A 72089-nucleotide genomic window follows, 5' to 3' on the forward strand; every position below is an offset into this window, starting at 1 on the left:
ATCTATGAAAAACCCATATATCTCATTCCATCGGTTCATGCATGCTAGTTTATGATATATTATGCTATTTCAAGAAAATACTATACATGTTTTACAAGTTCATGCAGGCAAGCTATAATTCATAATATCCAAGTACAAGCAAGTGATATTCATGAAAACCTTGGGCAGCAAGTGCCACTTATTTTACATGTTCATGTTTTTGGGAGTTGCTTTAATTACCGAGGAGGGCTTCAGATAGCCTGAAACTACGTAGCCACCGTAGGATGAGGATCGCTCCACCCATGTCCCGGACGATCTCTCATAATGACTGGATCCTTTCATATTTTATTAAATCTCATATTCCCTGGCAAGGACTGAGTGTTCTGCTGGCGGGACGCAAGCACCAGACCTTGGATCGGTTATAAGTTATTGCTCTCCCTACTTATGATATTTTTACCATGTTTTATATATATGTATGCATTCATGTTCATGACCAGGTTTCAGTTCTTATCATGTCATTTCATGTCCCATGTTATTTCTTTCAATTGCTTTACATACCAGTACATTCAATGTGCTGACGTTCCCTTTTATTGCCCGGGGGCCTGCATTTCACGATGTAGGTACTGATATACAGGATGACACATCTGCTCAGTAGGACAGTATTCGTAGCAGCTTATTGGTGAGCCCCATCTCATTCGGGGTTTCGTCAACTTTTGTTTATGATTAGTTATGCATCTAAGGTATGCTGAGGGCCTTGTCCCAGTAAGTATGTTTTCCAGTCAGACTCATGATAGAGGTTTCATAGACTAGACAAGTCAGTTATGTTATGTCAGACATTCGAAGTCGTTTAGCCATTTTGGCTCATTTATGTTATTTCCGCACTCATGTTTAAACAAGTATTTTTATTAAGTATTATGACTTACTACGTTTTATAAAGGCTCATCCTGCATTCACGTTATATTCCGCTCATGTTATGTCTCATGATGATTCAGCAAGCCATGTGGTTCGCTCGGTCACATGTAGTAAGGCACCGAGTGTCGTGTTTCGCCCAGGCCATGGTTCGGGGCGTGACAAAACTTGGTATCAGAGCCCTAGGTTCAAGTGTCTTAGGGAGTGTATGAAACCGTGTCCAGTGGGGTCACTTTTATATGTGTGTGGCGCCCACACATATACACAGTTGACCACCAATACATTTAAGATTGTCTCACTTCTTTCAACTCTAGATTGTGCAATAGAGCTATGTTCTCAGAAATCACTCGCACTCGTGTGTTGTTTCCCATTCTACCGAATACGCCACGTCTCAATGGATGAGAAAGATATAAATCTAATCATTATCGATGTGTTTCTTTCAGATGGGGTCATCATGAATTATTCTAACTCGTGCCATGAAGCTTAGAGCAGTAAGTAATATTCTTTTCCATCGAATTCTGAACGTATCAAATGTGTAAGCGGCATGAAGAAAATTCGAGGCCCAAGACTTGCTAAATAGTGCGTTGTGTGTTTTATTAGGTGATAGTACCATTTGAAAGGCAAGTTTCGATATGGTAGTACACGTAGGTTATATATCCTATAGAATAAGTTTAATTGGGCTCTTTGACCATAGAGCTATAATATAAGGATGATGGTTCAGATTTAAGATCCCACGAGGTAATATGTTATTAAGTTAACCGCAGCAGGCATAAACTTCCACGGTAGTTTTGAGCAGGAAATAGCCTTAGAGCCAACCACCTGTAATACTAGAAAGTCTTAACTTTTTTTTAAGTATATATATATATATATATTTTCCATATGATCTATGTACATGACTAGGAAGGGACTGATGCGATAAGAAAACCACGAGCAGACGATATTGAATTTTTGTGTAGGGTTAGTTTTAATTTATTTAAGCTTATTCAGATCAGACCTAGAGAGTATGACGTTTGTAAGTTACTACAAGAAGCAGATATTACTATGAGATAAAAGATATGACAATTCCCTCTTAGGTTATGTGATTAATTTTTAATCCCTGATGTGTATAGTATGATATAATTTTGAAAGTGTATAGAGAGTTTGGGGTTAGTTATTCCAATTCCTTGTTTGAGACAGATGAAATTTCCGTAAGTGTGATCTATGTCTATAGTTCAGAAAGATAGTATACAACCCCATAATAGAGGCAGATAAGGAGAAAAACTTAGAAATAACCTTATGTTTCACTTTAGTAGTCAGAGAAGAATTAGAGAATATGATGCTAGCAAGTGGTTAACAGAAGCATAATGAGTAAGTTGAATAGATACAGTGAATTAGAAATATTTAGTAGAGTTAGTAGAAGTACAATTTGAGTTACTTAATCAAGTTAGCACTACTAAGTGGATAACTATATGAATACGCCGAAGGTGTATTAGAACCCAAAGGTTTTAAGCTAAATTTGAGATATATAAATTGGTGAAAAAAGAAAACCATCTAAGCAGTAAGAGAGCAAGCTACAGAAGAAGAACCTTTAAGAGTCATCAGAAAAGAGTTTTCCCTAAGACTGACAAAGCTAGTATGTCAGTTATGTACATTAGAAACCCGTTCATTTAAGTAATCCAGTTTTCCCAGTAAGTAAGACTTGCTTGAAGTAAGCCGAAGAAATAAGTCGTCAGTATTTTAGAGGAAATTAGCGGAACCACTAGATGACAACTTATCGCTAACTCGAGAGATCCACAGGCTTTAAACGTCAGCTTTTGAACTAAGGGGGAGATCGTGCGATAAGGTGCCGATATATATTATGTGTTTTTTAAGTTGATAGGTGTTAAGGAGATTATGTCAGAGGATCACAATTTCATGTAGCCAAGATAAGGTGCGTAGAAAGCGATTTTTGTCATGCCCGTTGAGATCAAGTACTAGGTAATTAAGTTATGAGATAAAGTTCTAGATCGAATAGCAGGTTTTAAGGGTATAACGGTTCCAATTCCAGAGTAATTCATGTATGATGTGGTACTAATGCCCAGACGTACTCTTCTCGTGCCTTTCGTACCCATATCATGCCCATGTTAGATATTGATACTCCGCGTTTAAGATACGAGAATTAAGACTTCATACGATAGTAAGGTATGCAAGGGAATGTCCTTTCATGTTTCGCACATCATGTGTGCTCATGTCTAAAGTTAAAAACCGCATTCAGGTCTCACGTATCTATCATGCTTTTATACTCATGTCCATGTTCTAGCATCTAAGTGCTTTTCAAATCTGATGATGATCTTGGCCCTTATGATTATGTTATCCATGTTACCACATACTCGTTCCCCAATCCATTTCGCTATGCACCCCACTTATAGCGGTATCGTAATAATGATGTTGTTAGATGATAATGAAGGTGAACCAAGATGGATATCCTATCCATGATTCTATTAATTCGTGCTTATGTTTCTTTGGCTAAGGTTTTAAACCTTCTAGTAACTTGGCACAAAGGATGCCCTTATCTTTTCCGAAGTACCTATGCCATTTTTATGTTCAAGGTGACTTTCTACCCATGTCTTAGATGCTCGAGGAATGAATTATTCATGCCTATAATCCATTCTTTCATGAGCCTTATTTATAACAAGGGCGTTTACTCACGGTGATAAGAGTAAGCTATATTGAACCATGTCCTATTCTTTCGGTATATCTAAATTCTAAAGGTAATATTTTATCCATGCCTTGTGTCTCTGACCTAAGAGTAAGCCTACAATTGTACCCCACGCAAATCACACTTGTGTCTTATTATTAGCTCAATACTCATGAAATCAGGTCCAGATGCCATGCTATGCATCTATAATGTATTAGGTTGCTCATGGTCCCATGCCTCATGTCATGCTATTCACGTTTCATGCCATATGAATCACATTCCCATGTACTCATGTTCCACGTTACGTCCTCCATGTACAATGCACCATGTCACGTCTGTTCTCTAAAGCAAAGTATCTCATGTGAATAGTACCAATAATTCCTTTTCTCTCAGTCCTCTGTAATTCGCTCAAGAGAATGAGCAAGATGAGCTAAGGCATTCATAATCATGATTAACAGCTAACAAGATAAGCAGAAGTAAGGTGCATTCCTATGTTCAAATAGATATCTTTTCATGTACCCTGTGGTACTTATCACAGGAGTATTCTACTCAGATTTGATGTATTCATGTCATGCCTATGCTAGAGATTTATGAATACCTATGTTAGGATCATATTCTTGTTATATGACTCAAGTCTGTCGCATTCACACCGAGTTGCGCTTACATTCAAAGCCTGAGTCATACTCCTATCTCATATTACCATGGTGACATATGAACGTCTATAATTAAGTCCCTAAGTATCCAAATCCTACCCACGCTAATTAGTATTCAACCATCATGTTGTAACAATCATGTTTTCGACATTCAGATCCCATGTTATGATATCCATTTTTACACGTATTCGTATCTCATGACAGTTTAGCACTCATGTATTCATGTCATCTAGTCTTCATGTATTTATGTCCCACGTCATGCGTCTCACGCCCAGGTAATCATGTCATGTTCACGCGTATTTCCAGTACTCATGTCATTCGTGCGTACGAATTTTCTTCCAAACCCCATGTATAGTAATCATGTAATCATTCAGCCAATATCCGTGTGTTCAAGCCAGCTCAGTATTTATATTAGCTACATTCAAGATTCAGTAATCACGTTATGTCACATCATGCGTATTAAGATACCGTGTGAGTTGTGTATTGGTACTTTAGTTAGCTGGCAAGCATTTGAGAAATGTCGTAAGGGTTTCAATTATGAAGGAATTCTTGCCATAAATTTTGTAGATTCCAGAGTTAATAGCGATTCTTAACCACTAGTCATAAATCGAGGACAAATGTTTCATGATTCTCATTCATGTAGGTGCTACTCAGTTTCATGTTCCCCATGTACATGTTTTCATGTAATCACGTATTCAGTTCTCATGATCCATGACCATGTCCCATGTAACCATGTCAAGCTCTTATGTTTTATGTCATGTTTCTTTCATGTTCATGTATTCAACCCATGTCCAGCCATATTCTTGACCATGACCCATCATTCGAGGACGAATGATTCCAAGGGGGAGATATTGTAACACCTCGTGCATCCGGGCTAAGATTTAACTCGTAAGACGAGGGTATGATGAACCCAATTTGAGTAGTATATAAATGGTGCTTGAAACCCAATCAAGACATGAGAAGAGTCCTTGAGCAAAGGAAAGTCGGAAGCTACCCTACGGAGCGTGTTTTCAAGTGAGTTTGCACCATGTCTCAATTAAAATGAGTATACGGAAACATATGTAAGGAATTTGGGAAAATATCCTTCTTGAAAGTTGTAGATCTTTGACATACCTTGCCAACGGTATATTATGGAGGTCAAACAGAAATCTGTACAAAAAGTTATGCCTATTTTACTAAAACAGTATTCTGCCGATTTACGGTGGAACATACGGGGCGTGAAAATTATACGGGCCGTATATTCCAGCCGTAAAATTGGTCCAGAAATCCCAAATCACTGTAATTGATTTACGGTGGGATATACGGTCCGTAAAAATTTTATGGTCCGTAAAATAGGGCGTAAAATGGGTCGGACAGCAATTTTAAAACTTCGTTTTAAGGCTTTTTCACTTCATTCTTCACACCCCCAAGCCCTAGAATGACCTTCTATTCTCTCCCATCATCAAGAACACTAAGGTAAGCCTACTTTAATCATTCCAAGTCAATTATAATATATATCCTTGTAATCTAAACAAGAATTATCATTCCTAACCTAGGGTTTTGAAGAAAACCTATCTCAAGGTTCAAGATTCAAGATTTTGGAAATCTTCTTCAAGTTAAAATCTTTAATTCAAGTTTGGAGCATTACTAGGTATGTAGAGTTACTATCTACGTGTGAGAACATCATTGTTCTTCCCCACGCCTCATAATCCATAAATTATGATTCTTTACGAAAACTAGGGTTTCTATACCATGCTCATGATAACCCTAGGTCCATGTCCATGATTACATTATCTATGAATTGTTATAATTCCATCATTGAGTTCTTAATATTTCTTTATGATTATTAAGAATCTATCTGTAATCTATGAAAAACACCTATATCTCATTCCATGGGTTCATGCATGCTAGTTTATGATATATTATGCTATTTCAAGAAAATACTATACATGTTTTACAAGTTCATGCAGGCAAGCTATAATTCATGATATCCATGTACAAGCAAGTTATATTCATGAAAGCCATGGGCAGCAAGTGCCACTTATTTTACATGTTCATGTTTTTGGGGGTTGCTTTAATTACCGAGGAGGGCTTCAGATAGCCTGAAACTACGTAGCCACCGTAGGATGAGGATCGCTCCACCCATGTCCCAGACGATCTCTCATAATGACTGGATCCTTTCATATTTTATTAAATCTCATGTTCCCTGGCATGGACTGAGTGTTCTGCTGGCGGGACGCAAGCACCAGACCATGGATCGGTTATAAGTTATTGCTCTCCCTACTTATGATATTTTTACCATGTTTTAAATATATGTATGCATTCATGTTCATGACCAGGTTTCAATTCTTGTCATGTTATTCCATGTCCCATGTTATTTCTTTCAGTTGCTTTACATACCAGTACATTCAATGTGCTGACGTTCCCTTTTATTGCTCGGGGGCCTGCATTTCACGATGCAGGTACAGATATACAGGATGACACATCTGCTCAGTAGGACAGCATTCGTAGCAACTTATTGGTGAGCCCCATCTCATTCGGGGTTTCGTCAACTTTTGTTTATGATTAGTTATGCATCTAAGGTATGCTGAGGGCCTTGTCCCAGTAAGTATATTTTTCCAGTCAGACTCATGATAGAGGTTTCATAGACTAGACAAGTCAGTTATGTTATGTCAGACATTCGGAGTCGTATAGCCATTTTGGCTGATTCATGTTATTTCCGCACTCATGTTTAAACAAATATTTTTATTAAGTATTATGACTTACTACGTTTTATAAAGGCTCATCCTGCATTCACGTTATATTCCGCTCATGTTATGTCTCATGATGATTCAGCAAGTTGTGTGGTTCGCTCGGTCACATGCAGTAAGGCACCGAGTGTCGTGTTTCGCCCAGGCCATGGTTCGGGGCGTGACAAATTCAATGACAATTAAAGATCGATCGAGCAATTATATGCGCTATTACACATAAACTAAATGGTTTAATTACAATTAATGATCAATTGAGTCATTTTATGACTTATGAAGGATAAGTGTAGTGATATAATGACTATTGCAGGATGTGCGCTCACCAAACAGTATATGTGGGACCTGGTTAAGTACCAGTTCTCTTATGCAATGTAGTAAGTAAAGGACACAGGATGTTACCGAGGAAAACTCCTTACTCAAGGGATCAAAAACCACGACCTACCCAGTAGGATTTCAACTCCACTACACGAGCAACTTCAGGTTACAACTCTATCATAAGCTAGGAATTAACTCCCATAATCCCTCACTCTTACACTAATGCTTATGCAGCCTAAGAACTAACCTCGTAGTCCTCCACCCTTGTAATACTATGATTGCAAGCACCTCCACTTGACTACTCTAGCCAAGGACCACTAAGGCGGACTACCTCTGGCCGAACCCAACTAATACACCTTAGACTACACACTAGCCATGGGTACCACTAAATAAATTGAAAGGTAAACTGCCCAAAAACTGCTAATAATTTGATATACCTACAATAGCTTTCTTTTTTAGAAGAGTAGGTTTACAATTTAAAGCGCATGGAACAAAGCTTAAACCTAAAACAACTTCCTTTTTTAGAAGAGTAGGTTTACAATTTAAAGCACATGGAACAAAGCTTAAAACAAACTAAGAGAATAAAGCATCTTCAGTGCTGAAAACAGGTCCTTCAGTTTGTGATTAGCTTTGTTGAACACTTGGAGAGTATTGTGACAGCTGCACCTTTTCGGTAAGTTTTAGGTTTTCCAAGCGATACACAATATGTTGCTACATGTTGTATGTATAATGGGAAACATATGAGATGGATAAAGACCGCTCATTCAATAGTTGACCTAAAGCATGGATCAGCTCAACTGCTGTACTTGTGCAGTGAGTAGCTCGGCTTTATAGTTCTCTCTGCTTACCGTACAAGGTGCACAGAGATCAGATCACAGACCAGGTTTCTATCTGATTCTGAGTCAGTTTAACAATCATCAAAACACGAATGCATTATCAATTTTCCCCTTTCTGATGATGACAAACTTATAAACGATGTTCCCGCTGAGAACTAGCTTCCTAATGTTCCCCCTGCAAAGCAGACCATCATTGTCAAAGCACCTGTAACATGTTAGCAACAACAACAAAACAAAGAAGGCTTGACCAGATCGCCACATTATCTGTACATATCAATCCTTCATTTTTTGTTCAGCATATCTCCCCCAGCATCTCTATAACTATTCATCCTATTAATCTTCCCCTTGTGGCATTCGCAAAAAGCATTAAAAGCTAGTAAGAAGTTCAGTTAGGGGTGGGCATAAATACTGAAAAACCGAACCGAATGAATTTGGTTTTTCGGTTTTTGGTGTTTCGGTTCGGTTCCGATTTTTTTAAATAGCAAATTCGGTGTTCGGTTTCGAATTTTCAATTTTTCGGTTTAACCGAATATTAAATATAATATTTTTTATATCAATATATATAATATGTATATATATATATATATATATATATATATATATATATATATATATATATATATATATATATATATATATATATATATATAAGCTCAGCTTCTGTAGTAGATAGTATTGACACCTAATTTTTTACTTCCCATAAATTATTTTAATTACCTAAAGTCCTTGAATATTAGACGGAGTGAAATATGTAATTTTTAGAATTAGTGAAATATGTATTTTTTAGAAGTCAAAATAATTTTAAAAAATAATTTCTGTAATATTATAAACCATTTGAAAATTAATTTACATATTTTTACAACAATTGTGCCATATTTTCTAAATTTAGCCACGAGAATAATCTAAAAAAATTATTTATTTAATTATTTAAATTATCAAAAATTAATTAGCAAGTGTTTTATTCCTTTTAATTCAAGGAATTTTATAATTAAATTAATTAATTATTTTTTACCCCTCAATTCTTAGTTTCTGCATATTCAATTATTGGAATTTTATCATAATTAATTGAGTGTTTAATTGTGATCAATTCAATAAAATTAGTTTTTATTAATAGTGGCTACAATTGAAAGAATCAATTATTGTTTAATTTTGGCCCTGATTGAAATCCCATTTCCATGGTTAAGTCAATTGAGGTCATTATTTTAAAACTAGCCCTCAATTGTTTGATTAAGGCTAATTTTGGCCATCACTGAAACAACCAAATTCATGGTTGAAGTTCAATAAGGTCATTAATGCATAATTAATTAATTAAGCTGAATGTGACCATAATTGAGATAGCCTATTTCATAGGCCAATGTCAATTATGGCTACATTTGCAATTTAAGTTCATTTAGATTAATTAATCATAATTACTATTGGTTTGATTGATTAGCTAATCATGTTTTGACCATATTTGAGGGGTTAGACTAATTGACTTTCTTAATTGTGGACAGTTGTCAAATTAAGTGCCACACACACATACACACACACCTCATTCCTTTTAAATGTAGCTGGGCCCAGTCTATTAAGACCGCAACCCAGCCCAAGAAACCATCTAAAAGGGTAGTACGCCCACCTCATTTTCAGTCATCAAACAAATGACCCCTAAGGTTCTCTCCCAAAGTGGAGGTAAAGCCTATAGCGCTGCCTCGTCTCCTTTCTCTCTCCTACATCATTGTATAGCCGAAAATGGCAAAGAAAGGGGCCTACATTGTTTGCTTTTTCTATGGCATGGCCTATAATGGTAAGAGCATTAATTGCTCTGCCAATTCTCAACCATTTCCACTAATATCCATGCAAACACGGTTCAATACCATTCTCTCTCTTCACTTCTATGTGATTTACAACAGGAAGAACTGATTTTCTTTAACTACATTTGTTTGTATCCAATTTTGAATGGGCAATTGCCATTGGTTTGGAGAGAATTGTGCGGATTGAACTTGTATGAGTCAAATCCAACTGTAGATCTCTCTTTTACCTTCATTCTTGTCAGTTGATTGTTGATTGAAGTTAATTTTGTGGGAAAAAAACTTTGAAGTCCCACATCAGACCTGTTTGGGGGTTCTATATAAAGAACCTCATTCTCCACTATTTTGAATAACTTTGAACATATTGAAATACCACTATATTCAAAAAGTTGAGTTACCTAGGGTTTCTATTTGTTAAGACCTTTAACTGGTCGATTAAGTTTAAAATTTTCAAAGTTTAACTATTTTTCTTGCTTGTTTATGGCTGAGTGTTAGGTTTTGGAGGAAGCAAAGGAGCTTTCAAGTCCATTCTCGATCTAAGGCTGCACATGAAAGAGGTAATCTTCTTGCCCCCTTCTAAATTTCTGTAGTTTTTGTGTTTGTTTTAGTAGTAATTATTTGTTTAGTTTAAAGTTAATTATGTAGTATGTTTGTTATTTAGCTAAATATGTGAGTTACTTATAGATTAGTTTATAACTATGCTGTTTAGCTAATACTGTGGGTCTTAAGTTCTTGTTGCTAGTCTATATAAGATTAGTATGTATTTAGACTTATTGTCTTGCTTCTTAACCTTCTTAGATGTAACCATGTAGATTGGTTAGTATAATGATAGTGTTGTTAGTCAAGTTGAGATGTATATTAGTCCTGTTTGGGTTATGTGTTCTCATTTGATGAGTTTAAACATGTTTAAAGAGCCTTCGTGACCTGTTTCCATGTGGTATTGTTAGTCCAAAACCCGTTTAGTCAAGAATCAGCATGTGGTTAGGCAGTTCAATTGATGTGTTGTCTATTTTTGTTCTGGTTCGGTGTGCACATAACTCAAACTATGTATAGTGGCATTTCTCTGCAATTTTGTTTAATGAGTCAGTTCCTGTTATGACAAAATGTATTAGCAATAGCTTCAAATCATGTTTTGGCCAAATTCTTGCTTATTAATGTTGTTAAATACCTTATTGTAAGTTGTGTTGCTTGCATGTGACTAATGGCGATGTATTGATGGAAATTTGTTGTTCTGGTTCAGTGATGGTTGAGAGGCTTTGAGATATCCCATGACTAGTATAGGGTGTGTATGACTGATGTGTGTTCAAAATGTTGATTTTAAATTGAATACTAAATTATCTAGACTGGCCTTTGTCTTTAAATTTCATGGCAAAAAGACTTATCACTTGACTTGTCTATCTGTGTTTAATTGATGAAGATCCTGTATGATTCAAATATGTGCCTATGATTGTCTAAGTGTGATTCACATGTCTGCAGTGTCTGATCATGTTTATTTAAGGTTTATGACAAGCTTACTTGCATTATATGCCTACTAGCCTTATTTGTGTGTCATATTTTGAGGATTTGAACCTGTCATTGCATATGATCCTTGTCTCATCTTCATCAGTGTTAAATATGCATACATCTTGTTCCATTAAAACCAGTTTCTTGGTTTCTAAACTTATAAATGATCTTGTGAAAAAATGCTATGCAAATGTGCTACATGTGTCTCACCTAGAATGAAGTTAAGAATCCTAGTATGCCATGTTTAACCCCTTCCCTTCCCCTGGCTGTTCTTCTGTTCCTTCTGAGCATATGGTGCATGTTATCTCCATTCCGAATCTCGTGATACGTGTGAGTGGTGTTTTATTGAGTAGTGTGTCCCTTTATGGAGTGTTATCTATATGCCTAGGAACAATAGCATGAGCATGTGTTATAGGTTAAATTCTGTGTGCTACCTATGCCTAAATAAAAGTCTATACTTGAGTATACATGAGGTACACTTAGGTATATCCAGCACTTTTGTATGCCTTTGGTGTGTCTCCAAATGGTACAATGATATGCTAAGTAGGATTAGGATTTATCTCTGAATTAAAGTATTGATTCGTGTTAAAATAAAATCAGATGGGCAGATGATATACTAATATACACCAGTCATGGCAGTTCTGTATATTTATAATGTAGTATATCGTCCAAGTAGGCTCACAATTGTAAGCCCCTGCACTTTGAGTGTTTCGATTAAGGCTAGCCTCTCTCTATGTTCTGTTATTGGGCTTGGTTTTATTCCGTTGATCATTTAAATCTATCTGGGCTGCCATTTTGGTCATTGTTGCTTCCATTTGGCCTTTCTAAGTGTGGACTTTCTTCTATGTATGATTCTGGGTTGGACTATTTTTCTTTTTTATATACACACTGGCTGCTTGGATATAGTTTAAGATACAAAGTATGTCCGTGAATTATGATCTCGTTTATATTAAGTAAATGATAAATGTCTAAGGTGCATCTTCTAATTCTATAACTTTGTGTTGCATGTGAAACCATCGCGAGCCATTACCTCCCACCTGAAACCAATTAGGCCTGAGGCCAAATTTTTGTTTATTTTCATCGAGTCCGAATGAGAAATACGTGAGGCTAATATGTTTGAAGGCCCTACAATGGGTGAAAATGGTGAAGGCCCGGCTATGGGTGAAACTAGCCAATTGTTTGGCTTAGGTAGGCCCACCAGCCTAGCCCTCTCTTCTGTGATTACATTTCAGTATATGTAATATATTTGTAAAAACGTTTGTAAAAAATTGAAACCCCTTATGTATGCTTAGAACTTAGGAAACACGTAATATTTTAGGAACATCACCTAAAGTTTTTTCAAAACTTGCCTAATCTGGGACTTGCATGAAATCAGTACTAAACCAACTTTGAAGTATAAAACTGATTGGTTTATGTTTTAAACTTAAGTAATTTTTAAACAAATACTAAGTATAGTTTTGGGCCCTCTGCCCTTGTTGCAAAAATTGGTAGTAAATGGCAATATCTAAAACTGTTTTAGGCTCTAAGCCGTTGTGAAAATTTTCAACTGTTCTATTGGACTTAAATATGATCTGGGCTGAAAACGAGAAGCAGAAGTTGAAAGACTATATTATGACTATGAGGAATAAGAACAATTATTTTAGTTTGGGGCTAAATAATGAGATCCAGAACTTAAATTGTTTTTCCAGAAAAACAAAAAGGGATTTTATCAGATTTGGACTTGAATTTTTTTTTACTGGAAGCCCAAAACCTATGGACTAAAAAGCAAAGAGAATTACACTTGGGCTGAGTTTGAGAAATGATGGATTCTGGACTAGAATACTTTGACCTTGTGGGCTTAAGTGAATAAAACTGGACTTAAAATGAAATACTTGTATTTTTTTTATATATATACGTATAACACTGGAGATATACTCCATATTTTCTGTATGTATGTATAATAAAACTCATAAGTACTAAACCCGTTTTATTAGGACTAGATATTAGTGAATCTCCTCTGGAGAAATCCTACTTGTGTCTTAGTCCAGAAATAAAGTGAGTTGAACATTTGTGCGGATTTTTAAAACCCAAACCCCTCTTTCTAAGGGGATTTTTTGTCAATTTTTTTCTTGAGTTTATGATATAAATGAATGACATTTTGTGGAAACTTAAACACTTTTAAGAAAATAATAAAATAATCACACATTAAAGCTCGTAGGTTGACCATATTCTATGGATACTTAATAATAGGGTGCTTAAAACCTTCTCTAGGGGATCGCCAGAACCCTTACTTCGGACTCTGATCCAAAAAGAATTTTTCTCTTGCTTGATAAACTCTTTTAAACCCGGTTTTCCTAGTTTTTCTTAAATAAATTAGGTGGCGTCTAAAATTCCAAAATCCAATTAGACCAACAACCTCTTAGTAGCTTTTATGCGCCCACGTAAAAGTGAACCGTAACGGTTAGAGCAACACATTTTTGCAACCTAGATTGCCAAGACACAACTCCCCCTGCATAAATAATCAAGTAGCTTGAAGTAGACTTGCGAGTATCAACATCACCAGCCATATCTGAATCACTGTAATCACAAAGAATAGGTTTCCCTGTCCCAAAGTGCAAACTCTGACTAGAACTGCCACAAAGATAGCTCATATTCCACTTCACAACACTCCAATGCTCTCTTCCTAGATTAGAAAGAAAATGGCTAATAATACCAACAAGATGAGCAATATCTTGTCTTGTACAAATCATCACATACATCAGATTGCCAATGGCTGAAGCATAAGGAACTTTCTTCATACCTTCGTTCTCATCATCACTAGAAGTACACTTGTTACACCTCGTGGTTTTGTACTTTGAGATTCGTCGTGCGTCTGTGGTTCTAGTCTTGGATACGGGGATTATCAAGGTTAAAAGAGATTGGACGGGTTTATCTTATAGCTATAAAGGTTTAAGTTCATGTTTAGTAAGTATTGGAAGGATTAAGGGTTGAACGAATCGATGAGAATAAGTTTCAGGGAAAAGTGGGTTTTACGGTTGGATATATGAACTGTATAGTTTTTATGGGTCGTATATCTGGCTGACCTCCACCATCAATAAATTCTAGAAAACGATGAACCACTGGTGGGATTTTACGGTCCATTTATATGGACCGTATAATTTTTATGGTCCGTAAAATTGGCCGTAAATCCAGGTCGGGCTAGATTGTTTTTTTAAAGTTATATATGATTGATCCTTGTTCATTTATTTCATTTTCCATATTTCCCAAACTCTTGAAAGCTCTAGAACCCTCTCCTAAGTATACCCAACCCAAACCCAAGTGAAATCAAAGATCAAATGGCAAGAATCAAAGGATTCAAGTGTTGAAATGCTCACTAAGTTTTGTAGGATCCAAGAATTCCGTTGGTGTTGAAGTTGGGGTTTCATTAAAGTTGGTAACTTGATCCAAAGCTCATCCTTATATGATAAAGGGTTATTTTTCCTATCTATTTCATGTTATTAAGAATGCTTGGCTTTTGAACAACTTGAGTGTGGGAGAAAGTGGAAGATGAAGTTCAAATATAGATTTGATGATATTTTGGGTAGTAAATTAACTTGAGTTATCATTGTTAGAATGGTATGAGTGTAATCTTGTTATGAAGGGTAATAATGATGATAAGGAAGTGTTTCATACGAGTGTACGAAGGCTTGAGGTGAAGTTGTTGATATAAATTGATTATGAGAATGAATTTTGAGACTTAATGGAATACAACTACTTGATTATGATATTGTGGATGTTGTTATGGTTGTTTGGAAGTTTTTTTGTAATATGGTGGATGTCGATGAAATAGGGGAAATGCTGCCCAATTTTCACTAGCTCATGAATTATACTAGTTTGAACTTAAGAGTGTCTTTAAGTCCTATCCTTGGTATGAATCCTCTTAAATGTAGATTTTCCAGACTTTGGAGAAGAACGTTAAGTAGTTAAGAAGACGTAAAGGTATGTAAGGCTAACCGTTATTTCTTAAGGCATGATTCCATTGTTGTGCACCTATATATTGTTGTGCACCTATACTATTGATCTCGTCTTACGATAGCTGGTCTTTTAAGAAAAGGTATAGTGATGAGAACGATAATGTTGCTTTTACTTATGTATCCATATATATACATATGAGGCTATGTGATGATACCGAGCCTATGGCCGGGTACGATATCTATTGTGTGCACACCACTGATTAATTAGGTACGGCTAACACCGAGCCTTGTGATGGCCGGGTACGAATGACACAGAACCTACACGATCGGGTACAGTATTATCATATGTATATGTATGTGTATGGAAGGTCTTATTTAGAGACATTGTAAGTAAGTATGATGTATGTCGTAAGAGGTATAAATGGCTCTTCTATCTTATGTTATCCTTTTATCTTCTTATCATGTTACTACTTATGACTTACATACTCAGTACATTGTTCGTACTGACGTCTTTCTTGTTTGTGGACGCTGCGCTCAAGCCCGCAAGTGGACAGGGAGACAAACTCGACCCTTAGGCTGATTCATCAGAGATTGCCTAGAAGAGCTTTATTTGATCCGGAGCTGCAATAGTTGGTATTATTCTTTTGATGTACATATATGGGCATGGCGGGGCCCTATCCTGTCTTTATGATGTTACATACTCTTGGTAGAGGCTCGTATACAATTGTGTATAGTTAGATATCTCTTAGCCTTGTTGGTTCATATTTTGTATATTATATTGATAGTCTCGTCGGCTTGTGTACATGTATGGGCATAGTTGATGATATTGGTATAAAAGTGCCTTGGTCCGTTGAAAGTTGTATTATTGATGGATATGAATTGTGATTTAGTCATGTGGCTCACCTAGATATGATTGTGAAGGTATGATAAGGGGTGCTCAGTGGGATGGTTCCGGGTACCCGTCTCGGCTTTTCGATTGGGTCGTGACAATGCTGCTTTGTGCTCAATTTGAAGTGCATAGCTAACGGTGTATGGACAACCTTAGCTTTATCTATGTTGAACTTGCGAAGTACTTTCTGAATGTACTTCTCTTGTGATAATCACAACTTGTTGGCCTTTCTGTCACGAACAATCTGCATGCCAAGAATCTTGCTGGTCCTAAGTCTTTCATAGCAAAAGACTTATTCAACTCTTGCTTCAACTTCTGAACTCTGCAAGTATTCTAACCAACAACAAGAATGTCATCAACATAAAGCAATAAAATGATAACGTCACCATCAGATATGAAGAAGTCTTCTTCAAGCCCTGTTGACTCATAAAAAACCAAACTTCCTGTACCACTGTCTGGGAGCTTATTTCAATTTACAAACATAATTCTCTTTACCCTTGACTTCAAAACCTTTTGGTTGTTCCATATAAATTTCTTTATCTAAGTCACCATAGAGAAAAGCAGTTTTAACGTTCATTTGCTCAACCTCTAAATCTAGACTTGCATCCAAGTCCAGAATAACCGAATGGATGACATCTTCACAACTGGAGAAAAGATTTCGTCAAAATCAACTCTCTTCTTCTGATTAAATCCCTTGACAACCAATCTAGCCTTTCATAGTGGAACTAGGTTACCATCTTCATGTTTCACCCTGAAAACCCACCTATTTATCAAAGATTTTATGTCTCTAGGAAGCTCAACCAGATCAAATGCATAGTTATCATGCAAGGATTTAATCTCATCTTGCATAGCATCAAATCACATTTCTTTTTCTTTACTATCCATGGCCTCGTCAAAACATTCAGGTTCTCTCTCGTCAGTCAAGCGTACAAACTCTTTGGGAGAATAACGAGATGAAGGTACTTTCTCTATAGTAGATCTTCTGAGAGAACTCTCTAGAGCATCAATAGTAGCTGGTTGCTGGCCAACCCCATCATCTTCCACTGGAGCATCAACAACATCATACTGGTCATTCTAAACATGATCATTATCTTCATTATCAATTTGAGCTTCATCATTTTGAAGATTTTTTTCAGGTGCTATAGTCACAGGAACTGGATCAACATCAACTAAGCTCTCACTGCTCTGAGAATCAACGTTCTTAGCTTTGTCAAAATCTTCAATTGTCAGGTCTTCAAATAATACAACACCGCAACTTCTAACAAGTTTCTTCTCAAATGGATCATAGAAACGATAGTCAAATTCATCTTGACCAAAAGCAATGAAGATACATTGCCTTGTTTTAACTTTCAGCTTTGACCTCCCATCCTTAGGAATATGTACAGAGGCCTTACACCCGAAGACTCTCAAATGAGCATAAAAGACATCCTTACTAAACCAAACTCTGTCAAGGAAATTACCATCTAAAGCAACAGTATGAGGTAAATTGATAACATAAGCAACAGTATTAAGTGCTTCTGCCCAAAATGAATCTGGAAACTTAGCATCTGAAAGCAAACATCTAACCCTCTCAACTAGAGTTCTATTCATCCTATTTGCTAAACCATTTAACTGAGGAGTCTTTAGAGTAGTTTTCTAATGCCGGATACCCTGCTGTCTACAATAATTATCAAAAGGAATAATGTATTCACCACCATTTTTTGAGCGGATGCATTTTAGTTTCTTCCTTGTCTGTCTCTCAACCAAGGCCTGAAAAGTCTTGAACACATCAAGTACTTGATCCTTGGACTTTAAAGGAAATACCCAGAGTTCGCGGGAATGATCATCAATAAAAGTCACAAAGTAAAATTCACCACCACGAGAGCTTACTTTAAAAGGAATACACAAATCAGAATGTACCAACTCCAGCAAATCAAGCTTTCTTGAAGGCGAATGACTCTGAAAAAAAAAATCTTTTCTGTTTCCTGGCTAAGCAATGAACACATCTCTTTAACTTTGCTTGTTTCACTCCAGAAAGAAAATTCTTCTTAGCCAAATTATCAATTTTTCTCGCTCATATGACTCAGTCATCTATGCCATAACACTGATGAAGTATTATTCTCTACCAAATTTATTGAGTCACTACAAATGGTGCCCTGAAATAAGTAAAGTCAGAAATCTCGTAACCTCGAGCCACAATCATTGAACCTCTAAGAAGCTTCCACCGGCCACCACCAACGGTTTGATCATAACCCTCATCATCAAGCTTTCCTATAGAAAATTAAATTCAGACGAACATCTGGAATATGCTTGACATTGTTAAGAACCAACCTCGAACCGTTCTTACTTTTCAAGCAAACTGTGCCAATACCAAATACCTCAACCTCACTATCATTGCTCATTCGTAACATTCCAAAATTACCTGGAGTATAAGAAGAAAATAATTTCTTCTTTGGCGTAACATGAGAAGTGGCACCTGAATCCACAAACCAGGTAGGCTCATCACAAACAAGATTGATATTATTTTTACCACAAGCAACAAGAAGATCATTTTCAGTAACAATAACAACATATTTTTCATTATCGCTCTCTTTCTTTTTCTTTTTCTGGTCTTTCTTAAACCTGTAGCAATGTTTCTTGATATGCCCTTGCAAGTGACAATAGTCACATGTAATATTCTTGTACCTGGAGGTTCTTTACTTGCTTCTACTTTTGCCTCTGTCAATCTGACCTCTGAAGTAGCTTCTCCCCCTGTCTTGAGTAACCAAAACATCGGAGTGTAAAGTTGAAGAAAGCGAAGCTTGAGATCTTCTTCTCATCTCTTCATTCAAAACACCACTCTTAGCATATTCCATAGTTACACCATCATTGGAAGCATAACTAGTCAAAGAAACTCGGAGAGTTTCCCAAGAGTATAGCAGAGTTTTAAGAAGCCAAAGTTATCTCTTCATCAAACTTGACACCCATTCCAGACAGCTGATCAAGGACAGCTGAAAATCATTTATATGATCAGAAATAGGACTGTCCTCTTCGTATCTAATATTCATCAATTGTTTCAATGGGAACAACTTAGTATTGCCAGTCATCAAAGCATAAAATATCTCGAACTGTTCACATAAGCTTTTAGCATGTGTTTCGTTTACAATATGATTTTGAACATTATCTTCAACCCATTGCCTAATATAGCCACAAACCTATAGGTGCTCAAATTCCCAGTGCCCATCTTCAATAGACTCGAGTTTCTTAGAAGCAAACACAAGTAAATGCAATCTCTTGACAAATAAAAGATCTTTTATCTTGCTTTTTCAAATATGATAATTACTGTCATTTAAACAAACCATCTTGATCATATTTGCCTCCATCATTCAAATAGAGGATCAACATAACCAAATATAATCACAAGCTTTGATACCACTTTGTTGGGAAGAAACAAGCAATAACCAAATTACAGGATGAGGTAACAGCGGAAGAAATACTCAAGTCAAAGCTTCTCACACTATTTGAACCAAGAGAAGACAATAAACACTAATACAAATGGAAATCCATACAGCAACTATACCAACAACAAAATAGCAAAGAAAGCAAAAATAAATCGAATGCAAGAAACGCTAAATTTACGTGGTAAAACCCCTTCAAGTGAAGAGGAAGCATCCACAGGAGCTCCGGCCCACAAAACTCCACTCTTATTAAGAGTTACAATAATATTCTCCAAATGGCCAAAACATCAATGCCAAACACGGAGCAACAATACATTAAAGATAGCACCAAAACTAGTGAAGAAATGAGAGAAATCACCCCCAAAAAATGAGCTACTGTTCTTACTTAAAAGTCAGACCATAAAATCCAATATCCACGGTTGAAATCGAAGAACCAGATGTTGAGAATCCCCAGTTCAAATTTGAGAACAATCCAACGGTTAACGAATCAGGAAACACAATTTGAAGTAGACTGTGGTAGTTGATTTTCACCGGTGCAAAAATCACCTCTTCTCTCTCAATTTCTCTCTCTATATGACTGCTATGAATTCACTCTTGTGTTATAAAAATAAGACCTAAGTTGATCCTATATATAGTGGATTAGTGGGCTGGTCCAAATTGGATTGAGTTTTATTAATTCAAATTCACATAGGAAGGGAAAATGCAAAAACCCAACAACTAGTTAAGTTGGTCCAAAACTGCAATAATTGTTGGGATACGTAGTATCGAATTTGAACTAGTAAGATCTTTTTAATATAGTGTAATATTAACTTAATTATGATTATTAAATATTGGAACAACTATTGAAGTTGTGGGAACAACTGTCATAGTTGTGGGAACAACAATAGTTGTTATTTCAAGAACTTTAATAGTACTTGTTACAACAACTTTAATAGTTGCCCAACAACTTATGTAGTTGTCCAACAACTCCGTAGTTGTTTGCGATAGTAAAAGTTTATTTATTGGTTCTAAAATTTATTTTCAAAAATCGCTCAAATCACCATTGAATAATCTCAAATTTGATATTTAGCTTCTCTCAGGTGTTTACAATGATTTTCAAGAACACCCACTCAAAGTAATAACCAATTTTCATATTCGAATTTTCAACTTCAACAAACCTAGCAATGGAGTTTTAATTACTAAATCTCCTACCAAGTAGTGTTTTAACAACCTGTTTAAGCACCAATAAATAATATCTACTTAATTATGCAACAATTCACCAATTATTTTCGAATTTCAATCTCAAATTTATAACCCAAATGCTCACAACCCAACAATGGAAGAAAATTTGGGGCTAGGTGAATGCCTTTTGATTTTCGAAAAGAAAGAGATTCTATTGTATCTCTAAGTTTTGAATATTATAAGTTAGCACTCATTTTACTTAATCAGTGTTTAAGTGAATAAAAAAAAAAATGAGACCGACTTGTCTCTTTTTTTTTTTTTTTTTAAATTGATGAAGACTTGGATGTCCTCCTCACCCCATTCTCCCAAGTAACTTAATAGGCAATATCAGTACGTATAACTTAAAGCACAACACATATTATTAGAGAACTACACTTTTACTTTATATGCCAACGTGGAAATCATCGAGCATTGTTGTTTCTTTTACTTTTTCATTAATTTAAACCTCCATTAGCTGGCTGATTTAGAACCATCGTGATCAACTTTACAAGATTTTGTATTATTTTATTACGATAAAGAGAATGAATTAAATGTACTTTTATAAAGAGAACTTGAACAATAACGTAAGGAGAGAAGAAATGAGAAACCCCAGACTAAATATTATTCCAAAATTTCTCATCCCAAAGAATATATTCTTGAAGAAACTTCTCTACGTAGACAAAGGTCGTCCCTAACAAAAGCTTTCTTCAAAAAATGTAAAAAAACGTAACTCAACAGGAATTAACATATTTGAAAATTCTATTTAATGAATAAATTTTAAGTTCACCGATGGGAAATGAGGAAAAGAAAATGTCAGTAAGAAATTTGAGCTATCTGACTAGATTTAATCAATACTTTTGATAAATAATATATCTTTGATCATAACAAATGTTCGATTACAGACAAAGAACTCCTTAAACTACAAAGACATATTATTATTTTATTTTTAAATAAACAGGAATTAACACTTTTAGTCCATCAAATATCAATAAATTCTAAGTTTGGGCCTTATGATTTTTGGTTAAGCACATTTATTCTTTAATGAATTGATATGGACATTTTTGATCCCTTTAATTGTAAATCTTCACACATTTAACGACTTGGAAGTGCTAAGCCATTCAATTATCGATGTGTTATGTTAAATTTTTTACTATTATCCATATTTCAAGGAGATATAATTCTAAAAATTGTCTAAATATCACGTATTTACTTTATAAAGAATTATATGTGCTTCCTTAAATATTATAAGGACCACACAAGAATTTACAATAATTGAGGACCAAAAGTGCAATTATTAAAAAAATATACTTAAATCACTAGTTAAATAATTAAGAGTTATGGATGCACCATCCATGATCAATGTATTTTGGACTCGACCATATAATAATACCGCTCAATTCTAATTATGCTTAAATCATGGTATCCATCATAAATTGATTAGTTTTATATTGATTGCACACCGCAATTCCTCTTCTTAGATCAGATTAAGACTAACAATGTGAGCAAGCTCACTTGGCCGAGTTTCCCATATATCAGGTCAAGGAACATAAATAGAATGCAACTTTCAAATTTAAAGTTATCACACTATTTATACATAATTCAAAGATTATGTAAATTTAGAAAACCGCCGGGGTTAAAATGCATCTTTCCGCAACTAATGCATAAAACCACGAAGATCTTCATCGCTTTGAAGACGCAAATTTGAGGACCAAAGAGGAAAAATAATCAACAGTAATTAAGCAACTAACATTATTGAAGTCAAGCAAGTTAATCTTATGTGAAAGATAAGTCTTAAAACTAATTTATTTGTTCTACAACAACAAAAAACTCGTCTCAATCACACAATAAAAGATCCTAGAGATATAGCTATTGCTATTTTTTTAATCTTGTTAGATAGTATTATTAGTTATTTGATTATTCACCTCAAAATGTCGGCAACTTTTATAACTCCCTCATCTATTATTTAATATGACAATATTTGATTGGATACCGAGTTTAAGATGTCCCTACAATATTATTATTTTTATTTTAAAATCAAACACTTAAACCACTAATATAATTAAATTCTCACCAAGGGAGCAAAAGGTGGGAGCTCCTAGGGATAGGTAAAAGAAACTAGTAAAAGAGAATGTAAATTTTCAAACTAATACAATCAAATTCCAACACAACTATATATGATGGTTACCCCTGTATTAGAATATCAAACACTAAAACCTCTATACATTGTAAATTCCTGCAAATATTAAGTGCTTGATTTTGAAATATAAAGGTTGAGTTGTATCCAACTAAACAGAGACTAAAATAGATTCATTGGACCAATTAAAAAGAAAATCGAAAAAAATTCATCTATCATGTCATTTTCAAGAACGTTTAATCCTAGATTTTTGAATTAGCTGCAGTTATTCACCACAATTTCATCCAGTCTCACTTCAATAATTAACTTGGGTAAGGAAAAGAAAATAGGGAAGGGAGATGCACAAACAAAGAACAATTACAAAACAAGCAGAAAATAAGATTCAAACCTACTAAATCATGCTTTAATTTATGAACATGGAGTTTAAATAGTTCTATGTATTTAACCTACTAATAAAGTTTGCAACTCTATACCCCATATACAATAGAAGCCAGCACTGGATATGGAAATGAAGTCATATCTAGAAGGACGCGACGACAGAGCAATACGTGCTGCAGATGAACCAACCAGGCAAGGAACACCTAATGGCATGGGAGTTCGTGAAGTAATAGGCATCTGCTGCATTGGCTCATCCATGACAAAGCAGTTTTCATTCTAGTGAACCCCGAGAGAGGTTATGGTTTACCACTATAATCAACAGATTCTTATTTTCCAAAACCAAATATGTGATCTGTGAATAGGTCTTCCAAATAAAAGATGTCGTCTTCCTCGCTGCTCGGATTTGAACCATGATAAGTTACACCGCCACTAGTGCCGGGAATAGATGGTAATTGCATGGTAGGATTTGAACTGGGATGAATTCCACCGCCACTAGTGCCAGTAATTGCTGGCAATTGCAAGGAATCGACACGAAAACCTCCCTCGGGAGCTCCCATGGTGCTCTTGAAACTATTCTTAGCACCACTTACAGAAGCTATACCATCATGGACTCCCATATGAGCAAGTGCTAATGGCAAACTTGTAGTGTTAGCCATACGACCTACTTGAGTCTATCCAACCAACTGATTGGTCTTTAGCTCATCTAGCAACCGAATGTTAACGACCGGATGAGTGTACATTCCGCTGCCACCAGCAACTGATGGTTGCTGGTGGCATGCTCCGGAGGTGCTCTCTGTCAGTTCAGTGATTAGGTCTTTTATACTTAGCAGGAACTAATCCATGTTGGGAAATGTACTATTCAACTCACTACCAATAGCAGCACCAAGCAGGAATTTCTCGGGGTTAACTGATGGTCCTTCGGTAGCACAGTTGGTAACTGGCCCGGGTAAAGATACCATCCCTGTGTCGAAAGCTTCAGTCACATAGTCAGTGATTGGCTATTGTGAAGGTTCAGTAGTATCAGCAGCATTCACACTAGTGATATCATTAATTCTTCTTCCCTCTTCGCCTTATTATTGTCATTTAATAGACTGAAGAACTTTTGGGCATGGCTTGCCACCTGTCTTGGTGTTTTTGATAACACACAGTTCCTTGATATATTCCGCCAATCACCTTTACCATATTTCTCCAACCATTGAAGAAACAACCTGATAAAGGAAAGAAGATTAAAAGAAGTTACTAGGCTTGGAATTTAATCTGGGAAGTTTGCAAGACAATATCTGCACAAAACTAATACTTTCCTCAATCAGTACACTTCTTATGCATCTTTGAAATTCGTTATGATTATATAGATATTTTTTATTTCTATCTACATCCAACAAATACATCTCAAAAGTATGACTTACCAATTTTAGTGTTATTTTAGCAAACATTATCACTAATAAACGACCTGCACACCAGCCAAAACAATAGAATATACACAAGGTACAACTCATCGGATGTTACTTTGAGAAATGTGTAGGATCATCTACTTATCAAGAAAGAAATTTCAATTGAATCTCCTCACTCAGCACACCATTATTCCTTGTTGCAATAGTCCCTCTCTATTTTTTTTTTCTTTTGAAATGGTACAATAGTCCCATTTCCATTCAACCACAGATCCATATTTCTCTTATATTGAGCAAAAAGGAATAGAAGAATAATTAACCCCGAATATAGTTTGATAGGTTATGATGTGATTTTTATTGTTTTGATGATTTGACAAATATGTATAAAGAACCGGATACACTAACAGGGGAGCAAGAGGGATTATAGTTGTCTAGTTGATATCATGAGAGATCAAGTGGGAGACCTGGTAAGGGATCAGATCTTTGTCCGTACAAAGGTCAACATTACAGCTGTAAAGCTGCTGGCACAACACAGCAGTACAACACTGCATTTTGAACAATGGTCCATGGCTTATGACTTGTCACTCTCACTGTGACCCTCATCATATATACGCAACATATCCCAAGTGAAAGTCTATTCTTGCAAAATCAAAAAATTGTTCAGATCTTAAGTGCAAGTCTCCACCTATCAAGGTGTGTTCAAGAACAAAGCTTCAACTAATCCAAGGACCTGTTCCCTACAACTGAAGATGTGTTAAGTCCTAGGAGTGTTAAGTCCTTTGTTCTTAACTTGTAAACCTACTCTTCTCTAAAGAAGCTGTTGTAGGTACTCTGAATTCTCGGTAGTTATTTGTAGGCAGTTTATCAATTCATTCTATTGAGTGGTACCCTTGGTTAGAGTGAGTCAAGTAGTATTAGTTTGTTTGGCTAGAGGTAGTCAAACCTTGTCGAATTCTCAAAGACTGCTTGTAGGAAGTGTATCTTCACAAACGTTTGTGTGGTACACTAGGCTAAAGCTAGTCTATGTGTATTAGAGTCCGTGGCTAGAGTTAGTCATAGCGTGTAGCTTACAATAGGGTTCTTGTAAGGGTGAGGGATTAAGGGTTTAATTCCTAGATTGCAAGAGGTTGTAATATGAAATTGCTCGATGTAGTGGAGTTGAAATCCTACGTGCTAGGTTGTGATTTTTAATCCCTTGAGCAAGGAGTTTTTCACAGTATAAATCTTGTGTTATTTACTCTCTGCACTGCATAAGGGAACTGGTAGACAACCAGGTCCCTCATATACTGTTTGGTGAACCCACAGCCTACATTAATTGGTATCAGAGCGGGTTTTTTCTAAAAGGTTAACGCCTAGAAAGGATCGTTCACATGGCTGCTCTACTAAACAAAGAAGAGAAGAGAAAAAATCTAAATGCTGAGGGCAGAAGTGAGTCAAGTGATGATGACGAATTAGAAATCGCATATCTCATCCACAAATTCCAGAGAGTCGTTCGAAGAAGTGCTGAATCCATGGAGAAAAGAAGTCACAGTGAAAATCTTAAGGACAACTCTAAAAGGACAGCTACAAGAAATCTGGTATTCGATAAAAGGCTTAGAAGAAAGGAGGAAGCTGAAAAGTTAATGAGGCAGGCCCTAACTGCATGGAGAGATTCGATGAGGGAATCTGAAGACGAAGCTTACTCAAGTGATACATCCAAGTCTGCAGTCAACAATGAATCCTCAACGAGTGATTCGAATCTTAGTCTCTTAAAAAAATCTTGCGCTGATAATGAGACCAAAGAAAAGGAGGGAGATCTTCTTGATGATCAAGCAAAACTGGAAAGTCACTCTCACAAAGGCTAATCTCCTTGGTAAAATAATTGATAAATGAGCTTCGCGGACTCATTAAATAAAAGGAGGAGTTAGATGAGAAACTTGACAGTACCGAACAAGAGAGGGATGATATGGTCGTTGCATCATAGATCTACAAGAACAAGTTGAGAAAGTTACTAAAGAAAATCTCTCCTAAATAGCCATATCAAAGAGCTGATGAATACACCTTTTGGAGGGACGGAGATAGCAAGCAAAGCTCAGAATGAGCACGAGAACAAGTCCGAGCAAGCCGAAGTGAGTCATGTAGTTGAGATGAAATTTATTAGGCGTTAGTTGTTTAAGTCTAGACGTGGAGCATTTATCTCATGGTTACGAGGGTTTGAGTTCATATAATAAGCTATGGAAGACTCTGGGACCAAGCAAATCAAGGAAAATAAGTTTGTTGAGAATTCGAAATAGGATTTTGATTCAACTTTGGAGGGGTATATCTCCATGTATATTAAGAGTTTTAAGGTGTTTCAAAATCCTAAAATGAAGTTCGTCGAGTCTAGTTTCTAATGCAACAAACCTCTCATCGATAGGACATCGGAGTAGAGAATTATAGATGTTACAAATTGAGCTGACAAAGCAGAAACATGGCTGCTACAGTATTGCTACAGTGCTGCCGCCTCAGCCACTATAAAAGGGGTTAAAACCCCATTTTTCATCAAAAATTTTCCAAAACCTTCCAGAAATTTCAGCCAACAAAAGGGGCTCTTATACCACCTAGAAGTGAGGATTTTGAGTGAAATTTAAGCTACGGAATATCAATCGAGGTCCGGACAACGTGTAGTCGCAATTATAATTTCGTTTTGTGTTGGAGTGAGCTTGGAAACAAGTGGATATTGAAGATCTTGCCACTTTAGTAAATATAAGGTATGAATCCTTGAATCTTTTTCTTTATCAACATTGATTAAGGAATAATTGCAAGAATAAAAGTTATAGTTTGTTGTGTTGGTGTTGTTGGCTTATGGATTGAGGTTTGAAGAGGATTTTGGATGAAAATACATATATTTATCTTGTAGAATGAGCATGTTGTTGTTAATGGGTTGTTGATATTATGATTTCGGGCTAGGCATATAAACAGGGGAGATGCTGCCCGAATTTCGACAGAATCTAAAAGGGATTTTAATTAAGGGCTTAAGACGAGCGTATGATGATGATCCTAACAATAGTATGAATGGTTGTATATGTAGATTACGAGGCTACGAATAATCTTAAGTGAATGCAAGACAGGAAGTAAGTTGGAAGTCGAGAAATTATCTTCCAGGTATGTTAAGGCTAGCCCCTTTCTTTCTAAAGGCATGATCCTTTCATTATAAACCTTTGTGTCATACCCATAATATCATTGGTTCCACAAATGCTAGAAGTCCACGAATTTCGTGATCCTTATGATGTTATTGAACTTCTAAAGGCATGATTCTTTTCCTACCAAACCATGCATGAATTCCATAAAAATTTTCATTTCCAAGAATGCTAGAGATTCATGACTCTTAAAGTTTTTATGATGGTAAAGATGAATAATTTTTTTTATGATAACCATTATGATGATTATGAGGGATTTATTTATCCAAGCTCCAAGGCATACGGATTTCATGTTATTATGAGATGATTTTTATTCATAGAGACTTCCATATACATGAGCTTTATATTATTATGAGGTGATTGAGCTTACTTTGCAATTTCTTAATTTCCTTCATTGTTGGTAATCTCACCTCATGACCCTTGTTCCTTCAAGGTGGGATAAACGAAGATAATTGATCCATAATATAATCGGAGGCTACCGACCTTACGATATAGTTGTGGCTTTTGATTGGGCTCATATGCATGCTTTATATATATATATGTATTTTCTCACTCCGCGCCGCGCTATAGTCGGTCGGGCATGGCACGTAGATGTGCACACCACTGCAATGGGCATGTTATGATATTGCCCTGGACGCGGGAGGCCCAGATGCGGGCTAATGATGATAACACCGAGCCTTAATGGCCGGGCACCATACTATATATATGACACCGAGCCTTAATGGCCGGGCATGGTACTATGTATATTTATAGAAATGTTCTTTTAAAAGGCTAAGCATGCATGACATCCGCCTTATGAGGCATTCAGATGTACAGGTTATCTCTCTTATTCCATGTTACCTTTCATATCTATATTATGTTGTTATTCATGCCTTACATACTCAGTACATTATTCGTACTGACGTCCCTTCTTGTGGACGTTGCGCTCATGCCCGCAGGTAGGCAGGGAGATGGATCAGACCCATAGGTCTTCTATCAGCGGATTCTCAGGAGCACTCCACTTTCTTCGGAGCTGCAGTCTACTTGGTATTGTCCTTATGATCATTTGTATTCCATGTAGAGGCTCGTCGACGTGTGTGTACAGTTAGATGTTTTATAGCTCTACCGGTTCATAATGTTGTATAATATATATATATTAGTGGCCTTGTCAGCCTTATTGTGAGCTCATGGTACTTTACTATCAGCCTTGCCGGCTTTATGATATATGTTATGCTGTGGCGACCTTGTCGGTCCGCATATGTACATATGCGCTGAATGAGCAGATATTCCTATTTTTGGCCTTTTCTGCGTGCAGGTGTTCTTGAGTTATGGGTTATAATATTCAAAGTAACGGATAAGTCAGGTGGTTCCCGGCCTACGGGTCGGAGCCCGTCATACTCCTGGTAGGGGTGTGACAGAAAAGGTATAAGGAACCTCAGAAGTACCTGTGTAAAGTGAACATCAAGCTGAAAAAATCTCTACAAGAGACATGGGCTTCAACCACACCCATTGAAACGAGAAATGAAGACACTGCTAAACAGAAGATAAGAGAGGAGGAACCAGGTCCTCACTAGAAAGGAGAAGAGGAAGCCTAATTCACCTTATTCACCACTCTAAGGGACCCAATTCTGTGTGGGTTCCCGAGCGGAGTCAGTAATCTAGGCAGAAGGCTTGAGTGAGAAAAGGACAGTCAAAAGGTAATCTATGAAGTTTTGACGCTCAAAGTATCCTTTGGAAAATGAAGAAAGTCCTCTCACTCAAGAGATTCTAATGAAAGTGTGTGTGCTTGAAAGACACTTTCCCATGATATTGAAAATGGCTACTACTGAAGAAGATGCAGCAAAGGTGCAGTAGGCACAGAGTGAAGATATGCAATCAAATATGTCGTGTTGAAACAAACATGAAGAGACTTTTTCCTTCCTACCTCTCAAGAAAGTGTGATGTTTCTGAGTACGATTCCTAAGTGCATGAACTTATTCAACAAGGCAAATCATTCTATACAACATGAATGACCAGGTTGCTGACACTAAGCAGATAGCATGACGAGAAGAAGCTTTTTCCCTCCTACAATGGCAATGACAAGAAGAGAGGTACATTATGATAAAAAGAGTTTTTCAGTTACACCTAACTCACATATGTACTGTTACAGGTATACATGCATGGATATTTTAGAACAACGCAAGCATAAGTGATATTGCATATTTTAGAGTGTTTGCCCGAATGTTTTTTAAACAAGAACAGTTAAGAGACCTAGTCTCTACAACTTAGGTTAGTAGTCTCTTCAGCACCTGTATGAAATTGAAATTGTCATTTAAGTGCCAAGTCACCAACACTGCTCTCTTTAAAAAAAAATCTTCCTCAAAGGCGTTTCACCTCTCGTAAATCGTTCCGATCAAACAACTCGCAACCTGACCCAATTGTCAATTTACCCATTCAAATACCCATAAATTCCACTTTCTCTTCCTCACTTGAAATCAAAATTTCAACTCACTTCCCTACTTCTCTTCTTCAACACACAAACCTCTCTTTCTCTTTCTCACAGAATCTTCTTCATCCTTTCTAAAATCAAACCTTATAATGTCTAACGTAGAAGTCACCACTCAAGCCCTTGTTGAGACCAGCCCTATTTCTTCACAATCCAAAGCTAAAATTTCACCCGAATCCAACAACCTATGTCTTCCCCAAAACCCCCAAACTCTCCCAGATCAAAATCCACTCATCGCTTTCTCTGTCTGCTGTCACAAGCTGCTTCCCTAAAATATCAGTACCTCAATCAAGAATGTCAGACCATGTTGAAAAACCTGACTCTGTTAGTAGCGAACATACCGATTTTGTTTCAAAATACTTCCAGAATATTGATGAGATGGAAGGATAAGACAATGGAGTAGAAGTTACTAGTCAATCCATTGAAGAAGTTACTGGTCAATCCATTGAAAAAACAGAGAAGTCGAGTCAAGATAACGAAAACCTGGTCTCCCAAGACATGCATGAGGAAGAGGCTGCGAGTGACAAGGAGGAGCAATCTGCAGAAATCAATAAGGAAACTGAGAAAGCTAGTAATATGAAAAAAGGTAACTCTCATTCCTCTGGGTGTTATAAAGAGGTAGAGGAATCGCCCATAAAAATGGATTGGATCATTTCTGGGATGGGTCAGAGTCGATCTAGTGAGTTGGATAGAGATTCCACACTTATGGAAGATTTTACAAATACCATGAGTGAATTGAGGGGTGTAAGGCCATCCAAAAAAGTGAAGGAGGGACCTGTTCCTTCAACACAAGAAGGGTCTGAATCTGAATTCAGGACAATTCCTGTGTGGGACAAGACACCAGGTTCCTCCAGGATAAACTTAGACTTAGTACTAAGTTCTGAACCTGTATCCTCTGATGCTGTACCTTTGGTTGAAATTTCCCTCGAAAGAGATCACTGTCATAATATTCATGCAAATGAATCTGATGAAGATGAGGTACCACTTGTTTTTCAGCTGAGAAAAAGATCTAGGAGTGAATCTGCATCCACAATAAAGATCTCTTTTGCTCGAACAACGCCTAGAACCAGACTGAGAAAGAAGGCAGAAAAGTTGGCTCTAGAATCAGCTCTTAAAGAAAATAAGCAAAAGGTACCAAAAAGGCCAGAGGTTCTCTGGTAAAAAGTCATTTGATTAATAAAGTAGAGCCGGTCGATGTGGAAACTACAGCTGTAAATGACGATAATGAATAAATAGAGGTAGAAAGGGAAGATGCCCCACTTGAGAGGAAAAACTCTAAGAAGAAGAAGGAAGAAAAGAAGAAGAGCAGTGAGAAAAAAGTCAAATGAGTTGGGGGTGACAAGTCTACAAAAGAATATAAACCTTCAAAGAAGAGAAAAAGCAGAAGCAATAAGGAATCAGGCTCCTCAAAGAAGCAGAGGGTGGGCAAAACTGTAGCTAAAAGTGAAGGAAAGAAGGGAATATATGAAGAAACAAAATATGTTGCTGGGTGGGTGTGAGATGCAGAGATCGCTGACAAATTTGGAATGAGAGGACTGCTTGAAATCATTGAGTTTCAGAAATGGGGTCATCTGATTGTCCCACCAATTCTAAGTGCCTACGAGGCACGGGTGGCTGAGTTCTTTAAAAATCTCCACTACTCAGATGGCCATAGCACTCTCTTTGCTTCGTTCAGTGAAACTGAATTTGAATTGACTGAAATGTACTGGGAAAAATTCTGAAAGTTCCTACTGAAGGAATAAGGACCATCGTTGGAGCTTCTTCAAGAAACTTCAAAGTCATGATTTCCCAAAATGTGGTAGAAAATGCCGGTGCAAGGGAAAGACTTATGAAGAAGGAGCTGAAAGTAGAGTACCAACTCATGTTCGAGTTGGTGAACAAAGCACTACTTCCAAAGGTTGAGGGTCGTACCATTGCCTCCATCGTAGACCTGGTGTTTATAAAGGCATTGGCTGACTTCCAATCCATCAACCTTCCTGCAATCATGATTGAGCACATAATCAAGGTGGTGAATGCACCAGAAGGAAAACATAGGCTTCCCTATAGGTTCTTTCTGACCAAAATATTTACGCATTTCAAGATCAAGACTGAAAAAACTACCAAGGGATCCAAAAAGCACATGTACTCCATGGCCACCTAGAAGAATGTGAATGTTTACCTAAGAAAGGTGGTGTTGGAAGTACCTCCACAATCTCAACTCTGCTTGTGGCACAAGAGAGAACCACTGATGAATTGTAGAGGGCCATGGTTGAGAATGTTCTTCTTCAGGCTCAACTATCTGAGAAAGAGAAAGAAGCTGGTTCTCAAAGTGCTTAGAGGCTGCAAGAATTGAGATTGAGAAGCTCAAAGCAGAAAATGAGAATTGACGCAGAAAGTAAATGAGCTCAAGGGCTAGATGTTCCGAGACCAGCGTGTCAACAGTAAATGCGTGGATAAACTTCTGACTACTCTAACTCAACACTCCTAAGATCTCTAGAATCCCTAGTCTCCCCATGTCAATATTTCTCCCCCGGTATTCTCCTCTTTTATATCTGTTTTCGCTTGATAATTGGCACGTATGACAATTTTTATTTTCATGTATTTTCTGACTTGCCTACTATGTTTTGCTAATACATAAATCGTTTGGGCATCTATTATGTTCTATGCTTGATTATTTGCTTGACTAGTTCTCTTACATCTCATGTTGTGTTGCCCCAGTGGCTATGAGTTAGCAATGCTGAACTTCTTTTTACTTACTTTCCGATGATGACAAAAGGGGGGAAAATGTGGTGATGGTGATAAACAGAGTTAGCAATGCTGATATATGTTTTGTGATGTGTGTACAAGAGAGCACAACTTGTAATGATGAAATAATGATGCCGTGATTAAGGGGGAAGGATTGAAAAAATTGCTAACATTTGATATGTTTCGTTCCGCAAGAGGAATAAGTGGGGATTTAGTTCTCAGGGGAATATCAGCTCTAAGTTTGTCATCATCAAAAAGGGGGAAATTGATAGGTTATGATGTGATTTTTATTGTTTTGATGATTTGACATATGAAGAACCAGATACACTAACAGGGGAGCATGATGGATTATAGTTGTCTAGGTAATATCATGAGAGATCAAGTGAGAGATCTGGTATCAGATCTTTGTCCGTATAAAGGTCAACATTACAGCTGTAAAGTTGTTGGCACAGCACAGCAGTACATCACTGCAGTTTGACCAATGGTCCAAGGCTTATGACTTGTCACTCTCACTGTGACCTTCGTCATATATACGCAACATATCCCAAGTAAAAGTCTATTATTGAAAAATCCAGAAATTGTTCAGATATTAAGTGCAAGTCTCCACCTATCAAGGTGTGTTCAAGAACACATCTTCAACTAATCCAAGGACCTGTTCCCTACAACTGAAGATGAGTTTAAGTTCTAGGAGTGTTAAGTCTTTTGTTCTTAACTTGTAAACCTACTCTTCTCTAAAGAAGCTATTGTAGGTACTCTGAATTCTTAGTAGTTATTTGTAGGCAGTTTACCAATTCATTCAATTGAGTGGTACCCTTGGCTAGAGTGAGTCAAGGAGTATTAGTTTGTTTGGCTAGAGGTAGTCAAACCTTGTAGGAATTCTCAAAGGATTCTCAAAGGATGCTTGTAGGAAGTGTATCTTCTCAAAAGATTCTTGAGGGATTACAACAACAACAAGCCCAGTATAATCCCACCATATGGGGTCTGGGGAGGGTAGAGTGTACGAAGACCTAACCCCCACCTTGAAAGGTAGGGCGGCTGTTTCCGAAATACCCTCGGCTCAAGAGAGGAGAACAAGAGAGGAAAAACAAGACAAAAGGTTAGATAGGACCAATCATATCGAAAACAATATGAAAGCAAGGAATAACAAAAGCGAGAAAGTCATGGTAGAACAGTCCGGGAAGAAAGGAGAATTAACTACTATAGATAACTAAGATAACCAAAGTACAACGGCCCAACAAATATAAGCAGCAATCAAATGCAGAAATCAAATGGCAATAAACAAATGAGCAAAACTACAACTACTATGGTGAAAGGATTAGGCACCTAGCCTCATATCCTAATCTGAGTCCTCCACAACCTCCTATCTAAGGTCATATCCTCGGTGAGCTGAAACTGTGCCATATCATATCTAATCACCTCTCCCCAATACTTCTTCGGCCTCCCTCTGCCTCTCCTGAAACCGTCCATAGCCAACCTCTCACACCTCCGCACTGGGGCATCTGTGTCTCTCCTCTTCACATGCCCAAACCATCTCAGCCTCGCTTCCCGCATCTTGTCTTCCACCGATGCCACTCCCACCTTGTCTCGGATATCTTCATTCCTAATTCTATCCCTCCTAGTGTGCCCACACATCCACCGCAGCATTCACATTTCCGCGACTTTCATCTTCTAAAAGTGAAATTTCTTGACTGACCAACACTCCGCCCCGTACAATAAGGTCGGTCTAACCACCACTTTGTAGATTGCAAGAGGGATTATACTGAAGTTGTAATTTTTAGATTGCAAGAGGTTGTAAGCTGAAGTTGCTCGGTGTAGTGGAGTTGAAATTCTACGTGGTAGTTCATTGTTTTTATTCTCTTGAGCAAGGAGTTTAAGGGAACTGGTAGACAACCAGGTCCCTCATATACTATTTAGTGAACCCAATGCCTACGTCATGGTTATGTGAGGAAAAAGATATGAAAAATCACACACTTAAATTGAACATTATTTTCTAAACAAAACCAGAGCTCCGCTGAAAGTAGAATGCATTGTTGAATCAAAGTAGAGTCTAATGACTTTTTCCTCTTTCTTTCTTTTGTTTATTTGTTTGTTTTTGGGTGATTCAAGCCCATTCTCCCCCACCAAGAAAAGGAAAGGAGATATAAATATCGTATACTGGAAAAACAATTCAATACATGAATAGGCTCTAGTATAATTGACCTAATTATTTATTGCCATCATCTAACTGCCTTTTCGGTCTTCACATGTTATTCAAAATTCATAAGGTGCTTAAGAAGAAACTAGAGGTTTTTAGTTATAATTGAACTAAGCTTGGTGGCGATATACCTATATTGTTCACATCACTGTTTGTCAGCAACAAATTCACAAGTGTTTCAAGCACGAGTTAGATTGAAGCCTTTTTAAATCTGATGTCTATAATACGTCACTCATTGGTTTGGGAGAAAAATAATTATACCGATGACCCAATGACTTACGTTGCAACACTGATATCAAGTTGTACTCCACTCTTCTATGAAAAAGAGAAACTTACACAGAAACAAAGCACCACCTTTAATTTTTCTTGAGGAAAAAAAAAACTAAAATAAAATTAAAGAAATTACTAACTAAAGCAGAGGGGCTTTCTTCCATATTTTCCGACACCAAATTTTTTGAGTAGCAGGTTCTTATTCAAAAATTTCACACCAGATCAACTTAGATTCTACTATACATTTACACATACTATATAATCAGAAATTATTTTAGTTACAGATTAAAGAATAATACTGCTTCTGTCAGTCTTTTAGGATTGTTGTCAACCTAAAAAATAACCGGAAAAAAGAAAATTTTGTTGCAAAGAACTTCTTAAAGAGGCAACTTTTGAATCCTTACTGTAAACATAGAAACACATTATTGTAGAGATTAAATAATCGTCAATTTAGTCAGATGTTTCAAAGAAAACTAACATGATAATTAAAAATATGTAGGAAAAGCCTCACCTGTATTCTTCTGCAGTCCAAGGAATCCCTTTTCGCCGTTCTACCACTGCTCCCGATGATCTACTTCTACGGCTAGAACAACTTTGCATTTTCCCATATTTGGGTAGGGGGACTTTCCCGATTCAATGTCGTTGACATCATCAATAAGGCCATTATAATGCAGCGTAATTTCTCGAAGAGATTTCTGTTTTCCCCGAATTTGGATAATCAATTAAATTTGTGAGTGGGTATAAGATATGTGGTTAAGTCTCAATCTACTTGATAAAAGAAAGATATAAATATAGATATGATATGAAGAGAACAATGATAATTGGTGATTTGCTATATACTCGTATGTTTACTGATGTATGAGTGTTACTTGATTGAAGAAATGTAAGAAATAAACACAACAAATATGACCGAAATCAGATATTTGAGAGAGAGATTTTGTATATATATTGCTACTACAAAGTGTTCTTGAAGTCGATGACCTCCTTTTCTCTGATTTTTTCAAAGGCCTGCGCTTCAACCCATTTCGAGAAATAATCAGTCATGAACAAAATAAAACAGGCCTTACCTAGTGCCCACGGTAGCGGACCGACGATGTCCATCCCCCATTTCATGAAAGGCCAGGGTGACACCACCGAATGCAACAACTCCCCGGGCTGATGAATCATCGGAGCATGCCTCTGACACCCGTCGCATTTACGGACAAAATTCTTCAAGTCTTCCTCCATCCGGTTCCAATAATAACCGGCCCTTATAATCTTTCGGACCAAAGCATCAGCACCGGAGTGATTGCCGCAGGTTCCTTCGTGCACCTCTCTCATTACATACTCCGTCTCTCCGGGACCCAAACACTTGGCCAGGGGTCCGAAGAAAGACCGCCGATACAATTGGCCGTCTACCAGGCAGAAACGCGCCGCTTTGGTCCTTAGTGACCGTGATTCTTTTGGGTCATTCGGGAGCTTCCCATCACGCAAGTAGTCAATGTATTTGTTGGGATTGCGCCAATCCCAAGTTAAACCCATTGTGTTTATTTCGGCGTGTCCGCTTTCTATTGTCGTGCTTAACAAGTGCACCGTTGCCCCGGGGTTGATTTCCTCCCCTTCGACCGAGGATCCCAAATTTTCTAATGCATCGGCCTCGCCGTTCTGCTCCCTCAGTATGTACTGCATGGTCCATTCTTTAAATCGATGTAGTATCACTTGGGTTTTTTCAAGGTATCTCTGCATCCGTTCGTCCTTGACCTCGAAGACGTCGTTCACCTGGTTTACGACCAACAGCGAATCGCACTTTGCCTCGATTATTTCGGCCCCCATATTTTGGGTCCAATTCCAAACCTGCAATCATAGCCTCATACTCGGCTTCATTGTTAGTCAATTTAGCAGTTCTAATGGACTGTCGAATGGCATCCCCGGCCGGGGTTCTAAGGACGATCCCCAGCCCGGAACCTTAGAGATTCGAGGCCCCGTCCGTATGTAGGGACCAAATTCCCGGTGCCTTTCCCGAGGTCAGCAAAAGCTCTTTCTCGACCTCGGGGACCATAGCCGGGGTAAAATCGGCCACGAAGTCGGCCAAGATCTGGGATTTGATGGTCGTTCGAGGTTTGTACTCGATATCATACCTGCTAATTTTTACAGCCCATTTAGTTAGTTTACCCGATAATTCCGGTTTATGCATGATGTTTTTCAGAGAGTAAGTAGTTACTACATATATTGGGTGGCATTGAAAGTAGGGCTTGAGCTTTCTGGAAGCGCTTACCAATGCCAATGCCAATTTTTCCAAATGGGGATAACGGTTCTCCGCATCCCCCAAAGTTCTACTCACGTAATAGATAGGGAATTGTGTACCTGATTCTTCTCGGACCAAAACGCCACTTACCGCTACTTCGGAGACAGTAAGGTAGAGAAAGAGCGGATCGTCCGCCTTCGGTGTGTGCAGCAGCGGGGGGCTAGACAAGTACCTCTTCAATTCTCGCAAAGCTTCTTGGCACTCCGGTGTCCAAACGAAGTCGTTCTTCTTCCTTAGTAAGGAGAAGAAATGGTGACTCTTGTCCGAAGACCTCGATATGAAGCGACTCAACGCCGCTATCCTTCCGGTGAGCCGCTGTACCCCTTTTATGCTATTCACTACTTCGATATTCTCGATGGCCTTGATTTTGTCCGAGTTGATTTCAATACCCCGGTTGACACCATGAAACCCAAAAATTTACCAGACCGGATACCGAAGGCGCATTTTTCCGGGTTAAGCTTCATGTTATACTTGCGGAGCACATCAAAGGTTTCCTGCAAATGCTTCAAATAGTCCTCTGTTTCCAGGGACTTAACAACCATATCGTCAATATAAACTTCTATTGTTTTCCTATTTGTTCTTCGAAAACTTAACATCTCATGCCCGGCCGTCGCATCGATCATTCTATCGATGTGAGGCAACAGAAAGGAATCCTTCGGGCATGCTTTGTTTAAATCCTTGTAATCTTCGAAATTTATTACCTTTCTTGGGCACCACTACCACGTTAGCAAGCCAATCCGGGTACTTTACCTCCCGGATAGAACCTATTTTTAAAAGCTTCGTTACCTCGTCTTTTACGAAGGCGTGTTTTGCTTCCGCCATGGGCCTTCTTTTTTGCTTCACCGGAAAAAATTTCCGGTCCAAGCTGAGCTTGTGAGTTGCTACTTCCGGTGATATACCTGTCATATCTATATGGCACCATGCGAAGCAATATGCGTTAGCTCGAAGAAATTCAATTTACTTGTTCCTGAGCTCCGGGGTAAGCCCCGTGCCCAGGTATACCTTTCTGTCCGTTAGGTACTCGAACAGGATGATCTGTCCAGCTCCTCTACAGTTGACTTGGTTGTATCCGAGTCATCCGACATGACGAACGATCTGGGTACCTCGAAATCATCCTCTTCATGTCTTGGATCCGACCCGGTGTGCTTTGATTGCTATTTGGTGTCCTCTCCTCCGGTTACATCTTCTTCCTTCTGAACCAATTCTTTGGGTCGAGGCGCTGCTTCCTCTACTACGAACATCTCCCTTGCAGCAGGCTGTTCACCTCGGATGGTTTTTATCCCTTCCGGGGTGGGGAACTTCAGCAGCTAATGCAGTGTTGAGGGTACGACCCTCATGCTATGTATCCAGGGTCTTCCCAGTAGTGCGTTATACTTCATGTCCCCTTCGATCACATAGAACACCGTTTGCTGAATGGTGCCATCGACGTTCACAGGTAATGAGATCTCCCCCTTTGTGGTTTCACTCGCCATGTTGAACCCGCTGAGTATTCGGGCTACCGGTACGATCTGATCAAGCAGCCCTAGCTGTTCGACCACTCTCCACCGGATGATGTTGGCCGAGCTACCTGGGTCAATCAAAATACGTTTAACCTTAGTTTTAAAGATAAGTACAGAAATTACCAATGCATCATTGTGCGGTTGAATGATGCCCTCTGCGTCCTCGTTGCTGAAGGAGATAGAACCCTCGGGTAAATGATCTCGGGTGCGCTTTTCACGAACAACAGAAACATTGGCCCGTTTCATCATCGGCCACCGAGGGGCATCGATACCCCCAACTATCATGTTGATTGTATGCTGGGGTTCTACCGGCTCGGCCCTTCGATGAGCCTCCCTTTCCTTGTAGTGACTTTTGGCTCGTTCACTCAGCAGATCTCGGAGATGACCGTTCTTCAGTAACCGGGCTACCTCTTCTCTCAACTGGCGACAATCCTCGGTTTTGTGACCATGGGTTCCATGGTATTCACACACCATGCTCGGGTCCCGTTGGCCCGGATTTTACCTTAGAGGTCTCGGCCATCTTACATCCGGTACGCGACCGATGGCCGAGACGAGGCCCGAAATACTAACGTTGAAGTTGTACTCCGATATCTTTGGAAAATCCTTGTTACCGGCAGAGCTTCCGGCATCGCTCCTGAATGAGAGACCCCGGCTGTTTGATAGGCGCTCGACCCGTTTACTACCCCGACCTGAGAAACGGCTTGGGCTCACCCTTGACTTTTCCAACCTAAAACTTTGCCTCTCCGAATAGGCGTATGGCCGATACCTTTCCTTCGATGATTCGGCCTTTGTTTCGTAACCCTTCCTTGGTCTCTCCAAACTTTTATTCGCATTTATTGGCCCCGGGGGGAGCTCGAATTGATCATCCTCCACCCGAATCTTTGACTCGTACCGGTTATGGACATCGGCCCATGTCACAGCCTCGTATTCCAGCAAGCTTTCTTTCAATTTGAACGAAGCTGTTGAACTTTGAACATTGAGCCCCTTTGTGAAAGCTTGCGCAGCCCATTATTCTGGAACCGGGGGGAGTTCCATCCGTTCCCTTTGGAACCGGTTGACGAACTCATGCAGTAACTCATCGTCTCTTTCGGTTATACGAAAAATATCGATCTTACGGGCCTGCACCTTTTTGGCATCGGCGTGGACCTTGATGAAGGCATCGGCGAGCATTTCGAAGGAGGTAATCGAATGCTCGGGTAGATGGTCATACCATGTCAATGCTCCTTTTGACAGAGTTTCCCCAAACTTCTTCACCAGTACCGATTCAATTTTGTCCTCCTCCATATTATTGCCCTTTATGGCACATGTGTATGAGGTCACGTGCTAGTGCAGGTCCGTTGTGCCATCATATTTCTGGATATCTGACATTTTAAACCTCTTCGGGATTAATTTCGGGGCCGCACTCGGAGGAAAAGGCCTTTGGATGTACCTCTTCGAATCCGGCCCTTTCAGTAAAGGTGGAGCCCCCGGGATTTGATCCACCCGAGAGTTGTATGTTTAGACCGTCTTCTCGGTTGAGTCTACCCGCTTCGCCAAAGTTTCGAGCATTTTTAGAACCTCGGTGGAGGACCCAGCTCTGGATCCATTTCTCTCAATAACGCGTGCCTCCTCCCTTCTGGGTTCAGCAACACCGCTCGTTTTTTCCGGGGTCGTTGTATCCCCTCCATTTTGCAACCGGGCTATTGCGATTCCTTGTTCGGCAATTGCCGCTCTCTGCTCTTGCAACATTTCAAAAATTAAACGTAAGTCAATATTATCATTGGGTGTACCCGGTTCCTTCCGGTCCTGTTCCTGGGACAAGGTAACAGAATTGTGGGTATTTAGCGGATCAGTGGTCGGTAAGGTGGCATTCTCCTGGTCCACAGTGTTTTGACGGTTGAGGCCCTCCCTCGAATTAACGGGGTTAGGATCAGCGGGGTTTGGTGGTCCCCGTAGACCGTTTCCTTCGTTTTCAGCCACAATTTCGTTGTTATTGACGTGACCAGATTGCCCACTGTCGGCCATTTAGTCCGTTTTCTCAGATACGAACAAAAGGTGTTTTTGATTTAGATGGGTAAGGTAGAGATCAAGATAAAAGACCACTATTATCCTAGCCCCACGGTGGGCGCCAAACTGTTTTCCCCGAATTTGGATAATCAATTAAATTTGTGAGTGGGTATAAGATATGTGGTTAAGTCTCAATCTACTTGATAAAAGAAAGATATAAATATAGATATGATATGAAGAGAGCAATGATAACCGGTGATTTGCTATATACTCGTATGTTTACTGATGCATGAGTGTTACTTGATTAAAGAAATGTAAGAAATAAACACAACAAATATAACCGAAATCAGATAGTTGAGAGAGAGATTTTGTATATATATTGCTACTACAAAGTGTTCTTGATATGAGGAAGTCAACCCTCTCAAAGGAGGCCAATGCCCCTTATTTATAGTGCTGCCCCATGGGCTTCATACAACATAAGAAATAATAAAATAAAGAAAAAGTTCTGAGTTGGATTAAGTAGACCGTACGGTTGGCATTTGAACACAGCAGGACGTCATTGACGCGTGGCAACCGCGCAACGGATCTTACGGACCACCGGCCACGGTCAAACGGACATACGGCCTCGAACAACCGGTCATGGAAGAACCGGACCAAATGACGCCCTTCCTTTACTCCGGTCCAAGCTTTTCCCCGGTTCAGAATGGGAGCCTTCGTGCACGTTCCCGTCCCTTTCTTCTTCGGTCTCACCGGTTTAACGTATACCCGGTTTTTACCGTATACAATTTCTAAGGAACTGTTGCTGCAATCTTTATCAATAGATTGCTATCTCCAGAATAGATAGCCAGGGCGTTCTCAAATGCTTTGTCTTTGTCCTTAGTCCAGGAAGAGCTACTGCATGTTTGGTCGGAGCTCATTTTGTTGGATCTGCAGTGAAAGGTTTGACCGAAAAGGGAAAGTTTCTGAAGAGTTTTATCAAAGTGAAGAACTGCTATATATGATTCTTTGTTAACTGAAGGAATGGAAACAAGACTCCTTCTTTCATAACTACAATAGTGAGATATTAATAAGGGGAAGGGGCAGGTGGCACAATAAAACAGAATGACCGACCAAAACAAATGTTGTTTGTAGATGTTAAGTTGCACATACATCAAGGAAAACAACCAAATTGTCCACAGAAAGGTAAGACTTCAATGAGGCCACTGGCTAACTAAGCAAGATTAATACAGTAACGACTGACTTTGTGGGAAAAAAGACTTTACTTTGGTGACTGATTTTCCTGTATTTAGATACTTTTATTTGTTTTGGAAGGTTCTCAACCATTTAATGCAAAAGTAAATAGTAAATGTCCGATTAATGAACTAGCTCTCACAAGGTAAAAAAGAATGCGGAAAGGGATATTCGTGATGAGCTAAACAATTAGAATTTGACCAGATATTTCTGCATTTGAAATAGGAAGCTAACAAAGTGTAAATCCTTTTTCAATTTTAAACAAATCACAGATGAAAAACTTGAATATGATCAAATGGCAAGAAATTTTCTTAGTTTCTGCAATCTTGACCTTTAAAATAAAAAGGGGGATTTATAAGAATGACCTTAGAGGTGGTTGGTCTTGAATTTTTTACCTCGCTTGTCCTTTAGGCAAAACTTCAAATTCAACAAGCCAAACGGGGCTCAAAGGTTCAAGACCAATGTAAACTTTGTATATGACATTCCTACAACAAGCATGCGAGGTCAGGGTCTTAATTCTTCCTGCAATACTCATTCTGTCCGCTCAACAATTCATCCATCTAAGAGTATACGAGGATCATAATATTGTTCCTTTGGTCTAAATGTTAATATTGCTGCTAGTAGCTTTCTAGATATTCCTGCAACTAGCATGCTGGATCAGGGTCTTAATTCTTCCTGCAATATTCGTTCTGTCCACTCAACAATTCATCCATCCAAGCATATACGAGGATCGAAATCTTGTTCCTCTAGTCTAAATGATTACATTACTGCTAGTAGCTTTCTCGATATTCCTACAACTTGCATGCTAGATCTGGGCCTTAATTCTTCCTGCAATACTCATTCTGTCCACTCAACAATTCATCCATCCAAGCGTATACGAGGATCAGAATCTTTTTCCTCTGGTCTAAATGTTAATATTGCTGCTAGTAGCTTTCTAGATATTCCTGCAACTAGCGTGCTGGATCAGGGTCATAATTCTTCCTGCAATACTCGTTCTGTCCACTCAACAATTCATCCATCCAAGCGTATACGAGGATTGGAATCTTGTTCCTCTGGTCTAAATGTTAATATTGCTGCTAGTAGCTTTCTTGATATTCCTGCAACTAGCATGCTGGATCAGGGTCTTAATTCTTCGTGCAATACTCGTTCTGTCCGCTCAACAGTTCATCCATCCAAGCATATACGAGGATCAGAATCTTGTTCCTCTGGTCTAAATGTTATTATTGCTGCTAGTATCTTTCTTGATATTCCGGCAACTATCATGCTAGATCAGGGTCTTAATTCTTCCTGCAATGCTCGTTCTGTCCAACCAAGCAAGGAACTCATACCTACTTGAGTGGATCCAACCAACTGATTGGTCATTAGCTCTTCTAGTGACCCAACTTTAACGATTGGATGAGTGTACATTCTGGTGCCACCAGCAACTGATGGTTACTGGTGGCACACTCCAGAGGTGCCAGCCGCAGGTTCAGTGATTAGGTCTCCTATACGAAGCAGGAACTCATCCAAGTCAGTAGATGAATTATTCAACTCACTACCAACAGAAGCACTAAGCGAGAATTTCTTGGGGTTCACAGCAGATGGTCCTTCAATAGCACAATTGGTAGCTTGCCCTGGTAAAGATATTACGTCAAAAGCTTCAGTTACATAGTCAGTGATCGGTCCTTGTGAAGGTTCAGTAGTATAAGCAGCATTCACACTTGTGATATCATGAATGCTTCTTCTCCTCTTCGCCTTGCTATTGTCATTTAATCGACTGAAGAACTTTCGGGCATGGCTAGCCACCTGTGTTAGCGTTCTAGATCTCACACAATTCCTCGATATATTCCGCCAATCTCCTTTGCCATGTTTATCCAACCCCTGGACAAACAACCTATTAAAGGAAAGAGGATTAAACAAGTTACTAGGCTTGGAATTAAATTTTGGAATTAAATTGCAAGACAATATCTGCAGAAAACTAATACATTCTCTCAATCAGCACACTTCTTATGCATCTTTGAAATGCTACTCACGGTCGTTATGATTATATGGACATTTTTATTTCCATCTACATCCAACAAACACATCTAAAAAGTTTGCATTACCAATTATAGTGTTATTTTAGCAAACATTTATCACTAATGACGACCTGCAAACCAGCCAAAACAATAGAATATACACAAGGTACAACTCATTGTATGTTACTTTGAGAAATGTATAGGATCATCCACTTATCAAGAAAGAAATGTCAATCTCCTCACTCAGCACATCATTATTCCTTGTTGCAATGGTACAATAGTCCCATTTCCATTCAACCACAGATCTGTATTTCTCTTATATTGAGCAAAAAGGAATAGAAGAATAATTAACCCCGAATATAGTTATTTGAGGAAAAAAATGTGAAAAATCACACACTTAAATTGAACAGTATTTTATACACAAAACTAGAGCTCCGCTAAAAGTAGAATGCTTTGTAAGCAAAGTAGAGTCTAATGACTTTTTTCTCTTTCTTTTATTTATTTATTTGTTTGTTTTTGGGTGATTCAAGCCCAATCTCCACCACCAAGAAAAGGAAAGCAAATATAAATATCGTATACTGGAAAAACAATTCAATACACGAATATGCTATAGTCTATTTAACCTAATCATTTATTGCCATCATCTAACTGCCTTTCCGGTCTTCACATGTTATTCAAATTCATAAGGTACTAAAGAAGAAACTAGAGGTTTTTAGTTATAAATGAACTAAGCTTGGTGGCGATATACCTATATTGTTCACATCACTGTTTGTCAGCAACAAATTCACTTAGATTGAAGCCTTTATAAATCTGATGTCTATAATGCCTCACTCATCTGTTTGCGAGAAAAACAATTATACTGGTGACGCAATGACTTACGTTACAACACTATTATCAAGCTGTACTCCACTCTTCTGCGAAAGATACAAACTTACATATAAAAAAAAAGCACCGCCTTTAATTTTTCTTTAGGAAAAAAAATTAAAAGAAAATTGAAGAAATTACTAAACAAAGAAGAGGGGCTTTCTTCCATATTTTTTGACACCAAATTTTCTGAGTAGCAGGTTCTTATTAGAAAATTTCACACCAGATCAACTTAGATTCTACTTTCCATTTATACATACTATATAATCAGAAATGATTTTAGTTACAGATTAAAGAATAACACCATTTCTGTCATTTTTTTGGACCAAATTATAAAATTGTTGTCAATCTAAAAAATAACAGGAAAAAAGAAGCATTTTGTTGCAAAGAACTTAAAGAAGCAACTTTTAAATCCTTACTGTAAACATAGAAACACATTATTGTAGATTTTAAATAATCAACAATTTAGTTAGATGTTTCAAAAGAGAACTAACATGATAATTAAAAATATGCAGGAAAAGCCCCACCTGTGTTCTTCTGCAGTCCGAGGAATCCCTTTTCGCCGTTCTACCACTGCTCCCGATGATCTACTTCTACGACTGGAACAACTTTGCATTTGCCCATATTTGGGTCCCGATTCAATGTCGCTGACATCTTTAACAAGGTCATTATGATGCTGATTAATTTCTTGAAGAGATTTCTGAGGAACTACTGCTGCAATCTTCATCATTAGATCGCTATCTCCAGAATAGATAGCCAGGGTGTTCTCAGATGCTTTGTCTTCCTCCTTAGTCCAGGCGGAGCTACTCCATGTTCGGTCGTAGCTCATTTTGTTGGATCTAGAAAGGTTTCAAACGAAAAGTAAAGTTTCTAAAGAGTTTTCTCAAAGCGGGGAACTTCTATATATGATTCTTTGTAACCCCTTACACTTGGTTAACTGAAATAATTGCAGCAAGACTCCTACTTTTATAACTACAGTAGTGCGATACTAATAAGGGGAAGGGGCAGGTGGCACAATAAAACAGAATGACCGACCAAAACGAGTTTTGTTTCTACATGTTAAGTTGCACATACATCAAGGAAAACAACCTAATTGTCCACAGAATTATAAGACTTCAATGAGACCACTGGCTAACTACACAAGATTAATACAGTAACAAATGACTTTTTGGGAAAAAAGACTTTACTTTGGTGACTGTTGTTCCTGTATTTAGATACTTTTTATTTGTTTTGGAAGGTTCTCAACCATTTAAAGAAAAAGTAAAGAGTAAATGTCTGATTAATGAACTAGCTCTGGGCCACCTTTGGTATTTCATCCAAATGAGAAATCAAATATCATGACTTTGGGCTGATCCTAAAAATAGCTATCAGTTCCATAGATGTGAATATAACACCTAATATGTGTCTTAGGGGATTACATAGAATTCTTCTCGGAACATATGTACTCTAGACTATTTTATCTATACTACAAATTTAGGGTGAGGAAAGGATCTTTGTAACACTTTTTTGGCACAGTACCACGGTGTAAACAAATTTTACTCATAACTACAATGTGCGACCATCTTATGCGTAGCTCGACTAATTCCAAAGCATACCTGCTATCTCCAGCCAACACTAATGTTGTCTAAAGGGACAGGACGATACAAATTTAGGGGGACGGGACAACTCCTTAACGGGATAACGGGGACCGGGACACTGGCCGGGATAAGCGGGACGAACCTCTCGGCCCCTCCCCTCCCACTAACTAAGAGGACCGGATGGGACGGGTCGGGTGCCTTAGTGGGATTTCTTAATTTTTTAAAATTTTTATTTATTTAAATATTAAGCACCAAAAAAAATAAAAAAGATGATAGTGTGATATAACACTACATAAATTTAGTAAATGAATGCAAATTTAAAATATACTTCAAATTTGAATTGAAAACATTACAAATTCAGCATAGCTACCGGGGTAACTCTTGCTTGGACAGATTAGAAGAAATTACCTATTTTTAAAAAAACATTGCATGATCAAAAGTCAAGTTAATACCCAAAATTCCGAAACAACAGAGAGAGAGAAATCAAGAAAGCAAAAACAGAGTAATAACCTTCATATCTGATATTATTCTGATCGAAATAGGAATAATTTGGAAGGCAATTTCATTGGTTTCCGACTTGTGGCCATTGTTTGTGAAATTCTTGATCAAAGTATAAATTGGCGATGTGTTCGAAGAAAGAATAAGGTGACACAGACGAGTACAACTTACGAGTGTAGTTTGTAGATATATTTAGAATATTTAACCAAAATCATCCCTGTTGTTTCGTATCAACTTCCGGTACATCCTTATAATATTTTTCACTTAACAGAAAACATTCTTTCAGTTTCCCAAAATTATCCAAAAACATCCCTTTGTTAATATTTTCATCCCTATTTAACGATTTCATCCATATTTAACGATCCTTTAAGTTTCCCCAAAATTATCCAAAAACATCCCTTTGTTAATATTTTCATCCCTATTTAACGATTTCATCCATATTTAACGATCCTTTAAGTTTCCCCAAAATTATCCAAAAACATCCCTTTGTTAATATTTTCATCCCTATTTAACGATTTCATCCATATTTAACGGTTTCTTCATTCTCACATGATTTTTTCCTTTTTGACAGAAAGAAGAATCTTCAGCGTATTAACAAAAGAATGTTGCATCTTTTTTGTCTTTGGTTTTTTCCAATTTCTTTCTCGCGAAATCAATTAAAATTATTTTTAATTTGATGTTATGGTTTATAAATAAGGAAAGCTATCGTTATGTTTTGTAATAAAGAGTCTTAAGTAGGTACCCTATATTATTTTTTCTTAATGGTAATGATCTTGTATTCGAAATTCATTTGTCCTACTAATTTAGATTTACCCTAATTTACTCACCCGACTAATTCAAATTTACGCTAATTTATTGATTTGAATAGTTCAGATTCACGCTGATTTGCTGATCCGACTAATCTAGATTCACGTGGCTTGAAATTATTGAAGTGATAAACTTCCCCATCAAAATTTCTCAATCCTAAAAAATTATACTCGAATTTTTTTTATTTCTGAAGATCAAAACCCGAGATCTCGCTGAGGTGGATACACACTCATGGACTGATTTGATCCCCTTTTATCATATTGTTATTTTTGGTAAAACACTACATAGTATATCTTTCGTCAAACACATCACCATTGTTATACCCTATTTTAGCCGGAGTCAAAATAGTTTACAACATCCCGATAATCCCGGGGTTATTTAAAGTACAGGAGTCGCCACCTAATTATTTATGATGAATTAGGACATCTGAAATTTATTAAAGTTATGTTTAAAGTTAACTCTGTTTAAGGTCTACGAAACTTAGGATTCTAGGTAAGGGTTCAATTAGTCTAAAGGGAAGGTATTAGGCACCCTTTAAGACCCATTAACAATGGTTAACCGACCGGACTTATGATTAGTTAGGCTAAGTGTAAATATAGTATTATAGAAAAGAACGTAGCTTTGTAAATGTGGCTAAAGTTATAGATAGACCTGTAAGAATTATTTTAACACATGTTTCAAGTGTTGAAAAAGAGCTAAAGTGAAGAAGTTATCCACAGAACTAGCTTGCCTTTTTATTTCTCAAAATAAGCTAACGTTAGTGTAAGACTTGTGATGTTTTGAAAATCCTAATATGGTAAGAATGAAAAAATGATTCCTTTAACCCAAGAATGTGTAGGCCTGCTATTTGGAAATCAATTACTCCAAATAAATGTTATAGATACTATAAATAGTTTAGAACATAAATAGAAGAGAAGGTAATTTGTGAAATTAACTACTCATTATTAAACTAAACTCCTTAATGTCACTAAGGTTCATCTAAATCAACAAACAAAAATGTTAGTCATACAATACACATTAAACGCGCAGAAAATAAAATAGAGGAGTAGATGTAATGTAAATGGGCTCAGCCCATTTTAGACTGTTGTGATCTGTTGCTATTGGGCTTCGGCCCAGCGAAATTTAATAGATTGTTGTGGATGGGCTGACTCGAGAGGAGGATTCCGTTGGGCATTGGCCCCAACGCCGAATGCGGGAGATGACAAGTCGCTTGGACTCGTATGCGATAGTCATGCATAAAAACGAAAGAAAAAGATTAGTATATAATTCAAAGAATTTTAATAAGAAAGAGTCAGACAAGATGTTCTATTCCTTGAAAATGTAATAACTTGCTTCAAGATTCGCAAACAGGTAAAAAAATGACAAGAGTCGAATTCCTAATTATCAGAATAAAATAGTTCAATCTAATTCTAGTGAAGGGGAAATAGAACCAGCAACTCTCACATAAATCATGTTTCAAATACGAAAAGGACCAAGTGTCCAATTCAAAACAAAACTAAATTAAGACTTTATACTGAACTTGGACAGAATTGAAAAAACAAAGCTGCGAGATGAACTAAGCCAATTCATGCTTGTATTTTAAAATCTCTTAAACCAAATGACGGGAAAGGCTAACACGACTTTACATTACAATAGGCTCAAGTGCATGTATTTACTGGGGCTAATCAGCTTTTTTTGGCTAGTTCCCCATTAGTTGACTGCAACAGAGAACAACAAACAAGGATCATATCATGAAGAATATATTCAGTTTGAAAAAAACATAGTGAATTTAGTCCAGAAGCCACTGCTAGATAGCAGCAAAAAAATGAAGTAACAAAGAACACTGTAGGTAGCCATAAGCAGTAGCTGTTGTGGCAGATACAACAAGAAGGTGGTAGCCCAAGAGTACTATAGTAAATTGACTCGGAACTACAACAATCCTAGTATCCATTTTTTTTCGAGGACAAGTGTAGCCATCAATTGCTTATCCACCCAAAAGCAGCCACCAGTTCTTTTGAATGCAACAGATCCAGTCTCAAAATGCAGCAAGTATGGGAAGATGCAACAACAAAGCAGTCAAGCAAGTAAACCAGTTACACAATGTACTAAGGAAAAGATTATGCACAACAGCAACAGCGAACAGAGGTTTACAGAATGCGAGTGCATTCATGAATCATATAATTGCACATAGAAGCACACAACAACAATCAAGTATACGTTAGGCGTATCACCCCCTTAAGTTCTCAGATGGGCTCAAATCAATTTAAATGAAAGGAAGCATAGCACAATTGCCTTAGGGCTCTCAAACATATTACTGTTTTTCTCACGGATAATTCATGCAAAGACACATTTATTCATTAGAGTCCCAAAGCTCACAAGATAATGAACTAACGACAAAGACAAGTTGAGATATTACAGTGCGTAGATTTGTCAAGATTCAGTGGACTCATGCACATTTAAACCAACACACAAAAACTCATATTTTCAAATGAAAGAGTAGCACATGATGAACATTATTCTTAATCATTTCAAACATGCTCTATACAGTTTTGGAATAAACACAGATAGATCAAAACAAATCCCATCAAGTTAGATATATGATCCTTCATGCTTAAACAAAGAACCAGAATTTCAAATAAGGAAAAACAGTGACACTTGATACAGGCATTCCACAAAAGGAGCATAACATTCAGCAGACAAACAACCAAATTTGCACACTGGATTCACATTTAACAGGGAAGGAACTAGTAAAGACTTAGTCTCCTCAATCAAACAAAACTAAACACCCAGTTTAGGACCTCTGACTTAAATAAAACAAACATGGCACAGGATGGACAGAAGGCAGACAAGTTCAATTATTCAGATGTGATACAAGAACAGACATCAAGTCTTAGCTGGGTTCAAAATGATACCAAGAAATGCATAGGTAAATGCAAAACCTGCACCTGCTATAAATCAAAAGATATGGCAAAGGACAGGAAATCGGTTATGCTTTTGAAAGGCAAAGACTTTAAATAATCTTAGTGATCAGATGATTCATTCCAATGAATTTAAGATTCAGATCCACATCTCTGTTAAATTTTGCTCTTTCTTTTAAAGTTCAGCAACCGAAACGACAAGTCACAGCAATGAGCTTATCAAACACAGCAACAATCCTGCTTAGACAACATGATATAGGCAATGCAAACAAAGCTAATAATAATACATAGATGAAATGATTCCTGGGATGTATACAAACTAGTATGCAGCTTATCATGAAAAAGGTTCAACACACCACAAATTTTAAACTTCTTGAGGCCAAACATCATTTTGAAATGTCCTTTCTATTGGACAACATACTGAAATATACGTGCTTAAGGTGAGCTTATACTACCAAATACCAAAACAACCACTTAACCAATATGAGAATGGCATGACCAGATCAAACTAACAAAACTATAGCTGGCCATGATTGTATTGAACCATACTAAGCATCCAGATGAATTAGCAAACATCTAAACCAGCACCTGATCGGTTAATATTCAAACTAACCATCTTATAGGCATGCTAATGATTCGATAAAACTCATTCAACACATGTTTGACAACTACTAACTAGACTTAAGGCTGTATTAGCACCTAGAACAAGCTAATAGATGAACAAATTTAACCTATGTGATTCTTAAGCTAACTACATAATTAATTGATGCTATACCATATTAATTAAGACTAGGCTCAACTAAACTGAACAAACACTAACATAGGTATTAACTAACACACAAGCACCAGTTAAACTAAAACCAGCAAAATACCAAAAATAAATAAAAGGAAAAGGGTTACACTGATCAGAATTAAATTAGGCTTAACTAACCATAGAAAATAATTCATATGAACATCAAATAAAGATCTTAAGCCATATTTTCAAATGAAACACTGAATATACTAAATGAGCATCAACCATTATCAAAAGATAAATATAACTTCCTATTTTACGACATCGGATATACAAACTTTATCGCAGCACCAACTTGAAATTAAAATCACTTTAAATATGCAAACAGAGACTCCAAACACACATCAGAAATCAAAGCGAATCCAAAAGTGGAAGGAAGGGATTGCACTGACCTTTTGTTGGTGCAGTGAACTGAGACGTCGGGTCTCGGATCTGCTCTCTCGTATGAGCGACTTCGAAACTAGAGTTGGATGAGTCGAATACCTTGGTCGCGGATAAAGTTCACCGGAAAAAGGAAAATCACGTTTGGAAGATGGTCTGTGTCCCTCCAAAATGCTGAATCATTCTTTTTTTTCTTTAAGATTCAATTCGCACACCGATTTATAGGGTTTCGTTTGGTTTAAGAAAAGAAGAAGGAGGAGCGAAGAGGAGCGTAGGAGAGAGAGGAGCGGGGGACAGAGGGAAGTGGAAGAGATAGGCGTGGGGGACAAGGGGAAGTGGAGAGGAGCGTGAGGAGAGATAGGACGAGGAGGAAGTGGGTGCGGCGGCGTGAGATGGAAAGGAGAAGAGAGAAAGAGAGGTAGGGTAGAGAGAATGAGGGAGAATGGATTAGGCTTTTTTAGGGAATAAAATAAAATGAGCCGGGTCGGGTAATTTAGATAGGCTGGACTGGGTAGAACAAATGGGCTGATCTGTTGGGTAGGGGAATAAAATGCGGGCTGATTATTTGGGCTATTTATTTGGCTGAAATTGTTGATCCTTCCTCCTCTATTTTAATTATTCTTGGGCTTCTAATTTAATAACTAGTACACTTATTTACTATGATAATTAGTGATAATATGTAAAAAAATAAAGGATTTAATAAAGTATAATTAATTTAACGAGTACAAAAATCCGAAAATAAAATAATGACGAGCCATTAAAAATTGTGATAAAGTAAATGCTTGTAATGTTGATAGTAAAAAATAATGAAAATGAAAGTAAAGATATTAATAGCAGTAGAAATAAAATAATAGTGAAAACAAGTGTTTAGCTTGTCAACAAATTTAGAAGCTCCAGGAAATAAATCGAAATAAAGAGGGACAAAATTGGGTGTCAACAACCATGCTACTATATGTCACCTTATTAATTAGGGCCGTTCAAAACCGAACCGTTACCGATAACCCAACCGCAAAATTGACTTATTGGCTTATTGGTGTTGGGTTATCGGACTTGTGGTTGGGGAACTGGTTAAAATTTTATTATTAACGAGTTATTGGTGCAGGGGCGGATTACTCAATTTTCTTATCGCGTAAACCGTTTACCCGTTAAGAATTTATCATATTTATATTTTTACTCCTAAACACATAAAATATATATTGTAAACCTAAAGCACATGTCTAAAGCTAAAGCCCTACCCCACTTCTTACGCCTTAGGAACCTAATTTCCCTAAAGAGCAGCAACTACGAGAGTGTTGCTAAAGGCAAACAATTATCCAGGATGTCTTTCCTCTTTCTTCTTTCTTCATTCGTCTTTGTTATGTTTTGGTACTACAGAAAGTTTGTGCTTAAACATATCAAATGAATTGGTTCTCCTACTTTCATGCCTGATTTGAAGTTACAAATGATTTCCTTTCGATGGAGTTTCTGTTAATCACTGGAGAGTTTATACACTAAAATTTATATATATATATTGGTAAATAATTTTTTTTTTTTTTTTTTTATGTGTAGCTAACTCTTCATAATGCTTTTGTATTACCAAGAACAAGAACTTTGATTTGGCCTGATCTGTTTCTGTTTTGAATCGACTTGATTAACTTTAAGAGTCGCTAGAACTTATGAATTTTAAAGTGATAGTTGTTACATAATTTAACCGATACACCGCCCGATAACCACCCGATAATTGCTAGCCCAATACCGAACCAACCGATATCTTATCGGTTGGCTAGCGGATTTCTATATTTAAAAGCCGATAACCGATAAGTCAAACCGTTAAGTGTCATAATCCGCCCGATCCGCCCGATAAGCCGCCATACTTATTATTCTATATATATACGGTCAGACCTCTCTGTGATGACACCCGCATATAACAACATCTCTCTATAATAGCCAATTTTTTTTTAAACTGATTTTTTATGTTATATTTTATTTCTCTATAACATCATTTCACCTATAACAGCAACAACCAACTTTATAACAGTATGCTCTTTGTAAAATCATCTCCCATATAACAACTATCTTCTTTTTTTGGTAATATAATAATTTACCATCTTTATAAAAATAGAATATCTATGATTACCAATAATAAGTGTAGAGATTTTGATCAAATATTTAATCATTTAATATACTATTACAACAAAAAAAATATTATTTGAATATATATATATATATTCATTAAATGATTTTCCTTCGTTATACAAAGTGTGATTAAACTTAGAATTTGACAATTAAAAATAAAAATTAAATTTTATTCATCTTTTTTTGCCTATAATAGCAAAATATTATTTAAATGTTAATGTTATTCTGAGTGTATAACTGCTGAAAAATTTCAAACACAACAATGTTGTTTGAGAGAGGTTTGACTGTGCTATCTTTCCTCGAACACATCACCATGCTCCTATATGTCACCTTATTCTCCTCTTCGAACACATCGCCATATACTTTGATCAAGAACTTCAAATCTTTCAAAACCAATGGCCAGAAATCGGAGACCAAAATGGAAGATGAAATTGCCTTCCAAATCATTCTAATAATAGCAGCTATGAAGGTTACTACCTTGTTTTCCATTTTGATTTGTCTCTCTCTCTCTCTCTCGTTTCAGAATTCGGGTATTAATTAGAATTTTTGGGAGTTACAGAAAATATCCATCTTTATTTAAAGGTGCAACACATCGTCATGATGGATTGATGGTTGGCTCTTGTATGAAAGTGTTATTTCTGGTAAAAGACACTATATATAAAGTGGCGGATCCAGAATTTTTACTGAGGGCCTGAGATTTGAACTTGGAATGTCAGAGTGAATTTTGAACCCCTAAACCATCTAACCAACCTTTTCTCTTATGTTCTCAAAATCTATAAAATTTAAAAAATACCTTATATATATCGTCTAAATTTTCGCCGAGGGTGTTCACCATACCCTCGGCGGGCCCTAAGTCCGCCCCTGTATATATATCACCCTTCTTTCTTAGAACACATCGCCATACTAGAGTTTTCTCTCCCCACTTGACTCAAAAACTTCAAATCAAAAAATCAAAACCAATGGCTGGAAGTCGGAGAAATCAAAGTGTGCAATTCACGGCCAAAAAACCAAAATGGAAGATGAAATTATGATTTCTCGAAGTGATTTCCGGGGAATTGCTTCTGCAATCTTCGTCAAATGATTGCTATGTCCACGATAAATGGCCAGGGAGGTCTCAAATGTTTTGTCTTCCTCCTTAGTCCATGAGGAGCTATTGCATGTTTGATCGGTGTTCATTTTGTTGGATCTACAGTGAAAGATTTGACACAAAAGGAAAAAGAAAGTTTTTGAAGAGTTTTCTCGAAGCGGATAACTTCTGTGTATGAGAAAGTCCGGCTTAAATATTTGATGCATCTATATATGATTTTCTGTAACCCGACACTTGGTTAGTAGAAAGAATAGCAGCAAGACTCCTACTTTTTTAATCTAGCTATTGTAATTAACTACAGTAGTGAGCAACTGATAAGGGGAATGGGCAGGTGGAACACTAAAGCAAAATGACCGAAACGATTTTTGTTTGTTAAGTTGTGACATCTCTATGCTATATACTAATGAGGTTAATTTGTTTATATGTGGTTTGAGAAATTGGGTATTGACTAGAATTTGGGTCAAGCAGTATTTATTTTTGACCATCTTGGTATTTTAGTTCTGGAACTCTGATGAATTGTGTTTTCAATACTTCTATGGTAGTGAGAAAAAAATATCAACTAACAAACTTAGAAGTTCTAATTACTAGAGAGAAAGAGGGAGAGGGACAAAGAAACTTTACAGGTTAAAATATCCTAGTGTGACATCTCTATGCTATATATTGATCAGGTTAATTTGTAGTAGAAGATGCAACTGTTATGAGTTGAACAAACTTAGAATGATATTTACTTTGTATTGTTGAGATTTGGCGTCTTAACTTATCACTTTCAGGAAAGCAAAGCTTTTCAGGTACAGTACAAGCATTATGCTACTAAGACCCTGACTTCAAATTTTGGTGTGTATCTTTTCTGTTACTAGTGAATCATGAATCGGTTCAAATGTTTTATTATTACAAAGAAGGTTTCGTTATAAGACACAACGTTGCCACACACACACAGCTCTCTCTATAGTATGACTCGGTTTATGTAACCTCCAAATACACTGCATCTACTAGGATCTTATCAATTGTGAGATACTCCGGGCAAAATTTTAAGAGAATGTTTGCATTCAAGAGGCATAATATTACTGATACCGGCTTTAAATATTGTTCCCGTAGAAGAATATCGGAATAGTAAAATAATTCTTCTCTTATGACTTAGTTACCATAAAAATTAAAACAACACCATCTCAAACAATATGTTTTTGTATTAAATGTTTCTTTAGTTGTAATATCAAGGTTCGGGTTATGACTCCTGCGTGATGATGATTTTCTGTAATTGATGTCTGTAGAAGGAAAAATTGGGAAATGAAGCCTTCTTAGATGTACCCTGCAAGATGTTTTTTTTCTCAACTTAATAATGCTGCCATCTCATGTATATGGGATGAGAAGGAAACTCTTTTTCCAGGAATTTCTACTTCTAAAACTCAAATGATAGTTAAATGAAGAACGTATTAGCCTTTTGTTTTATCTTATAACATGAGCTATTCTAACTGCTAAGGATTTGTATGTCGGACCTAGACTATTGTGGACCTCTAAAATATTTATCCATTCACACTTTCTATTTTGAAGGTCAAGGTTGCTGGGAAACTAAGAAAATTTCTTGGCATTTGATCATATCAAACCTGCCATCTGTGATTTGTCAAAAATTGAAAAAGGATTTACAAGTTGTTAGCTTCTGATTGGCGCATTAGGTGGTGTTCATTTATTGAATACCCCTTTTGGATTTTTTTACAACACTGTAGCTCAGCATGAGCGCAATTTGTTGAACTTGTGTCTTACAACAAAACCTTCTTTCTACTAATAAAAGTAAAAAGAATGAGTTGAGATCTCTTAAGTGTATACTCTTTCTAAATTCGATGCAGTAAGGACTTGCAGGTCCTATTTCTAATACAGAAATATCTGGTCAAATTCTTATTGTTTAGCTCATCATGAATATCCCTTTTCATATTCTTTTTTACCTACCTAGAGCTAGTGTATTAATCAGACATTTACTGTTTACTTTTATTTTAAATGGTTGAAAACCTTCCAAATTAAATATGAAGTATCACCAAAGTAAAGCTGTTTTTTTTTCCACAAAGTCATTTTTTACTGTATTAATTTTGCGTAGTTACTGTAAATTTGGTTGTTTCCCTCCATGTGATGTGCAACTTAATAAACAAAAATTGTTTCGGTCATTTTGTTTTAGTGTTCTGCCTTCCCCTTCCCCTTATCAGTTGCTCACTGCTAATGTTAATTTCAATACCTAGATTAAAAAAAGTAGGAGTCTTGCTGCCATTCTTTCTGTTAACCAAGTGTCAGGGTTACAGAAAATCATATATAGATGCACCAAATATTTAAGCTTGTATTTGTCATATATAGAAGTTATCCGCTTTGAGAAAACTCTTCAGAAACTTTCCCTTTCATATCAAACCTTTCACCGTAGGTCTAACAAAATGAGCTCCGACCGAACATGCAATAGCTCCTCCTGGACTAAGGAGGAAGAAGACAAAGCATTTGAGACCACCCTTGCCATTTATTCTGGAGATAGCAATCTACTGATGAAGATTGCAGCAGCAGTTCCTCGGAAATCTCTTACCGAAATTATTCAGCATTATAATGACCTTGTTGAAGATGTCAACGACATTAAATTGGGAAATTCCCCCTACCTAAATATGGGAGAGTGCAAAGTTGTTCCAGCCGCAGAAGTAGATTATCAGGAGCAGAGGTAGAACGGCGGAAAGGGATTGCTTGGACTGCAGATAAACACAGGTGATGCTTTTCCTGCATATTTTTAGTTACCAAGTTTGTTTGCTTTGAAACATCTGGCTAAATTGATGATTATTTAATCTCTACAATAATGTGTTTCTCGATAATTTAATAAGTTTCAATGGTTAAGAATTTAAAAGTTGCATCTTTAAGAAGCTCTATGCAACAAAATGCTTCTTTGGCAATAACTGATTAGGTCAAATAGACCAGCAAATTTATGTATTGGACAAACTTTCCAGTATATGGTACTTATATTACTATATTACTCTTTCCTTTTCTGGTGGAGAATGGGCTGGATTAACCCCCCCCCCCCCACAACTAAAAAAAGAAAAATAAAAGGTCATTAGACACTTCAACAGAAAGCATTCTACTGATTTCAGCAAAGCTCTACTTTTCTGTTAGAAAATACTGTTCGATTTACATGTGTGAAATGAGTTGCACCTTACTAGTCTAGATTCTTCATTTGCACCTTATGAATGTTGAATACCATGCGAAGACTGAAAAGGCAGTTAGATGATGGCAATAAATGATTAGGTCAAATAGACTAGAACTAATTCATGTATTGAAAAACAATTCAGTATACACTAGTTATTTTTCTCTTTTTTCCTCCATGCTATATATTTATCAGGTTGGTTTATCTAGCTATAGTTTGAGACTTTGGGTCGGATTCTTAAGTTTTCTCCAATAAATCTATGCATACACCTTGTTTTCAGTGACCGAAGGTTTGATGCTGCAGTTAATCCATTCAGAAGCTAAATTAGAGCATCGAATGACGCTACAGAATTTTGATTGACTGTACATAGTGACAAACGGACCTCTAAATTTATCCTTTCCGCACTTTCTATTTTGAAGGTCAAGGTTTCCTGGAAACTAAGAAAATTCTTGGCATTTTATCATATCAAACTTGTCATCTGTGATTTGTTTAAAATTGAAAAAGGATTTACAGGTTGTTAGCTTCTAATTGGTGCAATATGCGGTGGCCATTTCATGAAGGCCCATTTATGTTTTTATGACATTGTTCTTCCACAAGAGAAATTTTGGAAGTTATTCACCTTTTTGGAATATTTTCGAGTTACTTAAAATATTTAAGTAGTTTAGTTGTTAAAAATGGAGAATTTGTTCGCCAATCAAAACAAATGGGGACTTTGTTCTGCCAAAGATAGTACGATTCTGTAGACTGGTGCTTTTGTTGATTGGGATGTGGAGCATTTTGTTAGAATTTTATGCCAAAATATTTCGAAATCGGATCTTTTGGTACACCATTTGTTCAACTAGCTAGTGCCCTTGGTTTACTTTATGTGGTGCTAGGCAAAAGGCAGATTTAGGATTTTAAGTTATTGGGTGCGAAGTACCACGACCTGCTCCTTTTTGTGCCAACTGGTGCAAACTTATTATAAATACATCCTCTAACTTTGTTTAACTATTTAGATCTCTTAATTATATAATCTTTTTGGACCCTATGCAGTTAGGGACTTGTAGGTCCTGTTCCTAATACAGAAATATCTGGTCAAATTGTTATTCTTTAGCTCATCATGAATATCCCTTTCCGCATTTTTTTTTTACCTTCGCAGAGCTAGTTCATCAATCGGACATTTACTGTTTAATTTTGCTTTAAATGGTTGAAAACCTTCCAAAACAAATGTAAAGTAGCTAAATATAGGAAAAACAGTCACCAAAATAAAAAAATTCCACAAAGTCATTTATAACTGTATTAATCTTGCTTAGTTAGCCAGTGGCCGTATTAATGTCTTATATATCTGTGAATTTGGTTGTTTTCTCCATGTCGAAACAAAAGTCGTTTTTACGATTTTGTTTTAGTGTGCCACGTGCCCACTCCCCTTATCAGTTGCTCACCACTGGAGTTAAAATAAATAGTAGGAGTCTTTGCTGCCATTCTGTTAACCGCTTTGAGAAACTCTTCAGAAACTTTCCTTTCTCTTTCGTGTTCAAACCTTTCACTTTAGATCCAACAAAATGAACTCCGACGGAACATGCAATAGCTCCTCCTGAACTAAGGAAGAAGATAAAGCATTTGAGAATGCCCTCGCCATTTATTCTGGGGATAGCAATCTATTCGTGAAGATTGCTGCTGCAGTTCCTACGAAATTTCTTCAAGAAATTATTCAGCATTATAATGACCTTGTTGAACATGTCAACGACATTGAATTGGGAAAATTCCCCCTTCCCAAATATGGGAAAATGCAAAGTTGTTCCAGCTGCAGAAGTAGATTATCGGGAGCAGAAGCAGAACGGCGAAAAGGGATTCCTTGGACTGCAGAAGAACATGGGTGAGGCTTTTCCTGCATATTTTGTAATTACCATGTTAGTTTGCTTTGAAACATCTCATGAAATTGATGATTATTTAATCTGTACAATAATGTGTTTCAATGTTTACAGTAAAGATTTAAAAGTTGCTTCTTTAAGAAGTTCTTTGCAACAAAATTCTTCTTTTTCCTGTTATTTTTTAGATTGACAACAATTCTGTCAATTTGGACCAAAATATTGACAGAAGCGATGTTATTCTTCAATCTGTAACTAAAATCTTTTCTGATTATATGTGCAAATGTATAGTAGAATCTAAGTTGATCTGGCGTGAAAATTTTAAATAAGAACGTGCTACACATAAATTTGGTGTCTGAAAATATGGAAGAAATCCCCTCTGCTTTGGTTAGTAATTTCTTCTTCAATTTTCTTTAGTTTTTTCTTTTCTCAAGAAATATTAAAGGCAGTGCTTTTTTTTTTCTGTGTAAGTTTGTCTTTTTCATAGAAGAGTAGAGTACAGCTTGATATCTGTGTTGTAATGTAAGTCATTGCGTCATCGTATAATTGTTTTTTGCCAACAGTTGAGTGACGTACTATATACGGACACGGTACTATAGACATCAGAATTATAAAGACATTGGTTTAATCTAACTCATGCTGGAAAAACTTGTGAATTTGTTGCTGACAAGTGAACAATATAGGTCTATCGCTACCAAGCTTAGTTCATTTATAACTAAAAACCTCTAGTTCCTCGCCTTACTAGTCTATATTGTATTGTTTTGGCTGGGTGCAGGTGGTCAGTAGTGATAAATGCCTGCTGAAATAACACCAAACTTGAAGATTCAAACTTATTAGATGTGTTCATTGTATATAGGTGGAAGTAAAAAATGTCTAAATAATTGTAACGATCGTGAGTAGAATTTCAAAGATGCAAAAAAATGTGCTGATTAAGAGAATGCATTAGTTTTAAGCAGATATCATCTTGCGAATGCTGCGATGGATGTGTGGGCACACTAGGAGGGATAGAATTAGGAATGAAGATATCCGGGATAAAGTGGGAGTGACATCTGTGGAGAACAAGATGCGGGAAGCGAGGCTGAGATAGTTTGGGCATGTGAAGAGGAGAGACACAGATGCTCCAGTGCGGAGGTGTGAGAGGTTAGCTGGACGGTTTCAGGAGAGGTAAAGGGAGGCCGAAGAAGTATTGGGAGAGGTGATTAGACAGGACATGACGCAGTTTCAGCTTACCGAGGACATGACCTTAGATAGGAGGTTGTGGAGGACTCAGATTAGGATAGAAGGCTAGGTTGCTTATCCTTTCATCCTAGTAGTTGTAGTTTTGCTCATTCGTTTATTGCCATTTGATTTCTGCTTATATTTGTTGGGATTTGTACTTTGATTATCTTATTTATCTATGGTAGCTAATGCTTCTTTCTTTCCAGACTGTTCTATCATGACTTTCTCACTTTTATTATTCCTCGTTTTCATATTGTTTTTGATATGCTTGTCCCTATCTGGCTTCTTGTCTTGTTTTCTCTCTTGAGCCGAGGGTCTTTCGGAAACAACCTCCCTACCTTTCAAGTTGGGGGTAAGGTCTGCGTACACTCTACCCTCCCCAGGCCCCACATTGTGGGATTCTACCCTATATTATGTTGTTGTTGTTATCGTCTTGCAATTTACTTCCCAGATTAAATTCCAAGGCTAATAACTTTTTTTAATCTTCTATCCTTTCTTAGGTTGTTTCTCCAGGGGTTGGAGAAATATGGAAAAGGCAATTGGCTAAGTATATCGAGGAACTATGTGTTATCTAGAACACCAAGACAAGTGGCAACCATGCCCAGAAATTCTTCGGTCGACTAAATGAAAATGACAAGGCGAAGAGGAGAAGAAGCGTTCATGACATCACTAGTGTGAATGCTGCTGATTTGCTGAACCTTCACAACGACAAAATTCTGACTGGTTGAAAGGACCTTGTGGAGGACAATTACAGTGGCCAATCACCGACTATGTGACTGAAGCTCTTGACACAGGGATGCCATCTTTACCAGGGCCAGTTACCAACTGCATGACTAATGCTATCGAAGGACCATCAGCTGTAAACCATGAGAAATTTACCCTTGGTGCTTCTGTTGGTAGTGAATTGGATAGTTCATTTCCCGACGTGTATGAGTTCTTGCTAAGCATAGAAGATGTAATCACTGTACCGGCAGAGGGCACCTCTGGAGCGCGGCATAGTGTTGACCCTGTGAAATCTGCATCACTTAGCTTGCAACCATCTGTTGCTGGTGGCAACCGAATGTACAATCATCCAGTCACTAAAGTCGGGTCGCTGGAAGAGCTAATGAGCAAGCAGTTGGTTGGAGCCTCTCAAGCAGGTCCTGTTGTTAACACTGCAAGTTTTCCACCATCAGTTGTCGATCATATTGGAGTCCATGGTTGTACAGCTTCTAGCACTGGCACTACGAATGGTCTTGAGAGAGCCATGGGAGCTCCCGAGGGAGGTTTTCCTGTTGATACTATGCAATTACCATCAATTCCTGGCACTAGTGGCAGTGGAACTTATCCAGGCGTAAAAACTAGCATCAAAGACGATAACATCTTTGATTTAGAAGACCTATTCCCAGATGACATAATTGGTTTTGGCAAATAATAATCTGTTGCTGGTTTCATTAGAACAACCACTGCTTTCAGTCCATGAAGTGATTATCAGTTCCTTCTCTTTCAGTCACTACTCATGTATGTGATGATCTTTGGATTGGTAGTATCATAAAAGTGTCTGAAATTATGCGCTGATATATCTTTCTTGTTTCAAACAATGCAAATTTGGGGACGGCTTGTGGTAAATTCTAGAGGATCTGTTGCCTGAACATTATCGACCCCGGTGAGATTCTGGCCCAACTTGCTTTAGTGTTGGTTGAGTATCCTTATAGAGTTTTCCTGACCGTAGCACTTTTTAATTATTCAGGTGATTCTGACATCATTAAGAATTGCCTGGTGACCAGTGAGGAAGCCATTCTGAATCTTGGAGAATTGAGCATTAGTTTTTTCATATGAGAAGAACAGCTAGTAGATGAAAAATTTACTTCATTGTGGTTACTGTCAAGATAGTCTTGATGGTATTGGAATCAATTTTTAATTTACTAAATGGACAATGATTTGTTGTACCATATTTGACACTTTTAAGTTGTTAGTTTTTGGAATGTGCAACTCCTAGCTTGCTGTGAACATTCACCAAGTTGAATTCATCTGAAAAGCACTTGGATGATTTAGCACAACCTTGGAATTTGGCAGGTCAAATCTTGTTGGAGTAAAAAACATTTTGTTATATGAATGGAAGTTCCCATTGCCACTACACTAGAATCTTGTCTTATGTCAAGGGATTAATAGTTTATATGTAACCAAACAAGTTTGTTTTTGTTTACACAACTTAAAAAGTTAAACTACAAGGTAAATTATCTGTTACAACTTTTAAATATTTCACAGTTGAAAGGAATAGGATAAAGAAGTATAATAGTTGAAGAAGAATAGCTACAAGGTATGAATTGTAACAAAGTCAAAAGATATTTGTCAAGTGCTTTTATGTGTGAATAGTACTACTGCTGCAGCAACAACAACATACTCAGGGAAATTTCACAATGTGGGGTTTGCGGAGGGTAAAGACCCAGGGAAATTCCACAATGTGGGGTAAAGTGTACGCAGACTTTATCCCTATCTTGGAAGGTTAGGAGGTTGTTTCTGAAAGATCATCGACTTAAGAGAAAGCACGGCCAAAAAGATCAAATAAGGACAAGCAATTCAAAGCAGTATGAAAATGAAAATAACGAAAACGAAAAAGCCTTGATAAAGTAGGGTGGAAAAAAATGAGCAGTAACTACCACAGATAATATAACAAGTAAAAAGATTCGTAAGGGTTAACATGATCGTCAATGCAAATAAAAGGTAAAAATTGACTCGCAAATGTGTTTAAATTGGTTGTGGGATAAGTTTTTAGCCATTGACAAAGATATATTTTTCATTTAGGGTGTGTTTGGAATGAAGGAAATGTTGCTCCATCGAAAATGTCTTTTTGAAAAGAAAAAAAAAACAGGCAATAAGTGAGTTTCTTACTTATTTTCTTGTGTTTAGTATGTAAGCAAAAATTATTATCTTAGAAGCATCTGTATATAGTTTAGATAAATATTATGGGAGGTGCGGGTGGGAGGTATGGTGTGGTTTGGTGGGCATGGAGGCTATATGGGTGGGGGTGAAGAAGAGGTGTGTTAAAGGGTGGGAGGACACAATTAATAAGGAATACCACTTGTGATATTTGTTTTCCCTACTTCCACTATGAAAGTCATTTTCATCGTTTTAAGGAATTTGATTTCCTAGAGAAGTTATTTTTCAAAAATTTGACCAACCGAATACGGAAAAGTAGGGAAACATTTTATGCATCTCTAAAGTATAATATTGGAGAGATGTACCTTATTTAAGCTTCTTTTTTTTTAAAAAAAAAATCGATTCAAATTATAATAATGGCTTTCTTGAACAAGGTTATGATAAATTAGACAAAAACCATTCATTGATCCTACCTCCTATTCTTTCATTTGTCAAAATTGCAATCCAATCTACTTACTAAAATCTAAACTAATCTAAATAGGAAGAAGGTCGGTAATAAAAGGGATTTTTTTTTTCCAATTAAGTCTGCGCATGAATATTGATCCACTTGACGATACTGATGTGACCATCCTCAAAAGAATAAGCCTCAATCTGATAGTTCAATGTGTTCGGAGACGACCTTTTCCTATATCTATGAATTCTAGTATATTCATAAATGATATACTACATTGAAAGAATTCCTTGTGTCTTCAAGCATTAAGGGGTTGATTGTATTTCTTGAAAATACAGTCCGACCTCTCTATAACGGCACCTGTATATAACAGCACCTTTCTATAACAGCTAAGACTTTTTGAAACCGATTTTTTATGTTATATTTTACTTCTCTATAATAACATTTCACCTGTAACAACAACAACCAACTTTATAGCAGTACGCTCTTTGTAAAATTATCCCCCATATAACAGTTATCTTCTTTTTTTGGTAATATAATAATTAACCATTTTTATAAAAATAGAATATCTATAATTACCAATAATAAGACTAGAAATTTTGACCAAATATTTGATCATTCAATACACTATTTATGACAAAAAATATCATATGAATATATATATCTTCATCATTAAACGATTTTCCTTCGTTATACAAAATGTGATTAATTTTAGAATTTGACAATTAAAAATGAAAATTAGATTTTAGGCATCTTTTTTGCCTATAACAGCGAAGTATTATTTAAATGTCAATGTTGTTATAGGTGTATAACAGTCATTCTCTATAACAGATGAAAATTTCGGACCCAACCATACTGTTATAGAGAGGTTTGACTGTATAATCATCTTGTATTTGAAATTCACTGAATCTGATTAATTCAAATTCATATATGGATTCATTGGTCCGACTAATTTAGATTCACCCAATTCACTGACCTGATTAATTCAAATTCACGCTAATTCAGATTTTTGACACGTGTCCAACAGCAAAAAGGGAGTGTCCTAAACCGGTGGATCACCAAACTGTGCGTCTGTACCTGCAGGCATGAAACGCAGCCCCCCGAAGAAAGGGGGGTCAGTACGAAATATGTACTGAGTATGCAAAGCAGAATGTACAGAAAGCAAATTTGAGATATAAACGAAATGGAAGTATCAAACATAAGTGCAAATCCAACATATCAAAATTTGTTTGCTTTCAAAAACATGTAAGTCATGCATCGGGTACAGAAGAATATGGTCGCCCACCCGTCGATGGCGCCATAACACAGCATAACACCAGAAAGTCTCAGATCTCCGTATCCCCGTCACATATTACATCACAACATAACGCCATACACAGCATAACACCAGATATAGGTGGAACCCGACCCTCTTTTGCGAGTAGCTCGGTGAACCATAAACACAGCATAACTCCGGAGTATATCAAAATGCGCACGATAACAGAACCGGCCCGGGACTCGGCGAAAGGAATAACAGAATGCACGAATAGAGTCGTGAGTAGTCATATGCATAAAATCATTATCATAACTTCAAACATAAGTAAAATGATCATATTTGAAATCGAAATAATGGTCATACCAAATTCTTTCAAAGATTCTCCGAATTACATAAAGGAAGGTCGCGGGACCCACGGACGGGTATCGACCCGAATCAGGCCCGCTTATGGAAAACATACTCATTATACGTCATGCCAACTCTTATGAAAATGTTGGAACAATCCGAGCCTTTATGCGAAAGATATGGCATTCAAAGATTACGAAATTCATTAAAGTGAAACCTTTTGTACAAAGTATGGAAATCCCTTCTTTCATAAACATAATGGTTCTTTTTTTCATCAAATCATACATAGGAGTGCCAAGGAATATATAGATCATATCATGCTCGGATGTCGGATTTGGAATTTCCTTAAGGCTCTAATCTAGCCTATGTGAAACTAAGGCATGCCAAGAAAAGAAGGTTGCTTTACATAACTCGTACACACTCCAAAATAGCCAATCTAAAGTAAATCCCAATCTACGCCTCGGGCTCCCCAAGGTCTACAAATACGCCAACGAATACCAAACATTAGCTAAGGGCACTTAAGCCATTCATTCCAACTATTTATTAAATTCTACAGAAAATTCGGCAGCATTTCCCCTGTAAATAGGCCATCCCGAGAATTTAACTCGCTCAAAATCAACAACAACAACCACAATAACCAACCTAGCAACATCGATAATCAATTTGAAAGGCAAAGTAATAATAGTAGCTCTCTTTTACATCATTTAACAACTTTCCAAATATTCAATTCAACGGCTTACATTCAAGCCACATTATTGCTCATACATTCAATTATCAACCCGAATCCTTACCCACAATATTAGAGGACTTCTAAACCATTCCCATAAATTTTCCAACAATCCAAAAATTTTCTCCAAGCTGGCCGAAACCAGTCCCCTAGCCGAGAGCAGCCCTCTTGTTACTTTCCTCATTTTTAAGTCATGTTTTGTATCACAATCCACAATATAACGATATAATTTTCATAGATATACGAATTACATCAAACGTACAATAAGCCTTAGATCAGCCCACAAATTCTCAACATCAATCTTGAGTTATTAATTGCTCATTTCCAACTAGAATTCATCACGATAACCATTACGGCGCTAAGCGATAGCAATTCATGCTTTGCTACAAATTTGGGGCTATACCCGGCCACACTACACACTTATAAATATATTGATGATTTATATTCTTTTCCCCACTCTACAACAATCTAACATGATATAGAATTAATTCATCAATTCCATTTCCCACACCCATATACACGGCTAGAACACCCATCACACGACCCACTCCCAACATACTATATTTCATGATTTTTATCCATTTTAGCATACTACAATATGCATACAACATTTATAACTCAAAAATAAGATTAGAACTCACCTTTCTTCTTCAATCCACCAATAGGCTAGGGTTTGCAAATGGGCAAAATGAGTAGTTGGATGATCCAAACAATACTTCCACGCTACTTAGGGACCTCCAAATAGTGGGTTTATACCAAAGAAATAATTTTTGAGAAGCTAAAAATGGGGGTTGGTTTTCTTGGTCTTAGCCGTGAGGTTGGTGGTGTTCTTCACCTCCTTGATATATTTTTTTTCTAAGTGTTGACAATGAGAGAAGATGACTTAAGGGTCATCTTTAAGTCCCCACAAATATCTCTTATTTGTCTTTGGCCCACACAATGTGTTGGACCAATTAAAATTGGCCACACAATGTGTGGGGACCATTCAATATACAAGGCCACCATGGCATTTTTGCACAACATTTTTAATTCCAATTTTATGAATTGTGGTCCCAATTTTTCCTAAGTGTTCAATGCCAACAATTTCATATATAACTTATAGCTCAAAATAAAATCAAATGGTCAAAAGACCCGACTTCAATTCCCGGAATGGTCTTGGCCTTGAATTATCATAGTTAATTCGGGTTGTCCCAATGTATAAAAATACGGGACGTAACATCCTCCCCCCCTTTAGAACATTCGTCCTCGAATGTTAAATTAGCCTTATAGGGTCTCACACACATTTCGGGGGAGTTTCTTTTCGAATAGCATATATCAATTTCTTACCAAACAATGTAACGAATTTAGAAATTCAAATCACCTGTAACCACACCTGGTGGCGCCTCCTGGTCCTGTCGGCTGGCCAACGCATATATGCGGTTCGAAGGACCGCTAGAATCTGAAACACCGCCACGGCCTCGATCGCGACCTGTCTGTACCGGCATACCTCGCCCCGCAGGGCGCACAGCTGAGGGAGTAGAAGATGAACCTGCGGCTGATCCTGTCGGCTGAACTATACTGCCAGAACCACTCACCATCGGACAATCACGCATCATATGGCCCTGACGGCCGCAAGAAAAACAGGCTCCGGTAGCTCGATAGCACTCCACTGGGTGCGATTTCCCGCAATAAGAACAACGGGGCCTGGGTGGTCTGGACTAGCTGGAACCTCTGGTCATCTGCGAACCTAATGCTCTGGAACTCTAGCCTGCTCCTGAGTATCTGACACTATCAAATCCCTCCCCGATAGACTACGGGAGTGCACTCTGCGCCGGCTGAGAAGACTGTCTAACATACTGTTGAGGCTGCCCGCTTTGGGACTCCCCAGAATACCCAGCTGACCTGGCCCGCTTGGGCGGTCTCCTATCACGATCTCTGTCCGCCTGATCCTCTCTGTGCCGGTCCTCCATACCCTGCGCGTAAGCCTGTAACCGGCCGATGTCCATATCAGTCTGCGATGCCACCGCCATGCAGCCGTCAACTAAGTAACGGCAGCCCTATCACGTACCGGTGCATCCGGTCAGCCATGTCAGCCACTATAGCATGCGCATATCGAGCCAAAGAATCGAACTCCAAATTATACTCACGAATACTCCGACCTCCCTGCCGGAACTGTAAAAATCTATCAACCCGCGCCCGTCGTAACTCCGGGGGCAAAAAGTGGCGGAGAAAAGCGGCCACAAACTCATCCCAAGTAGCTGGGGAAGCACTCTCACCCCTGGACAGCTCCCAAGACTCATACCAATTGGCAGCAACATCTCGTAATCTGTGCGAGGCCAACTCAACGGACTTGGTCTCTGAAGCCCTGACCAAATCTAATGAACGCCGCATCCCCCGAATAAAATCATGGGGGTCCTCCTCGGGCTTAGACCCAAAAAACTCTGGGGGACCGCAAGTCAGAAAGTCACGAACTCTCAGGCTATCTCGCCTGTCATCATCATCATCAGCTCTCAGCCCGCGTCTGCGAGCCTGTCTCGCTACCAAAGTAGTCAATAACTGTACGGCCTCCCTCAACGTCCTATCCTCCGCCCATGGCTGAGGAGCTGGAGGCTCGGGCGCTGGAGCCTCTGGAGCTTATAGTGAAGCCGCCCCCTGATCCATAGTGGCAGCGGCTGGTGCTCCAGACTCCTCCGATGAAGAAGACGTAGCAGAGTCTGTTGGCCGGGGTGCAATATCACGCATCATCTGAGCAAGGGTCCGAGTACCCTTCCGAGCCCGGCTAGTCTCTCCTACCACCGCCTTTTTCTTCTGGGCAGCCGTTGCCTTTTTCGGAGGCATCACTGAAAGAAAAACACATCAACTGATCAGAACAGAGTCATCCTAATAGCACAGCTCTATCGCACGATCTAAGACTCAAAGAAAGGAAACACCCTAAATGTCCTGTAGCTTCCTGTTTATAGATGTGGTGAACAACACACCGATAAACAAGACTCTACTAGACACGGTCTGTAGACATTCCGAGGACAAACCGTTCTGATACCACTTCTGTCACGACCTAACCCCGTAGGCCGTGACTAGTGCCCTACTTGGGCACCCTGACATACCTATCCATATCTGATCACATCCAAATAGCATATGCGGCCATAAGTACTATATGTCGTCTCAAATCATATCAAACTGTATCAGACACATTTCAACGCAACCATGTGCGAACATATATATATATATATATATATATCAAAAAGCCGGCAAGGCTGTCAAATGTATCAAAAGCCGACAAGGCTATCAAATGGCACAACGGCCCAAAACGCATATACAAAATGCACGCCGGCGAGGCTGCCATAACGAGTAGAATCATATAAACATAACTGTACATAAGTAGGCACACACACCCACAAATACGTCTACAGACCTCTAACAGACCAAACGAATCATATGGCGGGACAGGGCCCCGTCGTACCCCTGAACGAATATATATACATACATGGCGAACAAAAATATATACCAAAAGATATGCTCTGAAAGGAGAAGAGCACTCCAACAACAAAAAGGGGGTGTCCTAAACCGGTGGATCACCAAACTGTGCGTCTGTACCTGCGGGCATGAAACGCAGCCCCCCGAAGAAAGGGGGGTCAGTACGAAATATGTACTGAGTATGCAAAGCAGAATGTACAGAAAGCAAATCTGAGATATAAACGAAATGGAAGTATCAAACATAAGTGCAAATCCAACATATCAAAATTTGTTTGCTTTCAAAAACATGTAAGTCATGCATCGGGTACAGAAGAATATGGTCGCCCACCCGTCGATGGCGCCATAACACAGCATAACACCAGAAAGTCTTAGATCTCCGTATCCCCGTCACATATTACATCACAACATAACGCCATACACAGCATAACACCAGATATAGGTGGAACCCGACCCTCTTTTGCGAGTAGCTCGGTGAACCATAAACACAACATAACTCCGGAGTATATCAAAATGCTCACGATAACAGAACCGGCCCGGGACTCGGCGAAAGGAATAACAGAATGCACGAATAGAGTCGTGAGTAGTCATATGCATAAAATCATTATCATAACTTCAAACATAAGTAAAATGATCATATTTGAAATCGGAATAATGGTCATACCAAATTCTTTCAAAGATTCTCCGAATTACATAAAGGAAGGTCGCAGGACCCACGGACGGGTATCGACCCGAATCAGGCCCGCTTATGCAAAACATACTCATTATACGTCATGCCAACTCTTATGAAAATGTTGGAACAATACGAGCCTTTATGCGAAAGATATGACATTCAAAGATTACGAAATTCATTAAAGTGAAACCTTTTGTACAAAGTATGGAAATCCCTTCTTTCAAAAACATAATGGTTCTTTTTTTCATCAAATCATACATAGGATTGCCAAGGAATATATAGATCATATCATGCTCGGATGTCGGATTTGGAATTTCCTTAAGGCTCTAATCTAGCCTATGTGAAACTAAGGCATGCCAAGAAAAGAAGGTTGCTTTACATACCTCGTACGCACTCCAAAATAGCCAATCTAAAGTAAATCCCAATCTACGCCTCGGGCTCCCCAAGGTCTACAAATACGCCAACGAATACCAAACATTAGCTAAGGGCACTTAAGCCATTCATTCCAACTATTTATTAAATTCTACAGAAAATTCGGCAGCATTTCCCCTGTAAATAGGCCATCCCGAGAATTTAACTCG

The 72089-nt window shown here is 37.7% G+C and overlaps 2 protein-coding genes and 1 pseudogene across 2 annotated transcripts; 1 reads left to right on the forward strand and 2 right to left on the reverse strand.

The window, feature by feature from the left end:
• Positions 1-23327: 23327 nt before the first annotated feature.
• On the reverse strand, positions 23328-39923 carry LOC132643764 (transcription factor SRM1-like; annotated as a pseudogene).
• Positions 39924-43936: 4013 nt separating this feature from the next.
• Positions 43937-46432, reverse strand: LOC132600721 (transcription factor SRM1-like). The gene is made up of 2 exons (XM_060314057.1): positions 45899-46432; positions 43937-44383 (listed from the first exon to the last, which is right to left on the reverse strand). Exons 1-2 carry the CDS (start codon positions 46198-46200, stop codon positions 43942-43944), a joined length of 744 nt encoding a protein of 247 aa, XP_060170040.1. The 5' UTR covers positions 46201-46432; the 3' UTR covers positions 43937-43941.
• A 16004-nt stretch (positions 46433-62436) lies between these two features.
• Positions 62437-63834, forward strand: LOC132600722 (uncharacterized). The gene is made up of 2 exons (XM_060314058.1): positions 62437-63393; positions 63478-63834. Exon 1 carries the CDS (start codon positions 62545-62547, stop codon positions 63160-63162), a length of 618 nt encoding a protein of 205 aa, XP_060170041.1. The 5' UTR covers positions 62437-62544; the 3' UTR covers positions 63163-63393; positions 63478-63834.
• Positions 63835-72089: the final 8255 nt, after the last annotated feature.

Source organism: Lycium barbarum, chromosome 6 (genome assembly GCF_019175385.1).
Source record: "Lycium barbarum isolate Lr01 chromosome 6, ASM1917538v2, whole genome shotgun sequence".
Classification (NCBI taxonomy): domain Eukaryota; kingdom Viridiplantae; phylum Streptophyta; class Magnoliopsida; order Solanales; family Solanaceae; genus Lycium; species Lycium barbarum.

Excerpts from the sequence above, each read along its gene's own strand:
- LOC132600721 (XM_060314057.1), bottom strand. The coding sequence starts at position 46,200 with ATGAGCTACGACCGAACATGGAGTAGCTCCGCCTGGACTAAGGAGGAA. Across the intron at positions 44,384-45,898 it reads CGGACTGCAGAAGAACACAG|GTTGTTTGTCCAGGGGTTGG; the intron begins GTGGGGCTTTTC and ends TTCCTTTAATAG.
- LOC132600722 (XM_060314058.1), top strand. The coding sequence starts at position 62,545 with ATGCCATCTTTACCAGGGCCAGTTACCAACTGCATGACTAATGCTATC.